Source organism: Zingiber officinale, chromosome 3B (assembly GCF_018446385.1).
Source record: "Zingiber officinale cultivar Zhangliang chromosome 3B, Zo_v1.1, whole genome shotgun sequence".
In the NCBI taxonomy this organism is placed as follows: domain Eukaryota; kingdom Viridiplantae; phylum Streptophyta; class Magnoliopsida; order Zingiberales; family Zingiberaceae; genus Zingiber; species Zingiber officinale.
The window spans coordinates 10921882-10993970 of NC_055991.1; the positions used below are offsets into that span (position 1 = coordinate 10921882).

The 72089-nt window shown below is 35.7% G+C and overlaps 1 protein-coding gene and 1 long non-coding RNA gene across 2 annotated transcripts; both read left to right on the forward strand.

Moving 5' to 3' along the window:
• Window positions 1–17433: 17433 nt before the first annotated feature.
• LOC121968073 lies at window positions 17434–22496 on the forward strand. Its single transcript, XR_006107918.1, has 3 exons — window positions 17434–17500; window positions 22254–22325; window positions 22406–22496. It is a non-coding gene; the product is annotated as an uncharacterized LOC121968073 (long non-coding RNA).
• Window positions 22497–22770: 274 nt separating this feature from the next.
• LOC121968074 lies at window positions 22771–23883 on the forward strand. The gene is made up of 2 exons (XM_042518585.1): window positions 22771–23070; window positions 23430–23883. Exons 1-2 carry the CDS (start codon window positions 23065–23067, stop codon window positions 23730–23732), a joined length of 309 nt encoding a protein of 102 aa, XP_042374519.1. The 5' UTR covers window positions 22771–23064; the 3' UTR covers window positions 23733–23883.
• The last annotated feature ends 48206 nt before the right edge of the window (window positions 23884–72089 follow it).

Below are 72089 nucleotides of genomic sequence, written 5' to 3' on the forward strand. Positions count from 1 at the left end.
TTAAGGATACTTAGATAGGTAGTCTAGGTATATTCTATTTATGCTAAACCTTGCCATGATTGTTTGCTCATAATATGCCATGACATCATATTTTATCTTATTTGTATTTTGCATTCATGACTTATCATGAAAAATACAAAAATACCATGTCATGACATTCATACATCATGTAGTTATAGGATATTTTCTTTTGAAAATTATTTCCTTTTGATGTATGCCATAACATTATCATGCATTAGTTCAATTTCTTGTAGTTAAGGATAAATGGCATTTAACAACACTTATTAACAAGTGACATCCTAGGTGGATGTCTAATATCTTTGAAATGCCTAGATAGATATGCATGATCCCTAGAATAGGGCAAAACCAAAATCTTACATCTCACAAGGACTATAAGATGACATGTATGTGTTTTAGTGCACATTAGATACAAGTGAGATGTTAGGAAGATGAACAAAACTCAAAATGTTGATTTAGTGCATTCTTTTGAGTTTTAGGTTCATCAAAACACATAGTTATGTGTTTTCCCATCATTGGGAAAGCTAATGTACAAGTCATGTGCATTATGCCCAAGGAACATGATGGGATATTGGTTTTGAAAATGTTTTAAAATGTTTTTGGAAAACCTTGGTGAAGGCTATCTTTTGATAGTAATCACCATTGAATAGTTAGACACAAACTTGAAGAAAACACTAAAGTTTTTGCAAGTTTTCAAGTTTGTGTCAATCTTTGAAAATATGATGTATTTTCATAGAAAACTATTTTTCCTTGATAAAATATGCCCTAAACAATGTCTACACGAAATTTCATAATTTTTGGATTTTTGTAGAATTTTCTAGGGGTTTCGAATTGGCTGAAATGGAATTTCAGCAATATCGAGTCGATCGATCCATGGATCGATTGGAGTGCTGAATCGATCCATGGATCGATTGAGAAGGCATCTCGAAGGTCGCTGGATCGATCAGCCGATCGATCCAGTAGTCTGAATCGATCGGTGGATCGATTCGAAAGGTTCAATCGATTGGAACCCAACTCCAATCGATCCAAGTTGCTGATTTTGGTGGGAAGCCTGATTTCAGCACTTTGAACCTATTTTAGTCTAGGTAACCATTCCAAACCCTTAAAATACATTTGTATACATAAAAGGGTGTTTTCGTGATGAAAACAAGGATGGAATGGTTAAGGAAGACTTCATTGAAGTTTAGGTTGAGGTTTGTTTCAAACTTTGAACATTTGAACCTCAAAACTTCTAAATCTGGGTTTCCTAAAGGTTTAGGGATTCCAAGTCATTGTTGGTGCAATGACGAAGTTACCACCATGTCTTTAGGGGGAGGTACTCTGTAAAGACATGAAAATTATTTTTCATGAACCTTGGAAGGTGGTTAACCTTCTGCTGTGAACTTGCTCAAGGTTGAGCATTTAAACTTGAAATGGGGATAAATGGGGAGTGGATATCCTCATCATTTCAAGTGGCAACTCAAGTGGTTGAAAATGCTCAAGGTTGGGTATTTGTCAACGTTGAGGGAGAAGTTAAGGATAATGAAGGGTATGGGACCTTCAATACTGATTTGATCACATGAGTGAAATTGTGATCACGATGAGCAACTCTTCAGGGGGAGAGTCTTCAACAAATGGAGTTGTTGAAGTGTGCCCAAAATTGGAGCATAGGTTGATGTGTGTCCAAAGACGGGTTGATGTTTTTTTGTAGTGTGTGCCAATAGGGGGAGAATGAAAGGCAGTAAGTTAGGTTTTCATTACCTAGAGGAAGTTTGCCCTCTTAGGGGGAGAATGAAAAGCTTAATTTATGGGTTCATTACCTAGTGGCATGAAGAAGGAGGCTATAGGATTAGCCTAACTTACATGTGGGATTGTAAGTGTTTTTGTGGTATTGTCAAACATCAAAAAGGGGGAGATTGTTGGTGCAACATCCCTCAGGTCAAGGTTGACCTGGTTAACCAAGCTGAGTCTTGGTTTGGGTTTAGATGTTTGACAATAAGATATTGATTGAAGAAGAGTCAAGTAGGTCAAGGTTGACTGGATACTTGACTGGGAAGTCCTAATTGGCAAGCTAGGCAGAAGGAAATCCTGGTGAGTGAAGCCAGGTGAAAGTCCTAGTGAGTGAAGCTAGGCAGAAGGAAATCCTGGTGAGTGAAGCCAGGTGAAAGTCCTAGTGAGTGAAGCTAGGCAGATGGAAATCCTGGTGAGTGAAGCCAGGTGAAAGTCCTAGTGAGTGAAGCTAGGCAGATGGAAAACCCTAGTGAGTGAAGCTAGGTGAAAGTCCTGGTGAGTGAAGCCAGGCAAGGAAGGAAATCCAGATGGATCAAGGATGATCGGACATCTGGTGTTGGGAAGTCCAAGTAGGTCAAAGGATTGACTGGATACTTGGCAAGGAAGGAAGTCCAGATGGGTCAAGGTTGGCCAGACATCTGGGGGAAGTCCAAGTAGGTCAATGGAGTGACCGGATACTTGGCACGACGAGTAAAAGTCCAAGTGGGTCAAAGGGATTGACCGGACACTTGGTGGGGGAGTCCTGGCAGGTCAAGGGAGTGACCAGATGCGAGGCATGATGTACCAACAGGTCAAGGTTGACCGGATGTTGGTTAGGGAGGTTTAGGACTTGGTTTTGGGCAAAATCCATGGGCTGGATCGATCGATTCAGTGCGTGGATCGATCGGTGGATCGATCCGATTCTTCCAATCGAACTGGTCGGATCGATCCGTGGATCGATCAGAGGTCCCGATCGATCGGCCGATCGATCGGGACGATCTTGCTTCGACAAGCGCCGGATCGATCCGTGGATCGATCCGCCGTATTCCAGAGCACGAGGCGCTGCGGATCGATCCGTGGATCGATCCAGCCTCCCGATCGATCCGTAATTGAATCGATCGGGATCCGACCGCTGGCGTCGATAAAGGCCGCAGGTGCGATTCCTTCAGCATTACTTCTCGATTCACTTCAGCTCCGCCACAGCTCTCTACAAGCACGTGATCGCCAGTTCTTGAAGGATCTTGGAGGCTTTCCAAGTCAAGAGGCGGATCTATTGCAAGAGGAAGAAGTTAGGGTTAGGGTTTTTACTGCACATCTTGTAAGCTTTTGCTTAACTTGTATTTCCCTTTCTTCTTCTTGTATTGAGAGTGTTGTAGGGCTTCTCCGCCTTTGGTAGTTACCATAAAGGAGTGTTATTCATAGTGGAGGGTGTGTGCGTTGGTGTGGATCCTTGGATTAGTCACCTCTTGTGAGGTGGATACCAAGTAAAATCCTAGTGTTAGCGTTTTGTGTTTGTTTCTGTATTTTCCGCTGCACATCCAAGAAGAAACAAGCAACGCCAAGCAACGAAGCGCACCGAGCGAACGCGACAAGCTATTCACCCCCCCCCCCTCTAGCTACTTTTGGTCCTAACATCACTCACCAGGACTTTTACCTGGCTTCACTCACCAGGGTTTTCACCTGGCTTCACTCACCAGGATTTCCAATCTGCCCGGCTTCACTCACCAGGACTTTCCAACTGCCTGGCTTCACTCACCAGGACTTTCCCACTGCCTGACTTCACTCACCAGGACTTATCCGTCTGCCTGGCTTCACTCACCAGGACTTTCCACATCTGGTCTAGAGAACGAGCTACTGAGCCCTCTCTCACCACAGTTCGGAGAACGAGCTACCGAGCCCTCTCCGACTTCCATCCGGTCCAGAGAATGAGCTCCCGAGCCCTCTCTGACCACAGTCCGAAGAACGAGCTACCGAGCCCTCTCCCACTTCCATCCGGTCCAGAGAACGAGCTCCCGAGCCCTCTCTGACCACAGTCCGGAGAACGAGCTACCGAGCCCTCTCCGACTTCCCATGTGCCAAGCTTCCATACTTAGACTTCTCCGTGCCAAGTCTCCATACTTGGACTTTTCCCGTGCCAAGCTCCCTGCTTGGACTTTTCACCATGCCAAACTCCCTGCTTGGACTCTTCCGGTGCCAAGCTCCCTGCTTGGACTTTTTCGAGTCAGGTCAACTGCCTGACTTCACTCACCAGGACTTATCCATCTGCCTGGCTTCACTCACCAGGACTTTCCACATCCGGTATAGAGAATGAGCTACTGAGCTCTCTCTGACCACAGTTCGGAGAACGAGCTACCGAGCCCTCTCCGACTTCCATCCAGTCCAGAGAATGAGCTCCCGAGCCCTCTCTGACCACAGTCCGGAGAACGAGCTACCGAGTCCTCTTCGACTTCCATCCGGTCCAGAGAACGAGCTCCCGAGCCCTCTCTGACCACAGTCCGGAGAACGAGCTACCGAACCCTCTCCGACTTCCCATGTGCCAAGCTCCCTGCTTGGACTTTTCACCATGCCAAACTCCCTGCTTGGACTCTTCCCGTGCCAAGCTCCCTGCTTGGACTTTTCCGAGTCAGGTCAACTCACCTCGGGTCAAACAGGTCAACCTTGACCACGGGTTGCACCCACAATCTCCCAAGCTTGTATCCTTGTAAAACATCAAGGTACAAACATTATCAAACATAACTCGTCAAACATCAAAACATAACTCGAGTCAAGTCAACTCGAGTCTGGTCAACCTTGACCTAAGGTTGCACCAACACTTACTGCAGCATGAGTGCAAGTTTCCTTCGGCTTGAGGTATATAAATCATTTTGGTTATGGAGACTTATACTTTGACATTTTAAGCAAGCATTTCATTGAGATATAGACCCGGGATGATTGGGTATAAGTTGAAGTGTCTGAAGGTGCTTGGATAGCCTACAGAGGATTCATCACTCCTTGCGAGGAGACGTATACCCTATAACCACTTGTTAGGATTATTACTCAAAGTCTTTAGCCAAAACATCACATGTTAAGAGTGTGAGACTCTTGTACACATGTATGAGTAATTTGAATCTGTAGAACGAGGAAGTAGTACTTGAGCTAGGTGTGACGTAGTCAACTTAGTGGGACAAGACACATAAACCATGTCCTGAATCAAGTGGGTATAAGATGAGTGAAAGGAACGAGACACGACTTACTGTAGCTGCTGAAGAATTTAGAATTAATTCTAAGATCAACTATGATTTTTCAGCTAATTGGGGATCATGATGTACTACTAAGTGTCACTCATGATCATTCTATAATTAAGTAGTTAATTATGGATGACCAAGATAAATCGAGAACTTATTAGGTCACATGCACTAACGAGTATCTAAAAGATGTAAAATAAGTTTTAAAAAAATAAGATTCTTAGATTAAGAGATAAATATTTGGTTGGACCATATATAAGACAAATATGGAAATATTTGTTGCAATGAAAGCTCAGATGAGACACATCTCTTATTGAAGAGTTGGTCCATATTTGATTTAATCATGAATTAGTCATGAATCACCATGGTTTAGTTGTGAACTAAACCAAAGGGTTAATGGGCTAATTTTTGGTTAAGGGATAATGGGTTGGATTTGGGTTTTCTAATCTAACTCATTAATGAGGATTATATATTGATATAGTTGAGAGAAGATTATACACATGAGATCATTAATTGGCTTGTAAGGTTTTTGAAAAATCTTAACCCAATTTCTCTTCTCCTCTCCCTCTCCCCTCTCTCTTTGCCGCCGCCAACAAGGGCTAACCTTTCCCCTTGTTGTCGTGACCACCACAAGGGAGAAAACTCTCCCTTGTGTGCTTCTCTTCTTCTTCCTCTTGATCCCTCTTTTTCGCTAGTGGCTAGTAACTTTCGAAGGAGAGGCTTATACTCAAGGAGTTGTCTTGAGGAGCTCGGCGTGGATACGAATAGAGGCGAGGTTCGACAACGTCGTTACGATTGATGCCCTTCTTGTTACAGGTTATTCGTAAGGTACACCTAGCGTAAATTTACTTTCCGTAAAAATTTAATTATGCGATCATGTTTGATGTAATAATTTAGAAATTATTATTGTTTTATTTTTCACTGCGTATATTTATGAAATATGTTTTAGCACACACCACATTGAGCATATCCCAACATCGATGCCTTTATGGATTTAGAAAATATATTTATTATACCATTTTTCAGATGGAATTTAATTTTAATTTCTTGTTTGGACAAATCAGGTTATTTTTATTCATTTAGAAATGAAATGTTTAGTATTTTCTTTAATTCAATTTTGATTGGCAATGGTTTCTTATTTGATAAACTTTATAAATTGAACACTTTTACTTCTATAGTCGACAAGATAATAATGCATAGTATAGGTACAAAACGTAAATTGACTAACGAGAAATCTTTCATATTGTGGCATAGACGTTTAGGACATATATCCAAACAATGCTTAGAAAGGTTAATGTCATATAAAATTCTTGATTTCGTTGACATGTCAGATTTTGATGTCTGCATAAAGTGTATCAAAGGGAAGACCACTAACAAAAGGAATAAGGAGGCTAGCCATTGTAGTGATGTTTTGGAGCTATACATATAAACATTTATGGATCATTCCCTAAAGCATTTTAGAATGGATACATATATTTTATTAACTTCATAGACGACTATTCTAGATTTGGCTATCTATACCTTATTTATGAGAAATTATAATCTTTGGGCGTGTTCAAAATTTTCAAAGCTGAAGTTGAACTTTAACTAGGTAAGAAAATTAAAGTCGTCCGATCCAACCGTAGATGTGAATATTACGGTCGATATGATGAATCAAGTGAACACTGTCCAGGACTTTTTACAAACTACCTTACTGAGTGTGGGATTGTGCCTCAATATACCATGCCTGGTTCACCTAGTCAGAATGGTATAGCTGAGCATCGCAATTGAACTCTAAAAGACATGGTAACAGGTATGATGACTTTCACTTCTCTACTAGAGTCTTTATGAAGTGAAGCACTCACGACTTTAGTTTACCTACTCAATAGAATATCTAGTAAGGTAGTAACTAAAATCCTATTTAAGATATGGACAAATAGAAAGCTTAGCATTAAACATTTACATGTTGGGGTTGTCCAACTGAAACTAGGCCTTATAGGCCTAATGAAAGGAAACTGGACTCAAGAATAGTTAGCTGCAATTTTGTAGGTCATTCTGAAAAGTCAAGACGGTATAAATTTTATAATCCTTCTAATAGTTCCTTCTTCGAAACAAAAAAATGCCAAATTCAAAAATTAGGAAAGTATCTTTTGAGGAAATAATTGGCAATCCTCCTGTAGTCACTACTAGTGCGATCAGTAGCGGTATGATTATCATACCACACATTATAGGTATCACACATCCTGTGAGCGTAGTGAACTAAGATACTCCCATGATATCTCCAAGGTAATTGGAGGAACCTGCCACTGAAATTGAAATGTTTCCTCATATTGATGAGCAAGTACCTCAACCACCTCAAACACAAGTGCTTTTAAGGCGATCCATAAGGGAACGAAGAACCATGAATTCTCGTAATTATGTTTATATCCAAGAGTATGATTTTAACATAAGGTTGGAAGGTGATCTTATATCTTTCTAAGAAGTTAAACAATGCTCTATCCTTGAAAGGTGGTTTAACGACATGAAAGAAGAGATGAAGTTTATGACAGACAATGGCATTTGCGAACTTGTTGAATTGCCTGAAGGAAAGAAGCCCGTTGGTTGTAAATGAACATTTAAAACCAAGCGGGATTCAAGGGACAATATCAAAAAGTATAAGGCTCATCTTGTTGCCAAGAGATTCACTCAGAAATAAGACATTGATTACAAGGAGACTTTCTCACTTGTGTCGACGAAAGACTCTCTTAGGGTAATCATGACACTTGTAACTCATTATGATTTAGAGCTATATCAAATGGATATAAAAATTGAATTCCTCAATGGAGACATAGAGAAGTCTATATATATGATGCAACAAGAGAACTTTGAATCTAAGGACTCAAACCACCTAGTATGTAGATTAAAAAAGACCATTTATGGTTTAAAGCAGATATCCCATCAGTAGTACCAGAAATTTTATCAAGTGGTTACGTCATTTGGATTTAAAGAGAACCTCATTGATCAATACATATATGTCAAGTTCAGTGGGAGTAAGTTTGTTATACTTATTTTGTATGTAGACGATATATTACTTGAGAGAAATAATAAAGGTATGCATCATCAAACCAAGTCATTTCTATCTGGTAATTTTAAAATGAAAGATCTTGGTGAAACATTCTTTGTTTTAGGCATATAGATCTATCGTGATTGTTCAAGAGGCATTCTTGAACTTTCACAATAAACTTATATTGAAAAGATGCTTATAAGGTATGATATATAGAACTGCATACTTGGTGACACATCTGTGTCAAGAGGTGACGAGCTCAGCTTGCAGCAATGTCCATGACTTGAACTTGAAATAAAAGAGAAGGAACAATTTCCATATGCGTCAGCAGTGAGAAGTCTCATGTATACACAAGTTTATACTCAACCAGATATAATATTTATAGTGGGGATATTAGGCAGATATGTAAGTAACCCAGTACCATCGCACTGGAAAGAGAGTGATGCGGTATTTGCAAAGAACTAAAGGACATATACTCACATATTGGAGATCAGATCATCTGGAGGTGATTAGATATTTAGACTCTGATTTTCTTGGATGCTTGGATAGCAGGAGATCAGACTATTTTTTCATGCTTGCTGGAGTGACTATATCTTAGAAGAGCGTCAAACAAATACTAGTAGCCACTTCTACTATAGAGGCATAGTTGGTAACATGCTATGAAACATCCAATCATGGGATTTGACTGCGGAACTTGATCACATCATTACAAATTGTTGATGGCATTGATGGGCCATTGATGATCTACTGTGATAATAAAGTCGTAGAACTTTATGCCAAGAACAATAGCAGTTCGTGGAAGTCTAAATACATCGACATCAAATTTCTAGCGATTAAAGAAAGAGTTCAGAGTTGTTAGATTATGGTAGAGCACATTAGCATAGATTTCATGTTGACCGATCCACTCACCAAAGGCTTGGCTATGGGAGTCCTTATGGAAGAAGAACTCATCTAGTAGGAGTATGTATTTATTGCTCTATATTGATTAATAAAGACAAACATTTATTTTGATTATTGTACGTACTTAAAGTTCAAAATATTAATAGAAATTTATATGTTTATTTGATACTTTGACTATGATATCATTATTTACTGTTGATGTTTAGCATTTGATGTTTGTAAATAAGATACAGATTCCTTTTGAAATTATACAGTTTGGATCATGATTTACTATTGTAGTTTAGCATAAAGCATTTTATAAATATGATCTGACCTCTTTTGAGGTCATCTTAGAACCAATTGAAGATTGATATATACTGATCATATTTTATGTAATTTTACTCTACTCATCTACATCTTGATTTATGTTATTAATGACATTGGTATTGTAATTACTGTTGGAACTTGTTAGAATCATATACAGTAGTTATGACCTTTTTAGTTCTATACCAATGAAGTTAATGGATCTAATTGTTTACAAGGGTATTATGTACCTATAAAGCTTGATATAAACTAAAGTTTTACTTGTATTCTATATACAACTCACAAGTAGCCTAAGTGAGAGATTGTTGATTATTATCTCTAATTAGTGGGCTAAATTGTAAGTTGTGCATATGAGTACAAACTGAACCCATTAAAATGATCTAACTTAGGTTTATTGGATTGAGTTATTAGATGTAGATCTTGTATGTGTAGAATCTATAGTCCTACATTTATTATTATCTATGGGTTGATAATAGATGTTTATTATATATAGGGTTGGTCCCCAAGGGTTTAGAGAATAATCTTGACAGAACTTTTGGTTCCCCATTGACCTAAAACTTTTCGATGCTGTCACCCCTAAGCACTTGGATGATCTTCCTTTTCTTTCCATTGCATTTTCTTCCACAGGGATTATTTCTGGGCGATGCTAAAGACAAGAATAGCTCTTCAATCAAGTTCCTTGTCATATTTATTTATGCATTTATTTTTCTTATGTCATGTTTAATTGATGAAACTAGATCTTCTTATTATTGTATTTCCTATATGTGAGTTCTTTATGTTTTAGAATTAATGTGGTTTAGGTTTTTACAAGAACTATCACCTATCGCCGTCGATGAGTCTTGTGAAGAGCAAGGGGCTTTCCTACTCCACACGACTCTAGTTCACCTTCCTTTCATTATATCTTCTTCTCTTCGCACCCGACAGCTCCTCACGTCATCCATTGGAGAGGAGTGGGGCTTCCCTTCCTCAATCGGCGGCTTCTCCTCCACCGATTGGTAGCTTTCCATCATCTATTCGAGCAGCTCACATCATCAGATCTCAAGCTCCAACAGATCATATATCCTACATTAGAACTCTATCACAGCCATCCGAAGTAAGCTTGGTTCATTTTGTCTGATGTTTGATTCGACCATATACTTCTTTGATGTATTGCTTGCTTGCTTGTGCTCATATTGTAATGCTCGTATGAATTCATTATTGGTTGAATTATAATAGATTTAACTCCACATGTTTTAGATTTCATATACTTAGTTTTAAATTGAATCCTGCATGCAACGTGTTCGCTCAAATGCCTCTTGTGCTTCTTTACTTCTATTGATTCATTTCACTCATTTGATTCTTGCTTGTCTTGTTTAGTTATATATATCATTTAAGTTTGTGCTCATTAAGTTAGATGCAAGTAAGTTAGATTAGATTAGGTTTTTGTTGAATGCTTTAGTATCATTAAATGTTTTAATTTCTTCATGTTGCCCTTGATGTTCTACAATTGTAGTTTATGTTAGATTAGGTTTCAGTATGTGCATTGCTCTTAGAACCCAAAATTCAAACCCTCATTCAAAACATAAAAAACCCAAAAGCAATAGCGTTGGATCCTAAGTTTTATCATATCGTTTACATTTCTTGTGAGAGACGACTCGAGTTACCCTATACTGGATTAGTGTAGTTAGGGGGTTTAGTACTCATTTGAATTGTAATCGTGTAGTGTGATATATGCGGTCTATTAGGTACTCACTAGGGATAGCGTGCCTAGATACCTGTCTAATGATCTCCCTACAACCTTGACTTCATTCCTAGACTTAGAGTTAGTTCCAAAATTATATGGTCATGCTTTCCTTGGATTTAGGTTTGCACCCCCCCAAACCCTTCTTGTTCATAGATGACTCTTGTATACCTAAATCTAGATTATGTTACTTTGACCACTTAATAACATTTTCCATTTTTATAAGGATTTTTTATAATTTATTTAGTTTTGACTCGATCAAGACTTGTTTTTTTCAACCTCTAAATCATCAATTCTTGATTTCCATGATTGCTTTGGATATTACTAATTCTAGGCATATATCTAGTCTTTTTAGGGATCTTACCTAAAGTGTTTTCTATCTTCCTATCTTTAGGTGAAATAGTTCTAGGATGAAATGATTTAAAATTATCTTTAGAATTATCATGCTCTCTATTTTCGACGATGAGCTCTAAATTTTAAAAATTTAGTTTTAACATGCTTTTTATCGTGATACAAAGGAATCACACTATGAAATGATACTTTAAAAGCTCCCTCTAAATTTAAACTTCCTCTTGTCTTTAATTTATGCCTTCCTCTTTGACATTGATTCCGATAATGTGAATGTAATTGGAGTATTTTTGAACATGTAAGTTAGATTTTTTTAATATATATTAAAATTTGTATTATGGACTAAGCTTTTTTTAGTTTTAAATTTTTTTGTAGATATATTTTAAAAAAAGAAATAGATTGTCTCAACAATAATTGAATGATTTGATATATATCAAGTACAATAAAGCTTTGAGGAGAAGATATGACATGCGAGATAAGATTGATCCTATTACTTTGTCAAAGATAGATGATAGTAGTGAATGGGTATTGAAAAAATTAGATGACAATGATAGAGACAATGATGATAATTTTATTTATGAAGGTGAAGATTTGCATTGGAGTGAAGTAGCACGAGCATCTGAGGTTGGTGAAAGTGCATATGACTTTCGATCTCGAAATGAATCTTCTTCAGAAGGGGGCATCATCGTCTGGATCAACAAAAAGAAAATAATCTTTAGATCAAACTAATCTTATAAATGAAGAAGAAATTAACCTTGATGATGAAACTGAAGAAGAAGATACTGATGGATACAAATCAAGTGATGAAGCTGATGACATATATTTTGACAATAAAGATGAAGAAGATGATAAGTTTTTGATATTTGATATTTCATCTATCAAACTTTCAAAGACTTTTGATTTATTTTTATTTTTTAAATAGTCTACAGCTTCATCAAAGAATATTTTATTTATGGTCATTTAGACTTTTAAAAGCTTTTAATAGATATATTAGTCCGTTTGTTTATTAGGTTTTTTTCCATAAAGCGTGCGCTTCGCTTTGCGCTTTAAGCTCCAAGACCCTTAAGCTCTTTTTTGCGCCTCACGCTTTTGATAACTATGAGGCAAATACAAATGTACAAATGAAATTGAAACAAACAAGTGTACACAAATGAAGTTGGCTTTGCTTGATCACTTTCGAATGACTCTAGTTGATCTGCAAGTGTAGCATCACTTTTTCCTCAAACCCTCAAGAATTGGTGCCTTCAATCTTCCTTGAAATCCTCGTTTATAGGGTTGTTGTCGAGCTGATTTGCACCCATCAATTGATTGCCAGTTTCTACCAGTCGATTGCTCCACTATCTCTGACCTGTTAGCCCAACGACTTCATTTTCTATGACAGTAATCGATTGTTACCTCAATAGTTGAACTACACAATTAAGTTTCAAATCTTCTATTTGTTTCGATAGTGTCATCAGTCAATTAATAAAACTCATCAAGTGTTTGATGGGCAACTAGTTGACTTGAATAATCAATTTTCTAATATTCAATTCCTAATATTCTATTCGACGCTGGAGTGCTAATGGTCAATTGCTCAAATCTATCAATTGATTGAAGGACAATCCGTTGAGTTAAATAATCAATTTCCTAATATTTTATTCGTTGTTATAATTCTAGCAATTGATTGATCAAACTCATCAATAGATTGTTATTGTAGCAAAACACTATAGTAAAAAAACCTCAAATCTCATACGGTAGCTAACCTTAATTATTATAGTAAAAACATTAATTACTATAGTAAACCCTAAAATACTATATAGCAACCCCTAAAACAATCCTCAAACATTAATTTCAATGTTTAGAGTCCATCGATTGATTGATTGATACACTTATCAATTGACTAATACTCCTATTTCAGTCTTACCAAGGTTAAATTCTCTCCTTATTTAGTATCTGATTGACCTCAAACTACTTAGACCTCTTTTGCTCAACATTTGGTTAACCTTGACCTATCAAGACTTTTCATTATCTAACATTTGATCAACCTTGACCTATCAAGACTTTGCCATTGCCAAACATTCGATCTTTCTTGACTTATTTGGACCTACATGAATAGGACTTTATGATTTATACTTAAATTGTTGATTGATTTAGTGGTGTCAACGGGTCGTGCCTAACTTAAACTACTCAGTCTAGTTAGCCGGTTTAGATGTCATGCTAAATGATAACGAGCATTTTAACATATTATTTTGATTATTATATTTATCGTTTTTTCCCCTCAGATGATTAATTATTAATTTATATAATGTTTTATGAGTTATGATCTATTTAGAGTCTTGATATATATTTTCCTATATATTTTTTTTTGAAATTTTATTTAAGAACATCTTGTTTTGTAGGGAGATGATTTGGGTATGGAGATTTGGAGCATCTTGATCATCCATCCCGACCTAGAGCGATTTGCGTCATTGATGGAGATATGGATGCATCATGATCATCCATCCCTATCGGGCCTTTGATGGAGATTCAAAGCCATCAGGATCGTTCATCTAGATCAGGATCATCTGGACCGTCCATGGAGCTGGACATCTGCCAAAGCTCAATCTTCATTCAAGAAAAAGGGAGCCTAATTTGAAGTCCAAGAAGACAGCCCAATCCACTCGTAACGCCCAACTTATCCAAAAGCCTAATTTCACTTCCTCCTAATGGATTCGGATCTCGCTTCTCTCATCAAACAAGACCCAAAACCTGTTAAAAGAAACTCTTCTAATCTGATCTGACGAAACGCATCTCAGGCCATCAACGCAGCCGCCTTACCCCTTCCTCCTTTATCGACCTCACCAACGGCCGGCGGTTATCTTCCTCATCACCGCCGGCCGGCCACCACTTCCTCATCCCTTCCCATCCCATTTCCTCCACGCCACCGAACTTCTTCCCAACGCAGCCCCGACGCCAAGAACTCCATCTCATCCGCCTCCTCCGTCTTCTCAACCAAGCCACCACCATACATCCACCAACGGCCGGCCCTCTCCTCTCCTCTTCGGGTTAGAAGTGGAGAGGTCCATCTCCTTCATCCATTCCTCCACCGGCAACCTCCTCTCCACATCCACAGCTCGTCTTCTCTTCGAGTTAGAAGCGAAGAGGAGCTCTGTCTTCATCTCTGGCCGACCTCCTCTTCGGGTTAGAAGAGGAGGAGGCCCGGAAGCCTCTTCATCCACCTCTGGCAGCCCCATCATTGTCTCCGGCAGCCCTTCATCATCTCCAGACAGCTTCCTCCATTCCTCTTCGGGTTAGAAGAGGAGGCCAGCCCTCTTCCGGCGATTCCACAGCTCCTTCCATCTCCGGCGTCCTTCCACCCATCTGGCCGACCATCTCCTTCTTTGGGTTAGAGGAGGAAGAGGTCCGGCCGCGCCTCACTCACTCCGGTAGCCTCCGCCATCATCCGGCAGCCCCCTCTGTTGTTGAATTTCTAACTGCATGTAAACGCTGTCTTTTAAGAGACGTTTTAAACATGAAAAATCTCTCTCAGGATATAATGGAGTCGAGTCCAAAGAAATCATAACTCAAAAAACTGATGATCCAATATATTTATAGTTGTGAATATCTACTCAAAAGAGACGAAACTCTTCACAAAACAGTACACAGAACAGATTTGCTCTTTCAACTTTGGGATACATCCGTTGCATGAACAGATGCTCAGGTTTTGAAATTTTTACAGTGGCAAACATTATTCGTCTCGTCTACAAAGAAGAATTAATTTATGAAAAGAAACAGAATTAATTTTATGAAAATATTCTAACAATTCCCCCTCAATTTCAAAAATTAGAAACAAAATATAATATATATATATATATATATAAATTAGAAACAAAATATAAAATATATATATAAATTTGGCTGCATCACCAAAGATGATTGCCTACGCACCCTTTCTGGATCAAGCCACAATACTTCATATATTGCATCATCGTTAAGAATATTAGCCACCTTAGCGGCCCCCTGGGTCCGGCTTCACAGATATCCAGAGGGGGTAAATCACGGTTAAGCTGGGCAGGAAGGGTGACTGGAGGTCGAGTGGAATTTAAAGCGCAGCAGACCAAGATTTTACGCTCATGTGCAACTAGCGACCCTCAACCTCTGAACCTCCGTTGCAAGCGTCATATCTCGATTTCATGAGTGCTCTAGAGATGGTCTAAGATCCCATAGAAAGCGGCCTGACTTTCTCACTCATATAGATAAGTTTCCTTAAAGTGATTCTGCGAGTCACTTTCTCTCTTGGTTGAAACTTATTAAGGAACTAATTCCATTCTCTTTCATGCAGAATTCACACGTCAGAGATTTTGAGAATGAGGTTCAATTAACACTCTAATGTCTTAATCAAGTATCCTTAACTTGTTAGTTCCCTTCGAACTTTGTTTGTTTTTTCAAAACATAAGTAGGGTTCCCGTTAAAAGATAACTACAAGTTATGTAGACCTTAACCCCATTCCTTTAGATGTCTTTGCTATCAAGTCTCTAGCTAGTCCTTTTGTCAGAGGATCTGCTAAGTTGCTCTTTGACTCTATGTAGTCAACTGTTATAACTCCTTTGAGCAACCCTCGTAAAGATTGATGTCTAAGGCTGAGATGTCGTTGCTTACCATTGTAAGTTTTATTTCCTACCTTATACAAAGTAGCTTTACTATTACTGTAAATCATCACAGCTAGAGATGGTTTCACTACAAGAAAACAGTAAGATAGCGACGAAATATTAGCGACGAAATAGTCATTTGTAGCAAAAATAGACTATTAGCGGCGGAACGTAATTTCGTCGCAAATTATAATATTAAAAAAATAATTTTTTTACAAGGTCATTATATTTGCGACGAAGTTAGCATAGTCGCCGCTAACAGTTTAGTATTAACGACGAATTATGTTAATCGCCGTTAATATGTAATTATTGTAAGTTGTTAATAAATAAGTATTAGCGACGAATCAGATAATTCGCGGCTAATCATATTTATTAGCGACAAAATTATAACAATTCGCCGCTAATCCTTATTATTTGCGGCAAAATCACAAATTAAAATATCGTCGCTAATACCTAACCTTATCCCCCGAATCGGCATTTCCCCAAATCGTGATATCTTCTTCTCCTCCACATCGCTATCCTCTTCTTCTACTCTGTGCGTTCTCTTCTCCTCCATGCTGTCTTCTTCTCCGCCCGCTTGCTGCTGCTTGTGCGCTCTCTTCTTCTCCTCAGACGCTAGGTTTTAGGGTTTGGCTTTGGGTGCGTGATCTCTTCGTCTCCTCCCACGCCGGTGACTTCCGCTCCGCTAGGAATCTTCTTTCCTGCTCCGCTCCAGTGACTTCTCCTCCTGCTCCGGCGCCGGTGACTTCTCAGCCGCCTTCTTCGAGCCCTCCGTAAGATCGAGGCTTTCTCTCCGTGTTTCCGCACTTGTAGGTGAGTGCCACTGGATTTTACTTTTCGTTCTCCCGTTGTTAGACTCGGTGATTCTGATGTTAGGATGTCCCTAGAGGGTGGTTCCTGATGGATTTATTTGTGTTGAGAAAGTTTGGATCGAAAGGTTGAGTTTGGGAGATGCCCTGGTGTTGTTTGGTTTGGGAGATTCTGGATGAGCTTGCCTCTGGTGTTCTAATTTGTTGTTTTCCTAAACAAAAAAAAAACAAATTTTATCTGAGATTTGTTTTCCTAAACTATTTGCACTACCTTCAAATAGTTGATCCTAGATCTGCATCTCTTACTCATGGGATTCTTGTTTTGTTTATGGCTGGCAGCGCTTGGTGTTCAAGGTATATCTATAGCATGTCTTTAACTTTACTCCCTACTACACTGGTGAAAATGGAACCCATAGCATTACAAGATCTTCTTTAGATTCACTGAATGACTAGAGTGACTATGTTCAAAAAAATATTTGTGAGCTTTTCCTCTAAGATAAAAATTGTTTGCTTCTCTTTTTGATTTTATAATCAAATAATGCATGATTTGAAGCTGATTGTTTGGTACAATTGTTAACTGACATTATGACTGCCCAATAAATATCTTTTTGTGTCCTTGCACTTGATACACCTATCCCATTAAAACCAAAGAATCAAATGCAACATTCAAATCTCCTACACCTCTAGTGCTTCTGCCTTATGATGCATCATTTATACTATATCTCCCATGTGCAGGAGTGTAAACAAAAAAGAAGACGATATTCCAGTTCCACCCCTGATTAAAAGTGCTGCTCTCGAGGGTATGCTTTTTAACAAATTTCCATTAACTCTGAATTTTCAATGTTCTAATGCTACAAGTTATCAAGGTTACTATATGTATCCAACATTAGTAATCATTTTTCTCATTATTAACACGTTTAAAAGCATATATAGTTTTATGCATGGAACTACATTCAAGCTTTTCGTAATTTTCTTTAGCAGTCATTCCCTATGTGACTCTATGCTCTCAATACTAGCCTACTACCCAATACTGCATGTCAATACATGTCAATACTAGCCAATACTGCATGTCACTCTATGCTCTCAATTAATATACCATAAAAGCAGTATTTGGGTTTCTTCAGTACATGCAGGTAAATCTCATACATGTCCCTCAATAAGGGTAATTACTAGCAGTAACCTCTTTTGGATTCACAGGTGTTTTCCTTGCTGTTTCTTCTAATAATCGTTACCAGTTATATGATCTTGTTAGAAGTGTGCTTGTCTTGTTTTTCATTTTTCCGAAATTATCTTACTCTTAAATTTTGAATCAAAGATAATGAATATCTCTTAAGTACTATCTGATTGGCTACTTTTACAATGCAATATAAAGCAGCTAAATGTTACATATATAATTCTGCACATTTGTTGTCATTTCTTACTACATTGAGTTTGGTAAATTTACAGTCAGTAAATTCACAGTCACATTATATGCATTATACGCATATAATGGAAATTTTATGGATATAACTGGAGGATATAATGGAAATTTTAAATAACCATTGAAACCTATACACATTATACGCAATCCCTTCCCATCCTCAGTTTTTTGTTCCTGTAGCTCTCGCTTATAGTAAGAGTACATATCAAGCATCAAAATAACTTCAACATGCTATAACCAAATTCATGTTTCCAGTTGAGATATGTATTTATTTTGAAGAACAAGAGACATGTACTTATTTTGCCTCGATGGATCATGTTTAACCAAATTACTCTTGAACTTCTCTTGGAAGCTATGTAGTTGATAATTTTTTAGTTATTTTGATGTCATTAATTAATTTAAGTTATTTAATGTAAGTTGCTTATTAATTTCATTGGAATTTATCATCAAACTTATTTATTAGAGTTATTTATTAAATAATATGTTTTTTTATATGTTTAACCAGGTTTTATAAATATGGATAAAAGTTGGATAATGCTTGAGAATCGGATTAGCCCTGAATATATAAATGGGTTAAATCAGTTTTTAAAGGTGGCAGAGAATTATATGATAAATTTAAATTTATCTAATATTCGTTGTCCATGTCGAAGGTGTGGTAATTTATTTAAATATGAGTTGGATTATGTTCGAGGACATCTTTATAGGTGGGGATTTGACAAATTATACAAAGTCTGGAATTTTCATGGTGAGGCTTCTACATCATCTGTTAATATAAATATTGTTAATGAAGAGGGACTTGATTGTGATTTTGAAGAAGATGATTTTCAAGACATGTTCACTGATTTAAGAAATGCAGAAAATATCAATACCATTGGGCCTCAATTAGATGATATTAATGAAAACATGAATGCAGAAAATATTAGAGGAAGTTATAGCTCAATGTTTGAAGAAGCACAAAAAGAGTTATATCACACTTGTACTAATTTTTCTGTATTCAGTTTTTTGGTTAAGTTAATGCATGTGAAGGTGTTAAATGGCTGGAGCAATAAATCTTTAGATATGTTACTCCAGTTATTGCAAGAGGCATTTCCCAAACCGAATGCGATTCCAAACTCTCATTATGAAGCAAAGAAAATGCTAAAAGAGTTAGGATTGACATATGAGAAGATACATGCATGTAAGAATGATTGTATATTATTTTGGGGTGAGCATGAGAATAAGGATACATGTCCGGTGTGCAAGGAGCCTAGATACAAGTATGATGGGATGAATAAGAAAAAGAATGCTCAGAAAATTCTTCGATATTTTCCTTTGAAGCCCAGACTTAAGCGGTTGTTTATTACGAAACATACAGCAAAAGATATGAGATGGCATAAAGAAAAACGGGTTGAAACAGATGGTGTATTAAGGCATCCAGCAGATAGTGAATCATGGAAAGAATTTGACACATCACATGAAATATTTGCTAGTGATCCACGAAATATTCGCTTAGGGTTGGCTACAGATGGTTTTAATCCATTTGGAAATATGTCAAATGCTTATAGTATGTGGCCTGTTATACTTGTGAATTATAATTTGCCACCATGGAAAATGATGAAGCCATCATATTTGATTATGTCTCTTTTAATTCCTGGGCCTAAATCACCTGGGAAAGAGATAGATGTATACTTACGACCTTTGATCAACGAACTGAAGGAGCTATGGGATGATGGGGTGGAAGCATATGATGCATCGACTGAACAAGTATTTCGATTGCATGCTGCTGTGATGTGGACTATTCATGACTTTCCAGCATATGGAACAATATCTGGATGGAGCACAAAGGGTTATAAAGCATGTCCAGTATGTGCAGTTGAAACTAAATCTCAAAGATTACGGAGTAAAATATGTTATACATGCCACCGTCGATTCTTGAATGTACATCACCCATGGCGTAGAAATAAGAATTTCAATGGAAAGGTTGAACAAGAAGGACCACCACGAAGATTTAGTGGTTATGAGATTTTAGCACAATTAGATACATTACCTCAGGTGACATTTAGTAAGCATCCTACATTAAGTAAAAAACGACAGCGATCTTTGGATGAATCAAATTGGGTAAAGAAGTCTATATTTTTTGAGTTAAAGTATTGGCCAGATTTAAAGTTGAGACACAACTTAGATGTGATGCACATTGAAAAAAACATTTGTGATGCTTTGGTTGGCACATTATTCAATATAGATGGAAAGTCAAAGGATACATTTAAAGCAAGGTTAGACTTGCAAGATATGGGGATTAGAAGTGAATTGCATTTAAAGAAAGTTGGAGACAAGTTCAGTAAACCATATGCAAGTTACACGTTGACATTGGAAGAAAGACGTGCATTTTGTCAATTTTTAAAATCCGTGAAGTTTCCTGATGGATATGCTGCTAATATATCTAGAAATGTGAATGTAGATGATGGAAAGTTACATGGACTAAAATCACATGATTGTCATGTCTTGTTGCAAAGAATACTTCCAGCTGCTGTACGTAAATTCTTCCCAAAAGATATATGTGGCACACTAATTGAGTTATGTGATTTTTTCAAAAAGATAACTGCAAGATCTTTACACGTAGCGGATTTATATAAAATGGAGGAGGAAATAGTTTTCATATTGTGCAAGATGGAAAGAATATTTCCTCCAGCATTTTTTGATATTATGGTTCATTTGGCAGTTCATTTACCCCGTGAAGCCATGTTAGCTGGACCTGTTTCGTCACGATGGATGTATCCCTTTGAACGATATTTAGGCAGACTAAAAAAATATGTTCAGAATAAAGCAAGACCTGAAGGATCTATTGCAGAGGGGTATATTATAAATGAGGCATTGACTTTCAGTTCTTTATATATGAGTCAAATTGAGACAAGATTTAGTAGGCCAGAACGAAACAAAGATGTTCAACCAGTAGCATGCAATTTAAGTGTTTTCTCACAACAAGCAAGAGTGTTTGGCAACCAACATAATCTGAAATTACCTTTGGCTTTGTATAAGAAAGCACATTGGTATATTCTCAACAATTGTAAAGAAGTTGACCAATATAGAAAGTAAGTTTTTACATTATGTAATTTTATTGTTTATATTTCGTTATAAAATTTTAACTTAAATATTTATTTATGCAGTGAACATCTACAACTTCTGTCACATAAAGTTCATTCAAATCAACTTCTCCAATATCATGAGAGAGATTTTCCACAATGGTTTAGGGAAAGAATGATAAAGTTAAAGAATTTAACAAATTCAGAAATCACAAACGAGTTGTATTATTTAGCAATGGGACCTGATGTTGAAGTTCAGCTCTATGATGCCTGCATTGTAAATGGTATTCGATATCATACAAGGTCTCGTGATTCTCGTAGAACTACTCAGAATAGTGGGGTTAGCGTACCATCATCTGATGATGGTGACAATTTGGATTTTTTTGGAGTGTTAAAGGATGTTGTTCAACTATTTTACTCTTTCAAGTATAAAGTACAATTATTCTGGTGTGAATGGTTCCAATGTAATCCAAAAAAAAAATCAATGGTTGAAGAGTTTGGTCTCTTATGTATTGACACTTCTAAAACATGGTACACTGATGACCCATTCATTTTGGCCAACCAAGCAAATCAAGTTTATTATTTAAATGATATAAAGCGTGGAGGTCATTGGAAGGTAGTACAAAAGGTTCAACATCGCGAAATATACGCAGCAATTGAAATTGATGAAGTATCTGAAGAAATTGAATCCGGAAATAATTTCAATATTGAGACTAACCAAGAAATTTCTTCTAATGAAGCAACTTCAGTAGTTGGTGACGACTTAGAGATAGCCCAACTTTGTAGATTAGATGTTGAGGATCAACATATAAATATGTCAAATGTACAAGTTGAGCCAACTAGGGATGCTCAAAGTTTTCTTAATGATGAAGATGAAGATACTGAAATTGATAGTGAAGCAGATGATCAAATATCTCTTTCAGATGATGATAGTGATTAATTTTTATTTACATGGTATGTATGTTTTACTTCATTTTTAATTCATTTATATAAGATAATGTTAAAGAATTGGAGATACATATATATGTTGATGGATATTTGTTTGTTGATTTATACATGATGATTATGTGACAGTCATGCCGCCCAAGAGGATTGAGCATCTACCAGTTATGCAAACATCGACTGATGGTAGTTCTTCTAGTAATGGTTAGTTGTTTTATATTTAAATTACTAAATTTTTGTTTGTGTATTTAATTTATTAATTGTTAACACTTTTGCATCTACAGGCCTACCACTACGTAGGGAGACACGTGGCACACATTCTGATCGGCTGCGACGCCAGATCTCTGCCCAGGGTAGATTACCTATTACTTTTCGGCCATACTAAAATTTGTATTCACATACTAAACCTGTAGATACAGTCGTATTCAGCCTTCCCTAGAGAATCTGATATCTAGCATCACAAAATCAATGACTAATTACATTTCGGTCACTTTGAAAATCTACATCAGCTCATTTTTTTCTGCTTTATCTCATTACTAAACTATGCTCTAATACATTTGCAATGTTTGATCGACTTTCATACTTAATAATTGATATAAAAGAATATTGCAGACACGAACTTGCTAATTGTAGTTAGTATAATGATAGTGATATCAAGGATGCTTGCTATAATTTTACTCTCTTATCCTATCACATTTTTTGGTAAAGTTGCATTCATGTTCTAATATTATATTGCTCATACTTGGATACCAGTAGCAAATTTGGAGATACCTGCTCAGACTTGGATACCTGCTCTAGATACACTTAAGTTTTTATCTTTCCAGCCAACAAAAGCCTAATATGATTTCCACTACAAGTCCACGCAAGCAAATTCATGACAATTTGAGAGTAAATTTACAAGTATATTTTGCAGCTTTATTACTTACATGTTGGAGACTTAACGATGCAGGTATTACTTCATGCTTTATTACTTCATGCTTTATTACTTATATTACTTTATTACTTAAGTTTTATTACTTGATGCTTTATTACTTAAGTTTTATTACTTCATGCTTTATTACTTATATTTTTCACAAATTTCACCCTCATTTTTACAGTGTTCATTGATAGAAAGGAATAGTGAATGATAATAGCAGTTTTTTTCTAGTCACTGTACCGTTGTCACTTTTCGCCATAGATAATAGAAGTTTTCTGGGCAAACACAGTTTCCATACTTATTCCTTAATAACTAGCTTAAATGAGAGATTCACAATTACTATTTATTAAACAGTCATGTGCTATTTTTAAATATGTTGAAACTTGTATTAGGTCCTCGGTACTCGTTCGGGATACATTAGAGGACTTGGAAGTGGGCCAAAGCCAGTTAGGTCAACTTCTTCAGATGCCACCTCCTCAATCAGATCAACTAACACCGCATTACGTGAAAAGCTTGAATCCACTCAAGAAGAGTTAGCAAACACCAAAGTTCAATTAGCAAGCACCCAAGATGAGTTAGCATCAATGAAATCAAGACAAGATAAGTTCGAACAAATTCTTAACCGATTGGCACCTGGAGCATTAGATTCCTTGATCGATTCATCTTCGGTTCCACCTCCTCCTACTCATTCTTAGACTTTGATGTTGTGGATTTTTGGATATGAACATGATGTTGCGAAGTTTATTTCTTGTAGATTGTGATGTTGTGGATTTCTGTATGTGAACTTAATGTTTTGAACTTGTTACTTGTTTTTACTTTATTTGGATTGTTACTTGTGTACTTAATTTGTTGTGTTACTTGATGTTAGACATTGATGTTGAGTACTTGCATCTCTTGTTTGTGAATGTTACTAGATTTGTGAACTTATACTTTGATGAAGTATTAGTTGTTTGTGAGTTTATTTGTGAATTTGTTGTTAGAGTTAGTATTTGTATAAGTTTGTGAATATTATTCTTAGAGTTATGATTATTGTGAATATTGTTGTTAGAGTTGTGATGATTGTATGAGTTTGTAAATGTGTATAATTTTTTTTTAAAATAATTTTTTTAAAAAAAAAATGAAGGTTAGCGACGAATTTTTTGAAATTTGTCGCTAACAACCCGAACATATCGAACCTTATCGTAAACGTTTGCGACGAAATGAAATGGGTTAGCGACGAAATAGATTGTTAGCGACGAAGTTAAGAAAATCGTTGCTAATATGTTAGCGACGAAATAGGTCCGAATTCGTCGCTAATAACTAAACATATTGATGTCTTCCCTAGTCGTTTGCGGCGAAATAAAATGTGTTAGCGACGCATTACGATGACATTAGCGACGAAATAAGGTAAATTGTAGCTAACATGTTTGCGACGAAATAATTGAATTCGTCGCAAACAAATTTCTTAGCGACGAGTAATATTCATTCGTCGCCATAATATTAGCGTCGATTAAAATTCTTTAGCGACGATTTAATGATGTCGTTAATATATTGGCGACGAAACATAAAAATATCGTCGCTAAAAATTGTTTACGACAAGCTTATAACGACGATCCTAGCGACGAAATATTATCGTCGTAAAGATCGGTTAGCGACGAACATTAATAGGTTAGCGACGAAATAATTCGTAGCTAAATATCAGTTTTCTTGTAGTGTTTCTCCCAAATAGCTAGGAACATCTATCAATAAACTTCTTAGCCACTCAGTTTCTTTGCTTGCATCTGCCAAAGCAATAAACTCAGCCAACATGGTCGAATCTGAGATGCAAGTTTGTTTCTTACAACACCATGATACAGCTGCACCTCCCAATGAAAATATCCATCTAGTGGTAGATTTTGAATTATATTCAATATTATTCCAACTAGCATCACTATATCCTTCGAGTATAGTTGGATATCCTTGATAATGCAAACCGTAGTCAATTGTTCCCTTTAGATATTTAAGAATTCTAGAAATTGCATTCCAATATTCTTTACCTGGATTACTGGTAAAACAACATAATAAACTAACTGGATATGCTATGTCTGGTCTTGTGCAATACATGACATATATAAGACTTCCAATTACACTTGCATATTGCAGTTGGTCATAACATCGACCGATATGCTTCATCAACTTAACACTAGGATCTATCGGAGTAGAAACTGCATTGTGTTCTAAATGACCATATCTTTTAAGGACTTTCTCGATATAGTGAGATTGATATAATGATACAGTTCCACTTTTTCTCATTAATTTGATCCCTAAAATCATATTAGCCTCCCCCAAATCCTTCATGTCAAAATTTGATTCTAGAAATAGTTTGGTTTCATTTACACATTTAATATTAGAACCAAATATAAGCAAATCATCAACGTATGAACAAACCAAAGTACACATGCCATTCTTATATTTTGAATAAATACACTTGCATGACTCATTAACTTTAAAACCATTAGATAACATTACTCTATTGAACTTTTCATACCATTGCATAGGTGCTTGTTTAAGCCCATAAAGCGACTTCACTAGTTTGCAGACTTTATTTTCTTGCCTAGATAAAACGAAACCATCTGATTGTTCCATGTATATCTCTTCTTCTAAGTCACCATTTAGAAAAACTATTTTTACGTCCATTTGATGAACAACTAAATTGTGAATTGAAGCAAGAGATAACAACACACGGATAGATGATATCCTTGCCACTGGTGCATAAGTATCAAAGTAATCCACACCATGACATTGTTTAAAACCTTTAGTTACTAATCTAGCTTTCTATTTATTTATATAACCATCTGTGTTGAGTTTTTGTTTGAAGATCTATTTGCATCCAATTGGTTTTGAACCACGAGGTAAATAAACTAATTTCCATATCTGATTTATCAGTATGGATCTCATTTCATCATTGACTGTTTCTTTCCAAAAAATAGCATCACGTGAAGTCATAGCTGTCGAGAAATTAACGGGATCACCGAACTTAATCTGGTGTGTAATGTTATTTACATCACCTTCCACCAAGTACGTTACAAATTCAGGGCTAAAGGTTTTTTCATTCCTTTGTCTCTTACTTTTTCTAACAGCAGTATTATTTTGAGATCCTTCATTAACTTTCTTTGATACAATAGTATCATCAAGGGATTCTTCATGAGTTCTCTTGGAAGAGTTGGATGTTATGTTATTTTCGATTTTTGATAGAGGAAGACTTATACATATGTTCAAAAAATTCTACATCTACAGATTCAAAGATATCATTGGAGTCTAGCTTCAGAAATCTATATGTAGTATTGTTTCTAGAGAATCCAATAAAGACATCATTATAAGTTTTGTCTCCTAACTTTAGTAATTTCAGGTTTTGGTCTCACATATGCAGTACACCCCCAAACCTTGAGACGACTAAGATTTGATTTCCGATTAAATCACAATTCATATGGAGTCTTGCTAACCCTTTTCATAGGAATTCTATTTAGGATGTAGCATGCACTTAGAAGTACCTCATCCCACCAATAATCAGCCAATCTGAAACTGATTAACATATATTTTACCATTTCAATTAAAGTCCTATTTTTTCCTTTCAGTGACACCATTTGATTGAGGCGAATATGGTGGTGTGAACTCATGAAGACTTTAATTTTCCAATTCAATTGATTTTCAACTTCTATATTAGAAATTTACTTAACACCTCATCATTACTTTTAAGTAAATAAACGTAAACATATTTCAAATAATCATCTATGAAAGTCACAAAGTACTTATTTCCATCACGGGATACTTTACTATGCAAGTCGGACACATTAGAATGTATTAAACCTAATAACTTTGTTGTTCTTAATGAAACAAATTTATGTGGTTTACATGTCATTTTTCCTTGGATACATATATCACACTTTTCAGTGTTATCCATTTTGCATTTTGAAATTATTCCTAAGTTATGCATGTTTTTACAGATTTATAATTTACATGTCCTAACCTAGCATGCCACAAAGGTAAAGAGTCAACAATATAAGCAAAATTGATTTTTATTATGTTTATCTTAAACATTCTATTACAATAGTAGTCTTTTCCTACAAACACATTGTTCTTTGTTATTATAAGGCTATCAGACTCAATAACTAACTTAAATCCACTTTGTTGACAAGATCTCCAAAAATCAGATTTTTCTGAATTTGGGAAACATGATACACTTCATTCAAAGGCAGTGGCTTTCCTGATGTGAAATTCAATACCACTGTTCCAATTCCAGCAACTTTGGCACGAACATTGTTGCCCATTTTCACTTCTCTGCCATCAGTGTAAGTCTTGAAGATAGACATATCATTACTTACGTGAACAGTAGCCCCAGTGTCCAGCTATCATTCATCTTCAACTCCAATAGAGTTGACTTCTTCCACTATAGCAGCGACATTTGTATCATCATTTGCACTTGGCATATTAATCTGTTTTCCTTTGAATTTTTCATCTTTGATGCGGAGCCTGCAGTTCTTTGGCAAAGTTCCCAGGCTTCTTACAATAATAGCAACTACCTTTCTGTTTTTTCTTTAGAGGAAATCCATTGGAACTTGGAATCTTCCTCTTTTGCCCATTCCTCTGATTCTTAGATGATTCTCCTTAAGTTTTTTTTTTTTTGTAGCCGTTCTAGGAGTTAGCCAATTTGGCAATTTTGGCTCCTACTTGAAAAGGCTTAGGCAAAAGGAGCTCAGCATTTTTAAGATTACTAACAATCAACTTTAACTCATGCACTTATCCAAAAACAGATTTACTACCAGACATCTTGAAATCAAAATAGTTACATATTACTTGATTCCTCGATATGATATTTGTTTTCCAATGCTAACCATAACTGCTTGGCTGAACCGATGGTTCTGTGTGCTGTAAACTGAGTCTGATAATGCATTCAGAATATGGCCTCGACACAGATAAATAGATAATCATCATCCTTTTGTTTTTGCCTTTCCTTTTACAATTTCAGTTTGCATCCTTCTTTGTCGTCTGTCTTGTCAGTTGGGATATCAGCAAGATCATCACCCAGAATATACGACAGTTTGATTTCCGTCAGGAAGAACAGAACCTTCTCCTGCCAACGCGTGAAATTGTAGCAATTAAAACGATCAAGACGAAGCAAGTCCTGATATGACACTTGAATGGACTGTGTCGTGGATTCACGTAGCGTTAAGTCCTTGAACGAAGACATCTCTTAAAAATTGTTGTAGAATTTCAACTCCAAGGCATGTAAACACTGTCTTTTAAGAGATGCTTTCAACACAAAAAATCTCTCTCAGGATACAATGGAGTTCAAAGAAATCATAACTCAAAAACTGATGATGCAATATATTTATAGTAGTCGACATGTCTATTCAGAAAAGACGAAACTCTTCACAAAACAGTACATAACCCTTCACGAACAGGTTGTCCCTTTCAACTGTGGGACACATCCGTTGTATGAACAGATGCCCAGGGTTTGAAATTTCTAAAGCGGCAGACATTATTTGTCTCGTTGAGACAGAAGAATTAATTTATGAAAATAAACGGAATTAATTTTATGAAAATATTCTGACACCCTCTTCAGGTTAAAAGGGGAGGACTCGTCTTTCACGGCGCCTCCATCTTCGGTTAGAAGAGGAGGCTCGATTTCCATCCATCCACATTAGCAAGCTTGGGTTGATATCTTATCATGTGATGTTTTTTATGTGTTGGATTGTTCATTCATGTGATTGTTTTGCTTGTTGATTGATGATTGTGTTGGATTGTATTGCATTATTTTTCCATGTTTAGATTTGCACCCATTTGATTAATTTTAAATTTATGCTATGAAATGTCTCTTTCATTAGTTAGTTTCTAAACTTAGATTTTCTTTGATTTGCATTCTTGTCACGCTAAATTAGTTGAATGTTTTAGGTTCTCTTATATTTATATCTTTCATTATAATGCAATTAAATTAGGTTAGATTATGTTTCATTTTTTGTATTGTCTTTTAATCATTAGGTTTAGTTTCATACTTTTTTTTACTTTACATTTTGTTAGATTTAAAATCCAAATTCAAATCTCCATTTTCATATTAAAAATTCTCAAAATACAAATAACACTTGTTAGATTTAAAATCTAAATTCAAATCTCCATTTTGATATTAAAAATTCTCAAAACACAAATAACACGATCTTACATTATTATTTTACTGTTAGAGAGACAATCATTATTATTTTATATTACATTAATATAGAAGATGTTCAATAATTTAATTGAATTTCATACACCTATAATACTACATACGGATTGCTTATCATTAAGACATGCATAGCTGCTGACATCATCATTGCTAGCTTGGCATGTCTCGAATTTATTGAACCAAAAAAAATAATAAAATAATAATTATTTGAAAAATAAAAAACATAAAAGTACTTTAAAAATAAGAAAAATCAGAAAAGTATAAATAATAACTATTTTTACGTTATTATTTTAGGTAGTGTTTAATGAAAATTATTTACTATTTATCAGCAGTTTTTCTTTCAATTTCCTTTTATGATATTGGGTCGAAATCATTCGTTAAATTCAATGGGAGGCGATGAACGATCCAACCTACACATCCGCTTACTCAATGTTTACCTAAGACTTAACCTATTGCCAAACATTCACCGCACTTCGTTTCCAAATTCACCACAAACTAGAGCGATTGCTTCGACAACATTGGTGATTACATTGACATTGGTGATGACTATGGTCACGATGACGACTGACGACATGGAACTAATATTCGTGGCGTTTCAAATATTGCAATGGGCATATCCAGTGCGGTTGTAGCCACTATGGTGGCGGCGACGAATGCCATGGGCTCGGAGGGGAAGGATGACATTCTCGATTCCGTAATTTTTGATGAGGCACTGCCCTCAATTGCGGCTGGAAAGAGAGACACTGGTTCGATTAATTTAGTATTAATTTTGCATAAATTATTTTTATTATTTTTAAAATAAATTTAGATAAATCGGTGTTAATTGAAATAACTAATTTTTAATTTGATTCGATTTTAGTAAAACTTTATTCAATTTGATTAGTCAATATTAAATTAATTTTTAATTAATTCAATTAATTTATGAAAACTAAATGTTCACCCCTCGCAGCGATAATAGAGAGAGAGGTGATGAGGGTAGCCGCTATAGCTAGCTGCATTGAAAGACGAAGCCATGTGGATAACTGAGGGGACAAGAGCACCTGTTCCACCGATGGTGAACCCCCTTTGCGATAGACATTGTCCCCCATGTTGAACATCACGTTGATGTTGAACATAACATCAACAATCATGTTCGGGCTGCATTGGAGCGTGATTTGAAAGGGATAGGTAAAACAATCTATAAATTTCAATGAATGTATATATTCTAATTATTTTTTTTATTCATGTGGTCTTATTGCAGGTGCCCATGCTATTTATACTCTTTTCATGCTTCTTGGTATTGCAGTGTCCATGCCATTTATTACTATTGGAGAGTTAGTTCTAGACATATATCACTGGATATATGGCAGTGATATATGGATATTTAGCAAGGGATAAGGTAAATTTAAGTGAATAGTTTTAAAATATTAATTTAATATTTTTTCATTTCATAGTTATTGATTATAATTATTAATTCTTAAACAAGCTTGAAATATCAATAAAATGAAGACCCACTCCGCTTAGGATACCAATCTATTCACTAATCTAGATAATATTTTACTTTAAACAAACGGAACACCACACCACTCAATTCATGTCACATAAAATTTAATATCATAATAATATATAATAAAAAAAATTAAATGAATATCTATTGCCTAATACAGATAAAATTCATAAAAGGAAGGTAGCTAAAAATCAATATTTTACTCATTGGTGATGAGATTCATTGAGTCATAAGTAAATAAACAAATTGAAGGATATTGAAGGAGTCAAATCCATCTAAAACATGAATCTTAAGACATTATTCTTGAAACTGTATAATCTCAAATATAGCAAATGTCTTCTTTCTTCTTCAATCTCTTCTCGTGCCACTAATTCACCACCAACACTGCATTGACACAGTATTATTCTGTCACCCAAGCTCTAGCTCAATAAGATTTAAACCTTGATATTGTTAATGGATTGAAACAACAACATAATCTATGATTAATTAATTTTGCGGAAAAAAAAACTTTACAGATTTGAAGCTAAAGTTTCTTCTTGCACCAATCAAAACTAGTGTTATACTGGGTTAATAATATTAAATTATAATCAATAAAATAAAATTAATATGTTATAAAAATTATTAACTTATACTTACAAAATAAGAAATAATATTAAATTAATATTTATAAAAACTTATAACGTAAACTTATCTACTCATGTGATAAAAAGGTGATGCGGTTGAGAAGGAGGTCTAAAATTGAACAGACCGAATTGGTTAATTGAAGCCGAACTCTTTAGAATTAATCAAATCGATCAAATTTTTTAATAAATTTAACATACCGAACTGATAAAATATTGATTAATTTAATTTTCAACTAAATTAATCAAAATTTTCAACAATTATACATTTTATTTGATTTTAATTTTCAACAATTATACATTTTATTCTAACACCCTCTTCAGGTTAGAAGGGGAGGACTCGTCTTCCACGACGCCTCCATCTTCAGGTTAGAAGAGGAGGCTCGATTTCCATCCATCCGCATTAGCAAGCTTGGGTTGATATCTTATCATGTGATGTTTTTTATGTGTTGGATTGTTCATACATGTGATTGTTTTGCTTGTTGATTGATGATTGTGTTGGATTGTATTGCATTATTTTTTCATGTTTAGTTCTCAAAACCCAAATAACATCATCTTAGATTATCATTTTACCATTACATTTATTGGGAGATGATCGAGTCATCTTTATATTACATTAGTATAGAATATTATATTAGTATAGAAGATGTTCAGTAATTTAATTAAGTTTCTCATGACATCACCATTGCTGATCGCTTGGCATGTCTTAGACTTATTGAACCAAAAAAATAATAAAATAAAAATAATTTGAATGATAAAAAAAATAAAAGTACTTTAAAAATAAGAAAAATCAGAAAAGTATAAATAATAATTATTCCTACATTGTTATTATTTTAGGTAATGTTTAATGAAAGTAATTAACTAATTATCAGCATTTTTTCTTTCAATTTCCTTTTATGATATTGGGCGGAAATCATTAGTTAAATTCAATGGAGTACTAGGTTGCCTTTCCCGAGAAATTAATGAATTGACTAACTTTAAATAAACAAATAAATAAAACACAAGAAAATCAAAATGTCATATATGAAAATACGATTGAATTATTTTTAAAAAATTATTAAAAAGTTAAAATTCAATTAATGTATGAGTGGATTAGATGGAACCCATTAAGTTGGGTGTGCCTATTAAGCTGATTGGGGCCCAACTGTACTCACTAATCAATTAAGGAAGGTAGATAATTCATTCAATATATAGTTTAGCTGGACAACCTAGAGTGACTAGTTGATTGTGTGATCAGCTAGTTGAATTAGATTGATTAGATAAGATGTGTCAATTTGCTAGATGGATTCATTGCGTTGATGAACCTGACAAGATTACTATTCTAGCTAGATGCATTAAATGAACTAAGATGATATGGACAAAAATTGGACAATTTTTATTTTAAAATTATTATCAAAGATAAATAGGAGATCATTAAATTTAAAAATATATTATATTTAAAATTCAGACTTATTTGATTTGGCAAGATAAGTTTGACTGGCTTTGATAATAATTTTTACAATTCTATGAAGTTTATATTTATTTTCTAAACTACATTAAGAAATAATAATAATTATTTTATTCCTTATTTATTTAATTTTCTAAAAATATTTATTTAATTTAGGCGATGAACTTTAAATGGATTGAACCTAGGCATCGAACATTCACCGCACTTTGTTCCCAAATTCACCACAATTCATAGCGATTGCTTCGACAACATTGGCGATTACATTGGCATTGGTGATGACTACGGTCATGATGGCGGCTGACAACATGGAACCAATATTAGTGGTGTTTCAAATATTGCAATGGCATATCCCTTGCGGTTGTAGCCACTATGGTGGCGACGGCGAACGCCATGGGCACGGCAAAGAGGGATGACATTGTCGATTCCTCAAATTCTGATGAGGCACTACCCCCAATTGTGGCTGCAAAGAGAGATACTGGTTCGGTTCATTTAGTATTAATTTTGCATAAATTATTTTTAAAATAAATTTGATTAAATCGGTGTTAATTGAAATAACTAATTTTTAATTTGATTTGATTTTAATAAAACTTTGATTCAATTCGATTAGTCAATATTAAATCAATTTTTAATTAATTCGATTAATTTATAAAAATTGAATGTTCACCCCTAGTAGCTGTAATAGAGAGAGAGGTGATGAGGATAGCCGCTATAGTTGCATTGCGAGACGAGACCATGTGGATATCCTAGGGGACAAAATAGTACCCGTTCCACCGATGATGAAACTCCCGTGGCGATAGACATTGCCCCCCATGTTGAACATAACATTGATGTTGAACGTAACATCAACAATCGTGTTCGGGCTGCATTGGAGCATGATTTGAAAGGGATAGGTAAAAGAATCTATAAATTTTTAATGAATGTATATATTCTAATTATTTTTTTATTCATGTGGTCTTATTGCAGGTGCACATGCTATTTATACTCTTTTCATGCTTCTTGGTATTGCAGCTGCCTATGCCATTTATTGCTATTGGAGAGTTAGTTCTAGACATATATCACTGGATATATGGCTATTTAACCAGGATAAGGTAAATTTAAGTGAATAGTTTTTTAAATATTAATTTAATATTTTTTTATTTGATTATAATTATTAATTCTTAAACAAGCTTGAAATATGAATAAAATGAAGACCCGACTCAGCTCCAGGTAAGATCCCAATCTATTGACTAATCTAGATAATATTTTACTTTATTATAAATGAACTCAGTAAATTAACACATGACATTTAAATAAACGGAACACCACATCACTCAATACGGGTTACATAAAATTTAATATCATAATAATATATAATAAAAAAATTAAATAGATATCTATTTCCTAATACGGATAAAATTCATAAAAGGAAGGGTAGCTAAAAATCAATATTTTACGGTAATGAGATTCATTGAGTCATACATGGATGTAAGTAAATAAACAAATTGAAGGATATTGAAGGAGTCAAATCCATCTAAAATGAATCTTAAGACATTATTCTTGAAACTGTATAATCCCAAAAATAGGCAGATGTCTTCTTTCTTCTTCAGTCTCTTCCCGTGCCACTAATTCACCACCAACACTGCATTAGTACAGTATTATTCTGTCACCGAAGCTCTAGCTCAAAATAAGATTTATTAAACCTTGATATTGTTAATGGATTGAAACGACAATATCATCTATGATTAATTAATTTTGTGGGAAAAAAACTTTACAGATTTAAAGCTAAAGTTTCTTCTTACACCAATCAAAACTAGTGCTATGCTGGGTTAATAATATCAAAACTAGTGTATACTGGGTTAATAATATTAAGTTATAATCAATAAAATTAAATTAATACGTTATAAAAATTATTAACTTATACTTACGAAATAAGAAATAATATTAAATTAATATTTATAAAATTTTTTAACGTAAACTTATCTACTCATGTGGTGATGGAAAGGTGATGTGGTTGAGGAGGTCTAAAATTGAACCGATCGAATTGATTAATTAAAGTTGAATTCTTTAGAATTAATTGAATCGATCACATTTTTTAATAAATCGAATAAACCGGACTGATTAAATATTGATTAATTTAATTTTCAACTAAATTAATCAAAATTTTCAACAATTATACATTTTATTTGATTTTAATTTTCTATTCAGTTAATTCAGAATTAAAATACTTTGGATTTTCTAATTTAGGAATTTAAGATTTAACTTATTCAATTTAACTAAATAATTTTAAAATTGAAACTCACCTAAATAACCAGTATTTAAAAATAAAATTGAATTTTCAAAATAATCTAATTAAAATTTTAAATTCAATTGGTTTAATCCATTAGTTTATTCAAATTTTTAGTACTTACCCGCTGTATGTCCATAATAGCAATCCATAAACACTTGAAATGAGGTGGCATTAATAAAAAATAATTATAATGCAATAATAAAATTAAAATGTACATATAAATTAAATTTGGAGGTCATTAATTTTACCTTTCCCATCCAAATTACACCCCTTCCCTTCAGCTGACCAGAATGTTGATTCGGAGGGATAATGTTTATTATTGTCTACCACCACCGGGTTCAACATTGGTTGAATGTCTGTAATAGAATGTTGATGATATATGGATTCGGTGGGACAATGCCTATTGTTTACCACCGTCGAGTTCGGCCATCAGTGGAATGCCTAAAACCGGAATGTTGATGATATGTTGATTCGGAAGGACAATGTATATTGTTTACCACATAGGAGGAGATCGAGCAGTCCGAGAATAGAAGGTCCGCCTCATATAGATATTTCTTCAAATCTTCATTTTCTTGGGCCAAAACCTAAACTTCTGAGCCCAAATGCATGCAAAACGAAAATTATCAAGGAACATTCCTCATGATAAATAGTTGAATGTTTGTTAGGGTATCGGGCTTAGGTCGAAAGAGTACTCGTCCATCAACTCTGCTGGTATGAGGTCCCCTAGCCTGTTCGTAGCGGCCACCCAAGCTTCCATCAGTGGCCCAGCATAGCACTAGATTTGACTGGTGATTAAAAGTTTGTCTGATAATAGCACTTCTCATTGACATGAGCAGACCAAAAAGTTGATGCATAGATTTTCTAGGCATTATGTAAGAAGAAACTCTACCTTCAAATCTCTAAAGTTTTTTTTCACAAAATTAATTAATCATAGATGATATTGTTGTTTCAATCCATATCTATTTAATTTTTTTATTATATATTATTATGATATTAAATTTTATCCAACTCGCATTGAGTGGTGTCGTGTTAAAGTTTTTGGTTTGTTTAAATGTCATTGTGTTAATTTAAGGACTTCATTTGTAATCCTATGAACAAAGTAAAATATTATCTAGATTGGTAAATAGATTGGGATCCTACTAGGAGCTGGAGTCGGTGCCCTCATTTTATTGATATTTCAAGCTTGTTTAAGAATTAATAATCAATAAGTATGAAATAAAAAATATTAAATTAATATTTATAAAAACTATTAACTTAAATTTACCTTATCCCTCGTTAAATAGCCATATATCCATGATATTCTAGAACTAACTCTCCAAGAGCAATAAAAGCATGGACACATGCAATACCAAGAAGCATGAAAAGAGTATAAATGGCATGGGCACATGCATCATCATCGGTAGAACGGCGCTATTGTTGTTCTCTCGGATATCCACATAGCTTCTTCTCGCAATGTAGCCATAGCGGCTATTCTCATCGCCTCTCGCTCTGTTGCAGCCGCTAGGGGTGAACATTTAGTTTCCATAAATTAATCGAATTAATTGAAAATTAATTTAATATTGGCTAATCGAATTGAATCAAAATTTTATTAAAATCAAATTAAATTAAAAATTAGTTATTTCGATTAATACCGAATTAATTAAATTTATTTAAAAAATAATAAAAATAATTTATATAAAATTAATACAATGCTTACCCCTAGCAGCCGCTGCCATCACGGCTCTCCTCCTTGCCTCTCTCTCTTCAATGACTATCGTCCTCGCCTCTCTCTCACCTCCTCCTTCCTCGGATATCCACATGGCTCGGTCTCTATCCCCAGCCGCCATCGCTATCCTCAATGCCCCATGTCTGTCAACAACCATTGCAGAATCTACACTTGCATCTCTCTCTCAACCACAATCAGGGGTAGTACCTCATCAGAATTTGCAGAATCTGTAGTGCCGTCCCTCTCCGCCATGCCTATGGCGTCCACCATTGCCGCCATAGCGGCTACGATTGCAATGGATATGCCCATTGCAATATTTGAAACTCCATGGTTGTTGGTGTCCATGTTGTCAGCCGCCATCGTGATCGTAGTCATCACCAATGCCAATGTAATTGGCAATGTTGTCGAAGCCATCACTCTGGTTTGTGGTGGATTTGGAAACGAAGTGCGGTGAATATTCGGTGATAGGTTAAGTCTTAGGTAAACGCTAAGTAAACCTAGATTATGTTGCTTTGATCACTTAAATATATTTTCTATTTTTTTAAAGGTCTTTCCTAATTTATTTAGCGATGGCCTCAAGATTTGATTCTCAATCTCTAAATCATCCATTCTTAATTTTTTATGATTACTTTGGATATTATTATTTCTAGTATATATCTAATCTTCTTAGAATTCTTACTTAAAGTATTTTCTATTTTCTTATTCTTGGGTGGAATAGTTCTAGCATGAAATAATTTAAAATTATCTTTAGAAATATAATACTTTCTATTCTCGTGATAATAAACTCTATTTTTTAAAAAAAAAATAGTTTTAACATGCTTTTTTATCGTGACACAAAAAATTGCATTATGAAATGATACTTAAAAGCGCCTACTAAATTTGAGTTTCTTCCCTTGTTTTTAATTTGATGCCACCCCCTTTGACTTTGATTACAATAATGTCCTTGTTAGTTGGATAATAAGCATAATGTGCTCCTTCCCCTTTAATCTTATGGGGCGACTTATTTTAATTTTTTCTACACCTTGGATGTCATTTTAATATTTTTCTTGATTAATTTTAGACACTTTTGTTATGTCTCTTCTACCTATACTCAAAGTAAATTATTGGTACGGGAAGCATCCGACGATTGAACTTGTGTTTTAATTATGTCAAAGGGTCCAAAGTTAAGTTATCTTGTTATCTAACAAGGTTCATTGAGCTTACAGGAAAGTCCTAAGTTGTCTTAGACAAAAGTCCTAGTGGATTATAGGCAGGTGAAAAATCCTAGGGGGTGGTAACCCTAGGTCCTAGGGGGTGGTAATCCTAGTTGAGAAAAAGTCCTAGCTGAGGTTAGGCAGGTGGAAAATCCTAAGGGGCAGTAACCCTAGGTCCTAGGGGTCGTAACCTTAGGCGGAAAGTCTTGGCGGGTCGAAGGTTTCGGGCAAAAACCCTAGAGTCAGGGACTCTAGGTTGAAATCCTGGTGTCGCGAACCGAGTGGAAGACTGGACGGGTCGTGGAGCAAATGTCCAGCAGAAAGTCCTGGAGATTCGGACGTTGAGCAAAAGTCCAGTTGGTCTAGAGGATCAATCTGGCAAATAGGTAAACTCTCTTGAGTGGAGTAGGTGAGGAGCGTTCCTCGGTCAGGGAACAATAGACGTTAGTTCGACCTAGGGTTTTCGGGGGTGAAATCTGAAGTCAGAACCAGACAGTCCAGAAACTGTCAAAATTACTTTCTATTTATTCTATTTTATTGTACTAATCTTATTTTACAGGGTATACTTTGTTTGTAGGCTAACATGCTTTGCAGGACGGAAATTGCATAAGAAAAACCTCGGATAAACAGTCCCATGACACCCTCCATGGAGCTTGGAGGCTCCTCGGGTGTCCTGGTCGACAGCCTCGCAGCAAGGCGCGAGGGCGCCCTCCATAGAGCTTGGAGGCGCCCTGGACACGGCTTGGAGGGAGCCCTCCATGGAGCTTGGAGACACCCTGGACGTAGCTTGGAGGGTGCCCTCCATAGAGCTTGGAGGCGGCCTCAGGTGGATAAGCAGCGAAGATGAAGGGCTTATCGATGCTGCAGTTTCGGTGGGGTTGGAGGCGCCCTCTATGCAGTTGGAGGCGCCGTCAACAGGCTACTTAAGCTTGGTTCGAGCAACATCTTAGAGACAACTAGAAATCGCTATCCTTCTTCCGTGTGCTGCCCAAAGAACAATTCGACAATGCCGTAGCTCAGCTCCGACAACCAGAAGCATTCAATTCTCATTTCATTACATGTCGGTATAATCTTTGCATTGATTTTGTATTTCAAAGTTGTAATATTTTCCGAAGCTATAGTGATTGTCCATCGAAAGTACTCTTACGTGCAGGCCTTGGAGTAGGAGTCGCCATACGTTCTGAACTAAGTAAAACTCTTGGTGTTCGAGTATTGTTTTTATTTTTCCGCTACGTGTTTTACTCTAACGAACAAATTAGCCACGAGCGCTATTCACCCCCTCTAGTGCTTTCGATCCTACAATTGGTATCAGAGTGGGGTCACTCTGAATCAGTACAACTACCGTTCGAGCATTCTTATTCGTCGTTTTTCGTCTGTTTTTGTTAAAACTAAAACCTTACATCTTTCGTTTTTTCCCTCCAAAACTATTTTTGAAAAATTCATTTTCATCTTTTCACCATTAGTCGGTATTAGTGAAATATCGCATTTTCCAAAATTTATTATAATGTTTTTTTTAATATTTTTTAATATTTTTTAATAATATATTATTTTTAAAAAAATTTAGTGAATTGCTAGTTTTATTTTTCTGCCGCACTACTAATCCAAGACCAAGTTTTGGGACATTTGTTTCTTTTTGTGTGCGAGATTTTCTATTTCAATAGCCCATCAAGAAGGCTATAGCACAGCCCTCCCGCCTCTTTTCTCTGGCGAGAATTTTGGCTACTGGAGGGGCAGAATGGAGTACTACCTTAAGACAGAGATAGAGAGGTGGATCATCATTCAAACGGGCTTCTCCCTACCAGTCGACAACACCAGAGCACTTGTCCCCTACGACAAATGGGATGCACCAACTCGTAAGAAAATTGAAGCCAATGTAAAAGCAACACAAACTCTTCAATGTGGCTTAACCAAAGAAGAATTGAATTGAGTCGGCCCGTTCTCAAGCACCAAAGATCTATGGGAAAAGCTAATCGAGCTCCACGAAGGGACCTTTGATACGAAGGTAAGTAAAAAAGATCTAATTTTGAATAAATTTTATAATATTAAAATGCAGGATGGTGAGTCAGCGAGCTAGCTTCATGCTTGCATACAAGATCTACTGAATGGACTTCACGCAATCAGGCAGAAAGTGGAGAATCATGACGTAATAAGGTATGCACTTAATACTTTTTCGAGGAATACCTTGTGGGCATCAATGATAGATGCTTACAAAGTATCCAAGAACCTTTCTTTAATTAGGCTAGACGAGTTATTTTCAGAATTTGAATTACACGAACAAACTAATACTACTTCGGACGAGAAAGGTATTGCTTTAATTGCAAGAACGAGCAGAATGCGGGAATCAAAAGCAAAACGCAGAACTGAACTCGAGTTCGAAGATGAATCAGACTCAGAAGATGACGATAATAAAATTACCGCCGAGCTCGTAAAACTAGTACAGAAAATGTGCAAAAAGAAGAAGCTGACTCAATCGAACATGAAGGTCAAGTCTGGAGTTACCTGCTACGGCTGCAACCAGAAGGGACACTACAGACCGGAGTGTCCGAACTAGAAGCAACGAAAAAGGAAGTCCTTCAAGGCAACATGGTCCGATTATCGGAAGAGTCCGATGAAGAAGAACACAAGCAAGCAAGCTTCCTCGTTCTACCAACACAAGCCTACGTTGTCGAAACCGACTCCGAGTCTGAAACCGAGAGCGAATAGGAAACTGAGTCTGAGCGAAGCCACGGATCTGTATCTATTTCTGAAGGGTCTAACCCCACTATAAGTTCTCTATTCGTCGGTACTCAAGTAGACGATCTAGAAAATTTAGTTTCATATTTATTAAAGAAATTGGCCAAATCCAACGTCCACTTCAAGTCACTCCAAAAGGAGGTAACAATCCTTAAGGAGGAAACCTTTGACTGAGCTAGTTCAAAATGGAAGTTCAACTCAAGTCTAACAACTTGAGGAAGAAAATTCCAATTTGAAAACTCAAGTTAAAGAACTTAAAGACACATTAGAACAGTTCACCTTGGATTCCGAGAATCTTGATCTGATTCTTGGAAAACAAAAAGTCGTTTACAACCGATCCGGACTTGGATTTAAGCCTAAACATAAATTCAGATCTTATTTGACTCTAGTAAAATGCTTAAATAGAAACTTAGTCCAAGCATGGGTCTCCAAGTCAAACTTGATTAATCAAGTTGGACTTGGTCAATGTTGGATCCCCAAGGATCATATTCATTACCTTGATAGACCTTATTGAAGCTATGATCCAGGGGGAGCCAATAGAAAAATTATTTTTATATATAAATAGAATTGTTTGATGCTTGTCTTACTGCTTTCATTATGCATGCTTAGACTATGTTAGATAAGGACTTAGGCGTGATTTACACTTGATCAGTTAGACCTAGGAGTTACTGTAAGGAAATTAAATATTCAATTTTTTTTAAAGGCTTTGTCTAGAAGTGGTGGATGATTCCATACCCAAGAAGGCCTAGTGACTCGCCATAGCCGGAAGCCGATCATTGAAATAAATATTTAATTAGCTTATTTTAAAATCTGAGTCTAACTCAAATGTAAACCAATCCTTAATTGTAATCTAAATTGAAGAAAAAAATAACCATCTCACAAAACTATTAAGGTTCCCTGATTGAAAATCTAGAATGAGTGAGATGGACCTAGATTTAAAGTAGTTAACCAAACCCAAATTAATTAATTCAATTAAGCTAACTTAATTAATTTCAAAAAATTAATTTCAAAATGTTAATCTTAATTTTAAAATGTTAATTATTTTCAAATCATAATTAAATCATAATTAATTTTAAAATCATAATTAATTTCAAAATCATTATTTACAAAATTATAATTTCAAGATCATAATTAATTTTAATAAAATTTAAAAATCTTAATTATTTGATTATCAATTTTTAAATCATAATTAAATTTCAAATTATTAATTCTCAAAATCTTAATTATTTTTAGAAGATAATTAAATTTTAAATCAGAATTAATATGTAAGTTTATAATTTCAAACTTAATTAATTTTTAATATATTTTTAAAATTTTAATTATTGTCAAATGTTTAAATCTAATTAAACTTATATTTTAAAATTTGAAATTCAAATTCGTTGAAAATTCAAACTTATATTTTAAAATCTCAATTTCAATAAAATATTGATCAACTTGAAATAAACTTAACTCTGTCTCACATACACTCATAAGCTAACATGCTTGATAACCTAAAATGGGTGAGATGGAAATTAATAATAACTTTTATATTTTTTTTATGCTTGGACTCTACGACTCTAAATTTTTTTTTTAGCATTAATTAAGAGGGAGTGCAAAGAAATTTAAGACATTATTTTTTATTTTGTTAAAGCATTATTTATCAAAGTTAAACTTTTCAAAAAGAGGAAGTTCAATTTTTTTTACTATTTTTGAAAAGAAAAATAAATTATTTTTTTGAAAAAGATAGAAACTAAGTATTTGATAAAGTATATTTAAGTATTTGTTCAAAAAAAAATATTTACGTAGCTAAGTATTTTTACAATTTTTTTAAATAAAAAAACTAAGTGTTTAAGCAAAATTATTTTTAAAGCTAAGTGTTCATGCAAAATTATTGTTAAGCTATGTACTTAACTAAGTTTGTATCAATTTTTTTTAAGCTATGTACTTAATTAAGTTTTGATCAATTTTTTTTTTTGAAACTAAGCTTTTATCAAATTTTTTTTACAAGAAATTCTGTTTAAAGTTAAATGTTTTATCAAAATTCTTTTAAAGATAAAGGTTTTTTTAAGCTAAGTTTTTATCACAATTTTTTTTGTAGAGCTAAAAGTATTTTTGGTATAAAAAGTTTTTAAAAAAACTAAGTACTTAACATAGTTTTTATCAAATTTTTTAAGCTTTAATCAAAATCCTTTTTAAGCTGAGTACTCTTAACTAAGTCTTTTTCAAAACCTTTATAAAGTTAAGTATTAAAATTAAGTTCTTATCTACTTCTTTTGAAAGATAAGTATTTGACAAACCAATTATTTTCTAAGCATTTTTAAATTAGCTAAATGTATTTCAAAGCACTTATTTTCAAAAGTTAAGTTTAGCTAAGTTTTTTTTAAAAGGCTGACTCACTTTCAAACACTTAAAAATTAGCTATGTTTTTTAAGCGCTACCCTTCAGGGGGAGCTTAAAGTAAATAGAATAAATATATTTTTAACAACTTTCTCTCTACTTAGTATCATTGACTTAGAAAAAGCTTATGATAGAGTCCCAAGAGAAATTATATGGAGAATTTTAGAAAAGAGAGGTGTTAGCGTAACATATATTGAACTAATTAAGGATATGTATGAGGATGTAACGACCAGAGTAAAGACTTCAGGCGGAGTAACTGAAGCATTTCCAATAAAGATAGGGTTACATTAGGGATCAGCCCTAAGTCCCTATCTTTTTACACTAATTATGGACGAACTCACTGCACACATTCAAGACACAGTACCGTGGTGCATGTTGTTTGCAGATGATATTATTTTGGTAGATGAGACACGTGAAAGAGTAAATCCTAAGCTAGAATCTTGGAGGGAAACACTAGAAGGGAAAGATTTTAAGCTTAGTAGATTAAAGAAAGAATATATGGAATTTAAATTTAGCAATATTAGAAGTAATGAAACAATTGTTAAGATAGGAGAGGACGAGTTGCCCGGAACCGAGAGATTTAAATATTTAGGATCATTTTTACAAAATGATGGAGGGATTGAGAGAGACGTCTTACATAGAATACAAGCAGGATGGGTGAAATGGAGGGGAGCGTCGGGTGTTTTATGTGACCGTAAAGTACCTCTTAAACTTAAAGGTAAGTTCTATAAAACCGCTGTTAGACCTGCTATGTTATATGGAGCTGAATGTTGGGCTATGACTCGAGCACATGAGCATAAGATGAGAGTTGCAGAGATGAGGATGTTAAGGTGGATGTGTGGACATACGAAGATGGACAAAATAAGGAATGAGAGCATTAGAGAGAAAGTCGGAGTTGCATCTATTGAGGACAAACTCCGAGAGACACGTTTAAGATGGTACGGACATGTACTTAGATGACCAATAAATGCTCCAGTTAGGCAATGTGAAACTATGATAAACATGTATATCAAACGAGGAAGAGGAAGACCAAAAAAGACTTGGTTAGCAACAATAAAACAAGATAAAATTTATTTAAATATAGATGATGATATAATAGGAGATAGAGCTCAATGGCGTAAAAGGATTCATACAGCCGACCCCACCTAGTGGGAAAAGGCTTGGTTGTTGTTGTTGTTGTTGTTGTTGTTGTCAAAGGGGAGAGAAAAATCAAAATTAAGTAAGAATTTAAAAGGGGGGAATAAGGAAATTTTTCACATATTATTGTATGCTCATGCTTAAATTTGCTTAAAATTCCTTTATTATTTTGTTATGTTTTACTTAACTTTGAACCATGTTGTCATAATCAAAAAGGGGGAGATTGTTGGTGCATGAAGTATTCGACAATCAAATATGTGTTTTGATTATGTCAAAGGGTCTAAAGTTAAGTTGTCTTGTTATCTAACAAGGTCCATTGAGCTTGCAAGAAAGTCCTAAGTTGTCTTAGGCAAAAGTCCTAGTGGATTCTAGGCAAGTGAAAAATCCTAAGGGTAGTAACCCTAGGTGAGGAAAAGTCCTAGCTGAGGTTAGGCAGGTGAAAAATCCTAGGGACAGTAATCCTAGGTCCTAGGGGATGGTAATCCTAGGCGGAAAGTCTTGGTGGGTTGAAGGCTTCGGACAAAAACCCTAGAGTCGGGGATCCTAAGTTGAAATCCTAATGTTGCAAACTGGGTGGAAGACTGGACGGGTCGTGGAGCGAACGTCCAGCAGAAAGTCCTGGAGATTCGGACGCTGAGCAAAAGTCCAGTTCGTCTGGAGGATCAATCTGGAAAACAAGGAAACTCTCTTGAGTGGAGTAGGTGAGGACGCATTCCTCGATGAGGGAACAGTAGGCGTCAGTTCGACCTAGGGTTTCCGGAGGTGAAATTCGAAGTCAGAACCAGACAGTCCGGAGACTGTCAAAATTGTTGGTGCATCGGGGCCAACAAGAGGGGAGGGGTGAATTGCCTGCAAAAAGAAAATACCCTCCTCGTTCTTTCAACTCTAAAACAATAACAATAATAAAATAAAATAACAGAAAAGAAGAGACAAGAAATTTAACTTGGTTACAACCTAGGTGGTTGTTAATCCAAGGCGGTTGAACAGCTTCACTAAAAACGTCTCCTTCACTGTAGGCGGAGAAGCCTTTTTACACACTAAGAAAACTCAGATGTTGCTAAGAATTATATACAGAGTTGATTTAATAATTTCCTAGCTCCAGGGGCCTTTATATAGCTCCTGAAAATCCTATCTCGTGTGTTGAGGGCACCTTCAAAGGGGTTGAGGGCACCTCCAAGGGGATGAGCGGATAAAACTTTATCCGCGTGCAAACGACCATGTTGACCCAGTCGAGGGTGCCCTCAATGTAGTTGAGGGCGCCCTCACTCTGGTGAGGGCGGAGGCGCCTCAACAATTGTTGAGGGTGCCTCTAGTTGCTTTTCCAACACTTCTTCGTCTTTACTTTAGCTTCCGAAGTCCCGATAGCTTGGGTGATCACGGCCAACCGAAATAGGGCTCACCCGAACTCAATTTCTGGCCTTCTCCTCGAGCAGGCTTCCGTCCCAGCTTTTCATCCCTCGAACGTTGCACACGTTCTTCTCGTCCACCGGAGTACTCTTCTGTAGCTCTTTCGTCCTTCGGACGCACCGAGCCCATCGTCTCTCTTCCTGTGTCGTCCTTCTCGCTAGCTGCGTCTTCCTCTTGACTTTCTGCGCACCTAAGTGTTGGGGTTGCAAGGTTGCAAATATAGTTCCACATTGAAAATACATGGGAAAGATCATGGGTTTATAAGAGAAAGATATTTCCATTGACATAAGGCCTTTTAGGTAGAGCCCAAGAGCAAAACTATGAGGGCTTAGGCCCAAAGTGCACAATATCATATCATTGTGGAGATATCTAAATTCTTTTCGATCTTAACAATTGGTATCAGAGCTCGGACGATAGAAGGTTTAATCGCCGACTGTGCACAAGAGCCATGGTCTGATTGAGCCATGTGGGTATAATATTGACCTTGAACAAAGAAAGTGGGGGCTCCTATATTCGGATCAAGAGGACTAGATACCAGGTAGGAAGTCCTACTTGCGTCTAGGCAAGGAAGTGCTAGTAGGTCGGGTGGACCGAGGGGCAGGAAGACCTGGTGGGTCGAGGATCGGACATGGGAAGCCTGTGGTCCTTTGTTTGAGGGGGGGGATTGTTGGGGTTGCAAGGTTGCAAACATAGTCCCACATTGAAATGCATGGGAAAGATCATGTGTTTATAAGAGAAAGATATCTCCATTGACATGAGGCCTTTTGGGTAGAGTCCAAGAGTAAAACCATGAGGGCTTAAGCCCAAAGTGGACAATATTATGTCATTGTAAAGATATCTAAATTCTTTTCGATCCTAACACTAAGCTCTTGCACACTTAGACACAGGGATCAAAACCAAACAGTACCTAACTTAACTTGATTGATCACATCAAAACAACCATGGGGTCCAACAATCTCCCCCTTTTTGATGTGTATCAACCCAAGTTCAAGTTAGGGAAAAAAAAACAAGTAGTAATTTAAAGAAATTACTAAACTAACATTTTAAGCATAAAGATTGCAAAAATAGAATTTGCAATTTTCTAAGAAAAAAATATTAACTTGTTCCTATCCAAAAAAAAATAAATAATTTAAGTACTAAATTTTAAAAAAATATTAACCTCCCCTAACTTTGTTCTTATCTCTCCTCCTTTGATCACAGTAAAAACATGGTAGGAATTTTTCAAAATAAATTCTAAGTTAACAAGGAACTCTAACCTTTAGGCAATTTAAACAAAATATTTTTGATAAATTTCTAAAAAAATGCTTTAAAAAAAACTTGTTAAAGCATTATTTAATTTCTATTTTTATGCTTTATCAGTAAGTTAATTAAACATTTTATTTCAATATTTTTGGCTTCCAGGCAGTGGCGAGGCACTAGGCCTTCTTGGTTATTGGAGTAACAACCACTTTCTTAGACAAAGCCTCGTAAAGAAATTAACTGTTTAATTTTTTTTGCTTAAAGTGCTAACTTACAAAAATTTAATTTGGAAAAGATTTTGGAACCCAATAGAGGTTCCTTCCTATTGGGTTAGTTAAAAACTTAAAGGGTACTTAATTTTTTGGTATCCTTCTTAGTTGTCCTTGATGTTGTTTAATATACCAATTTAATTTACCATAAATTCTAACTTTTGATTTTTGAAATTTATTTAAGCATGCATGATCATTTTTTAATTTTTCAATTTCCAATTTTAGCTTTTCATTTTCCGAGTTCAAATTATCTAACAGTATTTTTAAATTAGCAATTTATTTTTCTGATTTGACTAAGTCTTTAGTAAGTACTTTGATAAAGTGAAAAGACTCTTTAGGGGTTAGTGCACGTACTTGACTTACCTCTATTTCTGACGCTCCCCCTTCATCGTAGCTTTCTTCTTCTGATTCTCCCCTTCATCTATGCTCATCTCTGAGCTGGTTTCTTCTTCAATTTGATGGTTGGCCATCAGTGCTAATCCCGAGAAGGCTTCGACTTCAGATTCGGAGGATGATGATGTTGGGTTTTTCGGGCTGCAAAAACCGCTTTTTGCGTTGCGAAAACCCCGAAACCCCGCCACCGGATCCGTGCGAAGAAATAAATTTACGTAAAAACTTTCACGTATGAGTTTTCTAAGCCTAGATCTACTTTAGATCTACAAAATAAGAATTTACCCTTGATGCGAAGTCCTTCGCTTAATCCCGCTCGTCCAAGGTTCGCCGGATCTCGAGAATATCAAAGTAGATACTCCTCTATGTGTATCCACACAAGCAAGAGATGGAAAAACCTAACAAAAAGGTGTGCTAGCACCTTTGAAAGGTTCGGCCAAAGAGGAGGAGAGGGAGATAGGTTGAGAGCTTGAGGAAGAAGAAGGAGGTTTCAACACAAAATGAAACTTACATAAGAATTGATGTGGCCGGCCACATTAAGAGGGATTATAACCTCCATGGAATGCCAAGAGTCACAACTCTTGGTAACTCCCATGAGGTGGCATCCCACTTAAGCAACCATGATGATGTGGAGCATCATCATTGGCCCACTCTTTGCCAACTCACCAATGAGGTGACAAATGGTCAAGTCAAACTTGACCCTTCATCTTCCTCTCAAGTCAAGTCAAACTTGACCATTTCTCTCCCTTGGTTAATCTAATCTAACCATTGGTTCAAGTCAATTTTAATTTAATGAATCTCTATTCATTGAATTAAATTAATTAAATGAGTCTAAGTCTAAATTAGACTCACTTAACACATGAACCAAATTGAGTCCAACTCAATTAGCTCAATTTGGATTACTCTTAATCCAATTTGGTTCATCACATGAACCTAATCCTTTAGGTTCATCAAATGAACCTAATCTCTATCTAATTGTCCTTTGTGTGTGACCCTATAGGTTCTTGTAATGTTGGCAATGCTCCTAAACCCATTTAGAAGCATAAGTAATGAGCGGTATCTAGCAACACATCATTACTACCCAAGTTACAAGAATGTTGAGATCCAACATCACCTTGTGACTACTAATTATGACCCATCACAATATATGACAAGTGTCCTTTTATCATTGACATCTAGATTGATCAATATGAGGCATAGACCGCGTCATCCTCTAATCAATCTAAATCTTGAATCCCAAGTAGACTCACTCAATCAAATGAGCTCAATATCTCATATTGACTCATTTGGGCATGGTCATGCACTTAGTGGTCTCACTCTATCAAGAATAATGATGTCACTCCCCTCATATAGGAGGGATAGATCCCATCTACATCACTCACATCCCTCCGCATAATTTGTTACATACCCAGTAATCGCCTTTATAGTCCACCCAGTTACGGGTGACGTTTGACGAAGCAAAGTATGTAACTCCTTATGTAGGGAACCATGGTGACTTCAGGTCCAAGGACTAATAGTTATACTAATAGCCACATGAGAAAGTATACGACACTCATATAATGATCCATGATACTTTCTTATGGCGGGTCATTCAGTATACATTATCCAATGCATACCCATGTGTCAACTTGATATCTCCATATCCATGACTTGTGAGATCAAGTCATCGAGTTGACCTACATGCTAGTCTCGTCACATTGACATTGTCCCTGAATGTTAATAGTTGACTAGGAATGATTAAGAGTAGTGTTCCCTATATCATCTCACTATCGATTCAACCAATCGATTGATATAGGTAAGAACCTTCTACTCAATGACGCTATTATACTTAGTTATTTGGCACCAATACAAGTAAGTATAATAACCAAAACAAATGCCTTTATTTATATACAAGAATATGATACAACGAGTCCATACAATAATCATCAAATGATTGGCTCTAGGGCTCTAACTAACTGATGATTCATCCCATGTAGCCTTCAGATTCTTACATTTAGAGGACGTCGGTCTTTGGGACTTCTTGTCCCTTTTCTTTAATTTTGGACAGTCATCCTTGATGTGCCCTTCCTCATTGCAGTTGTAGCATCGGACCATCCTTCTGTTGCGTTGATGTTTTCTCGACTGCGATCTAAATTTATTAGTGTTAGTAAACTTATTTAACTTCCTTACCCATAGTGCCGCTTCAGTTTCATCGATCGACGCTTTAGAGTCAGGATCGTCCATCTCGGCTTGTAAGGCAACATTGTGATTTGACTTCTCTATTTGTTTAGGTTATACAATTCGAGATTCGTGAAGTTCAAATGTAGAAAATAAATTTTCTAGCATACTTACCTCAAAGTCCTTAGAGATGTAGTATGCAGCTACTAAGGATGCCCATTCTGGAGTTCTTGGGAAGGCGTTGAGCGGATACCATATTGAGTCTCGGTCTGTTACCGTTTCTTCGAGATTGCTTAGTTGAGTTATCAGCTCCTTAGTTCTCACTTGGAGTTGCGCTGCCTTTTTGCCGTTGTTCATCCGGAGATTTATCAGCTGAGTCCGGAGGATATTGTGCTTTTCTAACTTTGCTTCTGAGGTGCATTCGTGGAGCTTCAGGAATTTTTCCCAGAGGTCTTTGGTGGAAACGTAGCTTCTGATCCGACTTACTTCCTGGGGTGGCAGAACGCTGAGCAGATGGAATTCTGCTTTTCCATTGGCCACGAAATCAGCTTGCTCCTTTTTCGTCCAATTGTATTCTTCCTTGTCTTTAGGGACTGTAAAACTATATTTCATAATTAAAAGAATATCAAATTCTTTTTTGAAGAATACCTCCATTCGGCGTTTCCATGTCACGAAGTCTCCGTCGAATTTCGGGGGATGAATACTTGCATCGACCATCGTCTTGATCTTGATACTTCAGTCGACGGTCAGTCATTCTGAGGCGGTCTGACTCTGATACCAATTGTTGGTGCAGCGGGGCCGACAGAGGGGAGGGGTGAATTGCTTGCAAAAAGAAAATACCCTCCTCGTTCTTTCAACTCTAAAATTGCAACAATAATAAAGTAAAATAACAGAAAAGAAGAGATAAAAAATTTAACTTGGTTACAACCTAGATGGTTGTTAATCCAAGGCGGTTAAACAACTCCACTAGAAACATCTCCTTCACAGTAGGCGGAGAAGCCTTTTTACACACTAAGAAAGCTCAGATGTTGCTATAAATTATATACAGAGTTGATTTAATAATTTCCTAGCTCCAGGGTCTTTATATAGCTCATGGAAATCCTATATCGAGTGTTGAGGGAGTCTTGAAAGGGGTTGAGGGCGCCTCCAAGGGGATGAGCTGATAAAACTTTATCCGCACGCAAACGGTCATGTTGACCCAGTTGAGGGCGCCCTTAAGGACATTGAGGGCACCCTCAATACTATTAAGCACACCCTTAATGCAGTTAAGAGCGCCCTCACTCTGGTGAGGGAGGAGGCACCTCAACAGTTGTTGAGGGCGCCTCTAGCTATTTTTCTAGCACTTTTTCATCTTCACTTTGGCTTCCGAAGTCCCGATAGCTTGGGTGATTACGGCCAACCGAAATAGGGCTCATCCGAACCCAATTTCCGGCCTTCTCCTTGAGCAGGCTTCCATCCCGGCTTCTTGTCCCTCGAACGTCGCACACATTCTTCTCGTCCACCGGAGTACTCTTCCGTAGTTCTTTCATCCTTCAGACGCACCGAGCCCGTCGACTCCCTTCTTGTGCCATCCTTCTCGCTAGCTGCGTCTTCTGCTCGACATCCTGTGCTCCTAAGCTCTTGCACACTTAGACACAGGGATCAAAACCAAACATGACCTAACTTAATTTGGTTGATCACATCAAAACAACCACGGGATCCAACAAAAATTACTTTCTAATTAATCTATTTTATTGTACTAATCTTGTTTTGCAGGGTATACTTTGTTTGTGGACTAACATGCCTTACAGGACAGAAATCACGCAAAAAAAAAAGGCTCGGATGAACAATTCTTAGGCACCCTCCATGGAGCTTGGAGGCACCTCGGATGTCCTGGTCGACAACCTCACAGCAAGGCGCAAGGGCACCCTCCATGGAGCTTGGAGACGGCCTATACGCAGCTTGGAGGGTGCCCTCCATGGAGCTTGGAGGTGCCATCAGGAGGATAAGCAGTGAAGATGAAGGGTTTATCGGCGCTATGATTTTGGTAGGGTTGGAGGCGCTCTCCATGCAGTTGGAGGCACCCTCAACAAGCTACTTAAGCCTGGTTTGAGCAACAACTTGGAGACAACTAGAAATCATTATCCTTCTTCTGTGTGCTACCCAAAGAATGATCCAACAACGCCGTAGCTCAACTCCGACAACCAGAAGCATTCAATTCTCATTTCATTACATGTCGGTATAATCTTTGCATTGATTTTGTATTTCAAAGTTGTAATGTTTTCCAAAGCTATAGTGATTGCCCATCGAAAGCACTCTTACTTTCGAGTCTTGGAGTAGGAGTCACCACAGACTTCAAACCAAGTAAAACTCTTGGTGTTCAAGTATTGTTTTTATCTTTCCGCTGCGTGTTTTACTCTAACGAACGAATTAGCCACGAGCGCTATTCACCCCCCCTAGCGCTTTCGATCCTACATAAATGATATGATCTTGATTTTTATTGTATGAATGAATTGATATACCTTTATGATTTGGGATCTTTTGACTTACAGGGATGACATAATCTTCTTCTTTATCGACATCGAATGTTGAGAGTTCCTCTCATTCTAGTATAGTTGATTTATCCTCTACTTATTTTTTATTTTATTTTTTTAGTTGGCACCAGAGATCCAGCTTATGCTTACTAATCCTAGGTTGACTTGCTCAGCCTTACATAAGTTTTCCACCAGCCATCAAGATAAATCGGAAAACACTCGTAGTTGATGATTTATCCCCTCCTTTAATCCTTGAGACAGAGGTTTCTTCAACCTTCTCAATCTTAAAAATTGAGCATTTCTCAATTTCCATATTTTTGGGCTCTTGAGCCAATGAGTCTTCCTTCTCAGGCTTGTCTTCGCTTTTGTCGATGATAGACTTAATGAAGCTTGGAAAGCTTATTCCATAGATCCTTAACATTCCTAAATTTACCTAATTTACATAAAATTTTATTAAGCACCATATTCACCAAAATTTTGATTACCTTATCCTTTGTTTCAAATTTTTAGATTTGCTCCTTGATCTATTTCTTTTTCTTAAGGAGTCTTCCTTTGCTATCCATTGAGGCTTAAAATCCTTCTATTAGGAAGAACTAGTTATATTAGGAAGAATCAATTGTTGATGTTGATCATGAAAAAATTCTCAACCCTTACCTTCTATTGATCAAAGCTTCCTAATCTGAATGGCGGAGGTACTCAAATGTCGTATCCTAATTCATATTTGAATTTTATTTGACCCTTTCAAAAACTGAAGCTTTGTCTGCTACCTCTAGCTTTGTACTCTGTCGTCGGTTAATCCAGTGAAGAACAATCTCACTCTAATACCACTTTGATGGATTTGTATTGTAAAACTTCTATAAGCAACACGAATACACATCACAACACAATAGCTCCCAAGGTGGTTACATCCAAAGGCCAAATCTTAGCGATGTCTTCTCCTTGCAAGATACCTTCCAAATAAGGAGAAACTTCTTACAACACCTATTCTTACAAACAAAAGCCAAATACAAATGTACAAATGAAGTCAAAAGAAATCGAAACAAACAAGTGTACACAAATGAAATTGACTTTGTTTAATTGCTCTGGAATCTCTCTATTTGGTTTGGAAATATAACAACACTTCATCCTAAAACCAGCCTTCAATCTTTCTGGAAACGCTCTTTTATGGTTGTTGTTGAGCTGATTTTCTTCCATCAATTGATTGCCAGTTCCCACAAGTCGATTGCTCCACTATCTCTGGCCATGACTTCATTTTCTACATCAACAATTGATTGTTACCTTAATAGTCGAACCTCATAGTTAACTTTAAAACCTAAAATCAACAATCAATTGAAGGACTACTAGTTGAGTTGAATAATCAATTTCCTAATATTCTAATTAATACTATAGTGCCAATACCTAATTGCTCAGATCCATCAATCGATTGAAAGACAATCAGTTAAGTTAAAATAATTGATTTCCTAACATTCTATTCGTTGCTACAATTCAAGCAATCAATGGATCACTCATCAATAAATTATTACTGTAGCAAAACACTATAGTAGAAAATGCTAAATCCCATACTGTAGCCAACCTTGGTTATTGTAGCAGAAATCCTAATTATTATAACAAACCCTACAACACTGTGTAGCAACCCTAAAACAACCACTATACATCAATTTCGATGTTTAGAGCCCATAATTGATTAATACACCCTATCAATCAATTGATACTCCTATTTCAGCCTTAAGATTGAATTCTCCCCTTACCGAGAATTCAATTGACCTCAACCTTAACTTACCGAGACTTTTTGTTGCCTAACATCCGTCAATCTTGACCTGTTAAGACTTCGTTATTGACAAACATTCAATCTTCTTTGACCTATTTGGACTTCTCTCTTTACCAAGTATCCAGTCATCCATGATTGACTTGAACTTCGCTCTTGTTAATTCCTTATTGGACTTTCAACCACCTAATGTCCCATCAACCATGAACCACTTGGACTTCTTGTCTCATGCCAACTCCCTATTGGACTTCCGATCGTTAAGTATTCGGTCAACCATGGCCCATTTGAACTTCTCACTTCATGTTAACACCCTATTGGACTTTTAGCTCTCAAATGTTCAGTTAACTATGACACACTTGAATTTCTCCACCGTCAAATATATCTAATATCCAATCAACTTTAACCTACTCGACCACTTGATCAAAAATCTTAGAAATATTTCTAAAATACTTTAAGTTATTTTGAGTAAAAGAAAATTTCTAAGTAAAAAAATATCAAAATAATTTTCAAACACAATCTTCAAATTCAAAAATGAAAGTTTCAAGATCTATTTATGAAATTATCCTTCAAATATCATCCCCCTGAACCTAATATTATTTAAGAAAAATATTTATCTAGAAATTATCCATAAATGTCTAACTGTTAGTGACTAACTAATTATCATAAGATAACAATGTTTATTGGTTAGTCAAGTTAAGTAAATGTATCCAGTTAGTATTTGATTAAAATAGATTACTTAACCTAATCACTCTTATTTTAGTATTTTTTGCCCAGACTTTTGTTGATACACTGATATAAGCATTTGAAGTCTAAGCAATAGACCTATGTATCTCACACTATTTTAAGTTTGTGCATACACAATCAAGATAGACCTATTGTGTTTGTGAGATGCTCGATTCCTAGATCTATAGAAACATACTTTCTATGGATTTGATCTAAACTAAGGCTAAAATTAATTTTGAAATTATAGGGAAATGATAATTTTTAGAAAAATATAAGTAAAGATTTTTTCCTAAAATTTGCAAATCACTTAAAAATAAATAACAGTCGTAATCTATCATGCACATTTTCAGTCATCTTTGTAGATGACTGAATTCAAATTCTGATAGTGGTTTAGTGAAAATGACAGCCAAATTTGACTTGGACATAACATAGTTGAGTTCAATGTCTCCTTTGGCGATGTGATCTCTAATAAAGTGATGTTTGATTTCAATATATTTAGTTCTTGAATAATGTACTAGATTTTTGGATAAGTTGATTAAACTAATATTATTGATCCTGTCTAAGATCTGTGGAGATGAGCGCTGGTTCTGATGAATAACGATGATCTCCGATAAAGATGAACGCCGATGATCTGAAGAAAACTCCTCAACGCTCCTACACACAGTGAGATGAGCCAACAAAGCGTTAGTGGCCCAAGACCGGGGTGGGGATCCCTGGCTAGGCCCTCCGACGCTCAAGTAAGTTCCTCTCAAAGATAGAAGAAGAAGAAGAACAGTAATTGAAGTGAAACAGAGTTTGGATGCTAGAACTTACGTACCTTGCCAACGGAGAAGATCCCCCTTTTTATACCACCTCACATGACCTCCGTAGTCATGAGGTGGTCTCCAGTTCATTAGAGTTTGTTAAGAGATGAAGTCATCCTCTACAATTCGTGTAATAATCCTTTAAGGAATTTTTTTCTATACCCTAGATGTACCCGTGTTGTCGTTTATGACTTACATTAATAATGGGGACACATCATCATCATTGAAGAAGCTTCTAGAAGATATTTCGTGCCAAATATTCTGCTAGGCATGTTCTGATCGACTACTTGAGCCGATCATATATACTGTTAAGAATATCTTCTCCTGAATATGTTTCAGTCATTCGTTCAAGCCGGTCGTATATATTGTTAAGAATATCTCCTGTTGAATATGTTTCGACCGGTCACTCAAGCCGATCGTATATATTGTTAAGAATATCTCCTGTAAAACGTGTCCTTTATGCTCAGGCGAATTTGTAGCCAGGTCAAGCTTATATGAACATGTGAGTATTCACTCGACCTGCTGTTGGCCGGTAAAATGATGAGAATATTATATAGGGGTAAATGTCTTTTTGCTCGAGCGGGCTTCGCTCGGCAGAGCATATATGAGCGCGAGGGCGCTCACTCGGCCTGCGGTCGACTAGTAATATACTAAGAATACTATATAAGGCTAAATGCGCTTATTCTTGGGCAGGCTTTGCCCAGCCGAGCATATATGAGCACGTGGGTACTCGCTCGGCCTGCGATAGGCTGGTAAGATACTAAGAATACTATATAAGGCCAAATGCTCTTATGCTCGGGCAGTCTTTGCCCGATCGAGCATTTATGAGCACGTGGGTGCTCGCTCGGCCTACGATCGGCCGGTAAGATACTGAGAATATTATATAAGGCTAAATGTCTTTATGCTTGGGCGGGCTTTGTCCGGTCGAGCATATATGAGCGCAAGGGTGCTCACTTGGCCTGCGGTTGACCGGTAATATACTAAGAATATTATATAAGGCTAAATACCTTTATACTCAGGCGGGCTTTGCCCGACCGAGCATATATGAGCACATGGGTGCTCGCTTGGCCTGTGATTTGTCGGTAAGATATTGAGAATATTATATAAGGCTAAATGCCTTTATGCTTCGGCGGGCTTTGCCCGGCTGAGCATATATGAGCGCAAGGGCGCTCACTCGGCCTAGGTCAGCCAGTAATATACTAAGAATATTATATAATACCTTTATGCTCAGGCGGACTTTGCCCGACCGAGCATATATGAGCACGTGGGTGCTTGCTCAGCCTATAATCGGTCGGTAAGATACTGAAAATATTATATAAGGCTAAATATCCTTATGCTCAGGCGGGCTTTGCCCAGTCGAGCATATATGAGCGCGGGGGCACTCACTCGGCCTTTATTTGACTGGCGATATATCTTTCCTATTCTTCAGGACTTAAACCCCTCCTTCACTCACTCGACCGATCTATTATAACCCGTATCAATTATCAATATGGATTTTTATATTTTTATATTCTAGGTTAAAATTGTTTAATGTGTGCATCATCCATGACAGTTGTGCTATACACTCACCCATTGCTATGTACTCTCGACTTCAGTAGTAGATAATGTAACATAGTGTTATTTTCTACTAAACCAGCTAACAAGTGATGGTTCAAGTAATTGACATCCACCACTTGTACTTTTACAATCTAATTTACAGCCGACATAATCTGAGTATGAGTAACCTATTAGTTCAAAACTAGGTGTTCTAGGGTATCAAATTTCTACATTTTGTGTGCCTTTCAAATATCTAATTTTTTTTTATATTAGTTAGGTGGGATTCCTTAGTACAGGTTTATTATCTAGTACACATACTAACTGCATAAAAAATATCAGGTCTACTTGCAATTAAGTATAAGAGACTGCTTATGGCACTCCTATAATATTTTAGGTCTACGGATTTTCCATTTGGGTCATTATCTAAGGTTGCGTTAATTGTCATTAGTGTTTTTATTTCTTTGATATTTTTCATTCTAAGTTTTTTAAGTAATTCTTTGATGTATTTTTGTTGGTAAACATAATTTCCTTCATTTATTTATTTGATTTGTAATCCTAAGAAATAAGTTAATTTACCTACTAGACTCATTTTAAATTCTTGTTCTATAAATATAATAAATTTTTGTAAAAATTCTGAGTTGGTTGAGCCAAAATTATGTCGTCTACCTATACTTTTTTATAAAGATATCTTATTTGACTATTTTACAAATAAAATTGGATCAATTTAACCTTGGTTGAACCATTTGGAAATTAGGTAGGAGGTTAACCTTTCATACCAGACCTTAGGTGCTTGTTTAAGACCATACAAGGCTTTCTTTAGTTTAAACACATGGTCAAGATAATCTATACTTTCAAACCCAGGTGGTTGACCTATATAAACTTCTTCTTTTATTAGCCCATTTAAGAAGGCAGATTTAACATCCATTTGATAAAACTTAAATCCTTTATAGGCTGCATAGCTAAGTAACATTCTAATAGACTCAAGTCTAGCTACTGGAGCATATGTTTCATCATAGTCAAGTCCCTCTATTTGACTAAACTCTTTAGCTACTAGTCTAGTCTTATTTATAATAATTTTCTCATTTTCACTTAGTTTATTTCTAAATACCCATTTTATTTCTATTGCCTTTTTATTATCAGGTAGTGGTACTAAGTCCCAGACTTTATTTTTTTTTTTCAAATTGGGTCAGTTCTTCCTACATAGCTATAATCCAATCTGGCTCAAGTAGGGATTCTTCTATTATTTTGGGTTTAATTTTAGAGATTAAGGATATTTGACTTAGGTATTTGAAAGATGATCTAGTATGAACTCTTGGTCTGGGTCACCTATAATTTGTTCAACTGAGTGGCCCGAATTGACTCTTATTGTTCTAGGCTCAGTTTGTGTTTGTTTATTTTCTTGTGATTGATTTTGTTCATCTTCGTATTCGTCTATTGGATTTTCACTTGCTCCCTCTAGATTAGTGCTTGCTTTAATGAAATCAATTGGTTGGTACTGAGGTTAAGTTGAGTTAGATTCTTTAGAGTTTGTAATTTCGTCGAATTTTATATTTATTGTTTTCTTAATTCTTAGTGTAGTTTTATTGTAAATTCTATATCCTCTACCGGTTAGGGAGTGTACCCTATGAAAATTTTATTTTCGACTTTTGAGGTAAATTTTCCTAAGCATTCTCCTATGTTTAATATGTAAACAGGACATCCAAATACCTGAAGTATTTAATATTTGATAATTTATTATAGTAAATTTTAAATGGGATTTTGTTATGTTTGTTATTTATTATTGTTCTATTTTGTATATAGCTAGTTGTACTAACAGTTTCTACCTAGAAATATTTTGGTAATTGGTATTCATTAAGCATTGTTCTAGTGGCTTCTTAGAGAGTTCTATTTTTTCTTTCCACTATTCCATTTTGTTGAAGTGTGTTGGGGCACGAGAATTCTAGATGATACCCATTTTTTAAGCATAATTTAGTGAACTTATGATTTTTAAACTCTCCACCGTTATCACTCCTAATTCTCTTGATTTTTAAATCTTTTCCATTTTCAATTTGTTTTAAAAAGTACTAAATATTTCATCTTTATTTTTTAAAAATTTTACCCAAGTGAATATTGAGAAATCATCAATTATTACTAGACATTATAAATTTTCATTAATAGACTCAATCTCATGTGAGTCGAATACATCTAAATATAATAATTCAAGGGTCAAATTAGTTTGAGTTAGATTAGTTGGTTTGTGGGTTGACTTAGTCTATTTTTCTTGTTGACAAGAATTACAGATTATTGAGTTTAAATTGGGTAGTTTTGGTAATCCTCTAACTAAGTTATTTAGTTTAGTGAGATTTCTAAAGTTAGTGTAGGACATTCTCCTATGCCACAGCCAGGTTTCCTCTTTTTGTGTCAATTGACACTTAAGTGAGCAATTGACTAGGTTAATTGTATAAATGTTATTATTTTTAAGTCCTTTCAATTTTATTGTAGGGTCTTTTATGTGCTTAATTACACATTCAGTGGATGTAAACCTAACCTTATATTCTGAATTACACAATTGATTAATACTGAGTAGATTAAATTTAAAATTTTCAGTAACACTGAGTACTTTATGAATAATAAAGTTAGATTCTAATTCAATGTTACCTATTTTAATTATCTTAAGTTTGCTGTTGTTTCCAAAGGCAACTGTTCTTAATTTTTTGAATGTTAGGTTTGTAAACATTGTTTGATCTCTGGTCATATGTCGAGAGCAACCACTGTCTAATATCTATTTAAATTTCTACAATAAGTAAAGAAAAATTTAGCTCAAGTATGAACTTAGTTTAATTTTGATTGTTAAGTTTTAAATTTTTTATATTTAATTCTAAGTTAAGTTTAATTTTGACTGTTAAGTTTTTAAATTTAATTTAAAATTAATTTAAATCTAATTTTGATTTCAATTTAATTTTATTTAATTTTGAATTTAATTTAAATTTGAATCTTATTCATCTCACCCGATCTATATTTTTAATCAGGAAATGCTATGATTTTGTGAGATGAGTTAGGTTGAATTTCAGAGTTTAGTTTAACTTGTGTCAGATTCAAGTTTAGCTTTGAGTTCAACAAATAGGCATTCTTTGGATAAACTTCTAAACTGTAGTGAATCACTTGGACATTATTAGAGTAACCATACCTTCAAAAATTTTTAAATAGTTCTATCCACTGAACTTAATATAAAATTTTGGTCTAACCAGTTAGGATTAGTAAGGGGTAGCGTCAGTTAATTCTACTAAGCTAAATGCACCAGGTTGAAGTCATATCTTCCTAGACATGCATAGGTAGAACTTCCCTAACCTACTATCATCCAAAAATTTTTCAGTACTGTTTATCAAGTTAAACTTTTGTATCTATTTATGTTAGTCCTAATTATCCAGCCAGGTAAACTATGACTTTAGAGGTGTCAACTAGTTTCGAGGCTCCTCCTGAATTATTGGACTTTGGGTTTAGGTTTTAGGTTTTAGGTTTGTGTCGATTTGCTTTATAGTTATAATAGACTTGGTTATAGTTGGAGTTTACATTGATTTTGTTTTTGTTTAATTTATGTTTATATGATTTTAGGTAATAATTTATTTTTGGATGTTTAATTTTTGAGGTTGAGAGTGATTTATTTGGTTTATTTGGATTTATATAGTGAATTTTATCTTTTGGTACATAATATTGATTAAGTCCTACTTACGTGGGTAGACACGCTTTCGGAACTCAAGCTTTAGTTAATTTTAAATTTTGGATTAAAGTTAAAAATGATTTAATCGTAGAGTTGGACTTGTATCTAAGTCCGGTTTTATTGTACACAGCTCTTTGAGATCCAAGTATCATATTCAGATACTTGGATCCTGAGGTAAACTTTTCTAATTGCCCTTTGAGCTTGTAGACTTGACTTTTCAGGACAAAGTTTTCTTCCTCAAGTTTTGCAACTTGAGTTGAACTTTTGTCTTAAACTTGGCTAGTCATCGGGTTCATATTCAGTTGTTCCTTAAGGATGTTATTTTCCTTTAGGAGTTGCTTAGCGTGTTCCTCAGTTTTGATTACTCTTTTATTTAGGCAAGCAATTATTTTAAAAGAATTTATACTGATAAAGGATTTTACCTCAAGTCTATCTAACCTGGATGAAGATTCATGGCTCGACTCATATTCAGACTCATCTTCTTCATTTGATTCGCCTCCGGTTGCCATTAGTGCAAGGTAGCTTGCTTGCTTCGGTTTGTCTGCTCCCAATTCGTCCAAAGACTCGTCCCAAGTCACTTTTAGTGCTTTATTTTGCTTTGTCTTCTTGACTTGGTCTTCGTTTGGGCATTCATATTTGAAGTTTCCTTCTTGTTGCAGTCGTAGCATGTGACATTTGCCTTTGAATTGATGGACACAGACTTGGACATCTTCCTCATGTCACGTTTGGTGAAGCTTTTCTTACGTCTAGTGAACATCTTCCTTACCAGGTTCACTAGTTGCTCTTTTTCATCTGATTCTAATTTAGATTCAGTTGCAGCTTTGGGTTTAGATCCCTTTAACGTACCTACAAGAAAAGCAATTCCTTTCTCGACCTTTGGGCCGTTAGTTTATTCATGCAGCTCTAATTCACAAAATAATTCGTCTAGTTTTAATTTAGAGAGATCCCTTGAAACTTTATAGGCATCTATGATCGATGCCCACAGTGCGTTTCGAGGGAACGAGTTAAGAGCGTATCTTATTACATCCCAGTTTTTTATCTTGGCCGCTAAGGATATCCTTGATTTGAGCATGGAGTTGATTCACAGTCTCACCGTCCTACATTTTAATGTTGAATAATGAATTAAGAAGTAGGTCGCGTTTCATTATCTTTAAATCAAGAGTTCTTTCGTGTAGCTCGATGAGCTTGTCCCATAGCTTCTTTGTTTTCTCATGTGGGCTGATTCGGTTGAGTTCTTCTTTTGTGAGTCCACACTGGATCGTGTTCAACGCTTTGGAGTCGATCTAGGCATTTTTTTATCTTCTGGACTCCATCTTTCTGGATCAAGTGGTACTTTTATTGCTTCATCTACATGCGCCTAGTACCCTTGTCCGATGGTGAACTTTGCTCAATGTCCGTCTTCAAAAACACTTCCATCCTTTTTCTTCTAGTACTGAAAGTCATTTCCATTGAAGAGAGGAGGACGAGCGGTGTTGAATTCCTCAAATTGAGTCATTTGATTATTGAAAAAGAAAACTGGAAGGAGGTACCAAGACTTGGTCTTAGATTAATAGTATTTGAGAAAAGAGATATATCTACGACTCGAGTGGTGTTGTTCCAATTTTGAATAAAAATCGTGCGGGAAAGAGTTATTTGAAGAGGTAAATTTTACTAATTCAAATAAGCTATAAAGAACAAAAATCTGAAAAAGAATAAAAATTGTTCCCCTGGATTAATTGGTGGATGCACTAATTCAGAGCATAACCTACTCTGATACCACTTGTTGGATCGAGACGCACATGAGAGAGGGGGGGGGGGGGGGAATCACATGGTTTTGAAAAACTTGTTCTTTTTAGTTTTGAAAACAAAGTACGCAGCGGAAATACAAACAAAAATAGAAAAATAAAAGCAAGTAAAAGACAAGAATACAAGCGATTTTACTTGATTCGGAGTCTTCAACGACTCCTACTCAAAGACTCAAGTCCTGCAGACTTATCGATGGGTAATTCACTAAAAGCCTCTTCCAAAACCGCTAGAAGAGGGGATCGAGTACAAAAGAATTGGAAAAGTGTAACAGACTACACTTTCCATTTACAGAAATTCAGAACATAAATTAAATTATGTTACCAAACACTTTCGTTGACGGTCTTCTTGAGCTCGGTGTTTGGACGACTTCTCGGTGGTAGTCAAGCGTAGTAGAGTCGCAGCAGGAAGCTGGAGCTGTTGGAAAGCCAAATCATACGCGTAGGAGCTCGTGTAGAAGTTGATGTTGAATGAAGAGTTTGAATGCACTTTTAGGTCTTTTAGGAAGGCACCTTCCATAGCCTTTAAGGCGGCTTCAATCCCCCAAATTTGATCCTGATCAATCCAACTCTTATCCGCCACGAATTCTGAATTTTATCCATTGGTATGCGCCTTCCATGAACAGTGCAGAAGGTGCCTTCTATAGCATGGAAGGTACCTCGGGCTCTATTCATCCGAGACCTTTTGTACTCCTCATGCCCTGCTAAACGTGTTAGTCCAATAAACTAAATAACCTGCAAGGCAGTGTTAGCGCAGTAATAATGAGTACTAATTAGATCCTGTCTCCTCGAGACCAATATTTAGTCAATGTCTCAATTTAGGTTTTTGAAATGGACCTAAATTAGACCGACGCCTATTGTCCCTTCGAACGGAGACGCCTCCTCACTTAGTCACTCTTTTTCAGTAACTTATCTCTACTTTCCAGGTGTAGAGTTACTTTCCGAAATCACACATTTGGACATCGACAATTGAGCATCTCGACTTATTGGAATCACACATCCGGTCTTCACCCATCGGGAATCAGACATCCCGACCTTCCAGAATTGCACATCCAGTCTTCTCCACTTAGGAATCGCATATCCCGACTTGCCGAAATCACACATCCGGTCTTCACCCATCGGGAATCGTACATCTTGACCCTTGCCAAAATCCCACATTTGGACTTCAACATGTTGGGAATTGAACATCCTGACTCGGGTTAGTCAACCCTGCATACTTGATAGTAAGATTAGATAGTAACACATCTAACTTTAATCTATTTGTCATTCATCAAAACTCAAGTTTGACCATTGATGTTGATTGCACCAACAGGTTTGTCAAAGACCAATGGGAGGATATTTAACCGTTCAAGGGCTTACTCAAATATCTCATTTAATCTAATATGCATATAGATGGAAGTCGTTGCTTAGGGTTATGACTTTGATTCTTCCCATAAATTCACTTGGTATCAGCTATAGGCAGATCTTGCTGCCCCAAAGTCTGTGTATTTAGAATGTGCACCCTTGTTGGTGAATTCTTTTCTTGCTTCAAAAGTTGTGGTTTGTGGCACTTTCTGTAGATTTAGATAGGATTGCACCATCTGTGATGCTTACTAGATTGTGATCTCCTACCTTACAAATGTCTTTCTTCCTCATGATTCTCCTGCTTTCAGTCCACTTTTGATCCGTTTGCTTTGGCCTATAAATCTGCTATAGATACTAGCATCAATTCCCAAGGATTAAAATTTTAAATCTTAACCTGATAAAAGGTCCTAGTTTGATCAAGTGTGTTACAATATTGATATTGACACATGATATGATCCTGTATGCATTGCATCATTTTGTCAGGTCTCAAGTGATTCTTAGCTGTCCCTTAGTTCCAAAATACCTATTTTACCTTAATATTTATAAAGTTACATATCTGGATTACTAAAAGATTGATTATGTCAGTGGCACTTTCTAATACCTTGTTGGTAGTGTTTTGGCTGACACTAAAATAGATGACACTGTGCCTAGCAAATTGAGAGCAGGACCATATTCTATATGCTAACATGACATTCACACTAGTGTTTTAAAGGCTTAGACAGAATTAATCTCTAAGACCTCAGGGGCCTATGGAAAAGGTGCAGGCACACAAAGGAAAAGTAAGGGATAAACCTGCATATTGTACAAGGACCTATTTATGATTATCTCATTCAATCTAATATACATATAGTTAAAATGCGGCTACCTTGGCTTTTGATTTGATTCTTCCTTATGAATTCATATGGTATCAACTGTAACATGACTAATATCATGTGACTTTGTTATAACCTGTCTAACCTTTTTAATTATACAGATTGTGTCACATAACATGTCTAACTCATTTTATCAAACGGGTCAATGGGTCATTGTAGTTTTAAGATTTTAACCCTTAAAGGTTTAGATTGAATGTACTGCCACTCATTGTAGCTAGGAGCTCGCTGCCCCCACCACCATGAACTCCTTAATGTCTGTCATATTGTGCTCGGACTGGAGGTTGACTATTGGTTCCTGGTTTAACCAGTTGATCTAGGCATTGGTTTGAGTTAAAAAAACACTGCTTTTGACAGTTGTCTTCTTATTTAAGAGACGCTGTGCTCCTTACTAGATTGTGGGCACCTATTGATCCTTCAAAATATTGCAACACCACCAGATCCTTCTGCCTTGCAATCCTCTCTATAACCTCACTTCAGCATTGAATGTTTCAAGTTCTCAGCTTTTTGATGCCTCTATTTCAGCCGAGATCTGCTTTGCCTGCTGAACTGGATCTTCAGCCTCAGACCATATTGTCAAAGAATCTGAGTTTCTATCCTGATGCTACTTTACTATTCTCATAACCACATGTTCTAGTTTCTTCCAGGATGATATGCTGATATGTTTGATTTACTGATTGTCAACCAATCTTATTTATATCAGTCAGTGCACCTGCAGTCTGAAGATCTGTTTCAAATCTTTCCTACATCCACCACTCACCGTCTATCTTCTTGTTGTTGCCAACTGATCTTATCTTATATCTGCTTCTCACTTCAAGGGATTCCTTTGTTCACCTTCTATTTGACAACACCTCTAAATCTTTCTGACTCCATAACCATCATTTCTATGAAATGGGAAAAAAAATGCTTCTATTAGGCACCATATTAATCAAATTTTGATTACCTTGTCTTTTGTCTCAGATTTTTAGATGTGCTCCTGGCTACATTTTCTTCTCCTTATCAAGTGTCCGGTCTTAATTCACTTAGATTCCTCGCCCTATGTCTATTTGTGTTGAACTTCTGACCACCAAATGTTTGGTCAATCATGACATACTTGGGCCTTTTACCTCATGTCAATACTTTGTTGAACTTCCAATCGCCCTGTGTTCGATCTTTCAACCTTTAAGTGTTCGATCGACTGTGACCCATTTGGACTTTTCGTCTTGTATCAAACTCTGTGTTAGACTTACGACTGGGTGTCAGATCAACCGTAACCCACTTGCACTTATCCATGGTCAAGTATCCAATAAACTACCTTGACCTACTTAACTCTTCGCTCAATTAACTAACATATTGATTGACTGTCAACTATCTGATAAACTTTGATTCAATTGACGTCTCATTCAACCAACTAACATATTGATCAAAAATAAAAATCTAACTTGAATTAACTCGAGCTTGGTCAATCTAATCAATCTTGACTAGAAATCGATTGCACCAATAATATAAGCTACAACGATTTACTAAACCGCATAGCTAGGTTTTTGTATTACCCAAAATGCATACTCAACTTTCATATTTACAAAAAAAAAGTAATTGTTTCCCATTATGTTCTTCGTTATCAGCAATCAGTTGCTCATTCACCAGTAGCCGGTTGTTAAATTTTCTACCCAGTATATACTAAACTTTCATGGTTAAAGTTGTGTCAATTTCAAAAACTTATAGCTTTCTATGTTGATTATGAAATCTAAGGGCATATTTACACATCTAAAGAGTGCAATAAATTTAGTTTGACATGTTTTTGAAGTGCTACTCCGCCCATCACAAACTACTTATGTAACGCCCGAAAATTCTTAAAATTATTTTAGAAATATTCTATGATTTTTCTGGAATTTTAGAATATTTTTATGAAATTTTTAGAGTAGCGGAAGTAGCAAAAAATAAATAGAAGAGAAAATAACCTACGCGGGAATTGAACCTCAGACCTATGAGGCCCTATGTCTTATAGATAGCTTTAGTAACTAAGTGAACCCAGCAGGGCCGTGCTGAAAGAAGAGGGAACCAATTATATTTATATTTAAGTTGGACGAATCAAGCACTTAATATAAATAGGAGATGTAAGTGGGGATTGATTAAATTTAGTCGTTAAATCCTTTTCCCCAAACCCTCACTGCCGAACCCTCTTCTCTCCCTCACCTCTTGGCGCACCAACCAAGGAGGCCTAGGGTTCCACCTCAAGGAGCGTGGGAGTACCTTCCGGTGACATCAAGGATACGAAGACGCTCCCCTCCGCAAGAGGAACGCATAGACGCGAGAAGATTGTCGAAAGGATCGTCTTCTCCGGAAATCTAGCAATTAGAATCGTAAGAAATCTAGCATAAGAGGTAAGAAACCCCTCACCTGCAGTATAAGTAGCTTTTTATCCGTTTTTATGCTTCGTTTGTTAGTATACAGACTTTAGGCACTTAGGATGTGCATTAGCGCACACCAAATGCTTGATAGTATGTACAGCACATTTAAAATGCAACCTAAGCATTTTAATGGCTTAGCTAAATGCAATAGAAGCATTTATTCAGTATATTTAGTTTTAGTACAACTTATATGGGACTACGATCCATGGGTGGGCTCCCATAGTCGCCTCTAGGTTCAAATAACCTAGCTCTAGGTTCAGATAACCTAGAAATAGCAAGATAAGTAAAAATTCAGCTATAATCAGTATTTTATTTTAGCAATGGCACTGTACTGGATTAGATATCCATTGGGTTGGACTCCCATAGTCGTCCCTAGGTTTAGATAACCTAGTAAACCCTACTAAATTCGGGACTTGCAACCCCGGGTCTAGTTAGGGATGCGCGCATAATAAGTGCAGTTGCCGGGCCCAACCAGCAGCATGATTATTATTTTAATCTACTTACGAATATAGTTTTTCAAAACCTCACAAGTAGTTATGTGAATTCAGTACAACTTTATCATTAGTTTAGAATTAGCTTAGTTCAGTTTCTTCGTATCAGTTTAGTCTTCTATTGATACAACGTGACAGATTATGTTAACACTTGTTGTCATGACTAGTTTGTTGTATGCCATGCTATGCTTTTACTTGTTCAGTACACATATATTTCAAATAGCATGTTTTAAAAGCATGATTTCATCGTATGCATGTTTTGTGAGGTAGATGGTTTCTTACTAAGCGTAAAGCTTACAGATACTTCTTTTCCTTATACTGCAGATAAAGGTAAAGGAAATGTGGACTAGCGGAGGCTGGAGGACAATGCGATGAAGATGTGTGTGGAAAAAAGAACTTGGAATAACGATGCTTGGGAACTAGCCCACTTAGAACCTAGCATTTTCTTTATGTCATTACTTTCCTACACTTTAGTTGTTTAAGTGTTTTGAATTATGACAGTTAAGCATAGATTGTTAGTTGTCATGATATTAGATAGCATTTCATGCGTAATGTTATGCCTAGTAGTTCTATTTTATGCTTATAGAGTTGATGTATGTGATTTTGGCACGAACCAGTGCTGAAATCAGACTTCTGATATGAAATCAGAAACCCCGATCGATCAGCCGATCGATTGGGGGTTTTCAATCGATCCGTTGATCGATTGGTGAACTTGTTCCGCGAACAGAAAGCTCCTAGATCGATCAGCCAATCGATCCAGTCGCTTTCTGTCGCGAACAGGAAGCTGCCGGATCGATCAACCGATCGATCGAGGAATCGGGGAAGTTGTATCCGCGAACAGAGAGCTTCGGAATCGATCACTGGATCGATTGGCCAGCCTGGATCGATCAGCCGATCGATCCAGAATATTACCCCGAGCACAGTAGCAGTCTGAATCGATCCATGGATCGATCCAACAGCTTGCAATCAATTGAGTTGAGCCCAAATCAATTGGGAAGCTGGGTTTCGACCAGGAAACCCTGTAATTCAGCTCCTTGACCATAGGGGATGTAGGATATGTCATGTATACCTTAGATTGCACCCCTTAGCACATGTAGGACCAAGAACTTGTATTAGCTTAGCAAAGTTTAAATTAGTTCAGTTTTTCCGCACCTTAAAAATAGTTAGCACAGCATAATGTGACGGTCCGGCCTTACAGCCTAGCCAGTAGGAGGCGGGTCGTTACAACTTATAGCCCGCCCCAAACATAGATAAAAGAGGAGAGTTGCGTTAGGTTACCAACTAACGTTAAACTATGATAAATAATGAATGAATCCATTAAAATATTATGCTAATGCTAGGTTGTTCCGCGGAAGAAATGCGTTAGAGAGTCTAACTGTAACGTCTCGACAAGGACTGCTATATCTCCAGAACTCGAATGTAGTGCTAAATATGCAAGAGTTCACGTTATAGGGTCCGACTGTAACATATCGACAAGGACAACTATATCTCCATGAGAACTTAGGTGTAGTATTAAATAGGTAAAAGTTATCACACTATAAGTTGGATAAGAACAAATATAATAGGAAAACTAATAGTCTAAGATTTGGAACATACAACATAGGAACCCTCACTGTAAATCAATGAAGGTATAAGAGACAAAATAGATAGGCGAGAAGACAAAGATGATAGAGAACTCGAGTTTTAAGTTATGGTACACAGGAAAGAGTAAAACAAGAAATGGAGTAGGTATTGGTTAGAAAAAGGGATAGAATTATAGCCCTTAAAATAATAGCGCCGAAAGAAATTATAAACATAATTAGCGTATATGCACTACAAGTAAAATTAGATGAAATTATCAAATTAAGGTTTTGAGACGAATTAGATGAAGTATTACAAAATATTGCACCAAATAAAATGATTTTAATAGGAGCTGATTTAAATATGTCGGAGTGAAAAATGAGAAATATAAAAGGGTATATTGGGGTTATGAGTTTGGAACAAGAAATGAATAAGGGAAAAATATATTAGATTTTACGATAGCAAAATGTCTTATATTAGTTAATACGTTTTTTAATAAAAGAGAAGAATGCTTAGTTATATTCAAAAGTGAGAATAATAAATCATAAGCTAAAAGTGTACTCGATGAGTCAAAGAAACATGCACCACTAAGTAAAGAATCTTGGTAACATAATGAAAAAGAACAAGAGAAAGGGAAAGAAAAACGAACAACTAATAAGGAATTATATATTTATAAGAATGAGAAAAACTTTAAAAAATATATACAATGGTTAAGAAAGCAGTGACAAAATTAAATACAACGAAGGGGAAAGAGATATTTATAGAAAAGCTAAAGTGAGAAAAAAGAAGACAAGAGATCTTATCCAAATAAAATGTATTAAAGATGAATGTAATAGGGTACTATTAAATGATAGAGAAATAAAAGAGTGATGAAAGAGAAACTTTCATTAACTTTTTAATGAAGATTTAGGTGATCAACTTAACTTATGTAATTTAAGTAGGTTAATGAGTATAAAAATTTAAATTTTTATCATAGAATTCAAAGAATAAGCTTTAAATGGGATGCACAATGGAAAAATCATTAGACCATATGATAATCCGATAGAGGTATTGAATGACTTAGAAAATTATTTAACATAATATTAAAAATGAAAAAAAATATATGATCAATGAAGGGTAATTACTCTAGTTCCTTTATATAAGAACAAGGGAGACATACAAAATTGTGCAAACTATAAGAGTATTAAACTAATGAGTCATAGCATGAAATTTAAAAAAAAAAGTAATAGAAAAAAAATTAAGGAAGGAGACCACGATGACCAAAAATCAATTTGAGTTCAAGTCGATAATAGATGTTATACATCTTCTTTGACAACTAATTGAAAAATATCGAGAGCGAAAATAAAATCTACACTTGATATTCATTAACTTAGAAAAGTTTATCATAGAGTTTCAAGCGAAATTATATGGAGAATTCTAAAAGAGAGAGGTGCCAGCGTAACATATATTGAACTAATTAAGATATGTACGAAGATCTAACAATCAAAGTAAAGGCTTTAGGCGAAGTAACTGAAGTATTTCCAATAAATATAGTGTTATATATCAAGGATCGTCTTTCTGTTTGTTTAGTTAATTATTTATGCAAGTGTTCTATTAAAAGTTCGAGAAAGGTTTGCGCTTTGTTTTTGCAGGCTATTCAACCCCCCTTCTAGCCGGCCTAGCGGTCCAACATATATGATCTAATGGGCAGTTTAAATGCATAGACATGCATTAAATAACAAGTCTAATAACATATGTCAGGTACCACAACAACAAATATAATAGTAACTATCTCAATCCAAGGGGATCCTAACCATCTAGTCATAATATCCCCTCAGACTCCATGGTATAATCATACATATAATAAACAACATGATCAAGATCAAGTAGTCCTAGATGGTGAACCGAAGAGAATAGCCTAGTGGGATATGCAACTCCCGGGGGGTGATTTCAATCAAATATAGATAGATATAATTTAACTAACATATATGTCTTCACACAAGTATACAACTATACTACATATGATATCAATAACCTATAGGTACGAATCTAAGTATATAACCATACTATAATATAAATACACGAACATAAGCCTATAACTAGACTATAGTCTAGTAATATCATGCATATATAACCAACTCAATCATGAATAACAACTTAGATGACATAGATAACAAAATAGATTAAAATATAAGGACAAGTAATAAAGTATCAAACTCAGGAATCGATCAAGAGTAAAGTTAAGGTAAGTAATATAGATCTACTATCACAGTAATGAAATAAATCATGCACCAAGTACAAAGATCTAAAGAAATAAGGCAAGAAGTACCTGCCTCTATATGTAGTCCGTACCAAATAAATCCCACGTCGCGATGCTCATCTCAATTGGAGTCTTGTATCAGTGTATATAATTTAGCTATCTTCCTATGAATCAAATAGCTAAATCCAATTCGCAAAACTAATTAGAGTGGCCCTAATCATACACGATCATTGGTTAACCCTCGATTCATCTATCCATTGAATTAATTTTAACTCAATCCATTTCATTGACCCACATGCTCCAATTTAATCCAAGCATAATATGAATGAATAATCCATAACCCCTTAGCAGAATAAATCATCTAAGATAGAAATTATAAAGGGGAAAACACGGAAGAAGAATTACACTGATGAATGGACAATAATCGAATGCCTATGTCTCAGCAACGACTTAAATCTAACAATCCATCAATTACATTCACAGGTTAATCTCGATCCTATTCCACTTATTGAAGCAACCATATTTACATTGTTGTTACCCCGTGATAGTTTTAATGTGATTAACCAAATCAGGTTAGGTCCTATTGGTGTTTAACCCTCTATCTAAGTGTGTAGGAGCTTAGGAGCATAGGAAGTCGAGCAGAAGACTCGGCTACCAAGAAGGATGACATGGGAGAGAGCTGACGGGCTCGATGAGTTCGAGGGATGAAGTGCTACGGAAGAGTACACTGACGGACGA